Genomic DNA, 60948 nt, shown 5'->3' with positions numbered 1-60948 from the left:
TTCCCTTGCGTTTGTCTTTGATTCCCCCCCCTCCTGCTTTTGTTTTTGTTGAGCTTTTTGTTGTTAAAGAATATTTGAAAAGTACACATTTCAGGCTAATGGAATTTTAAAATGAGTGCTAGCCATATTGTTTTTTATACTGTAAACATGTAGATATTTATTTGGTTAGGTGTTTTTTGGTGCAATAATAATAATAATAATAATAATAATAATAATAATAACAATAATAATAATAATAATAATAATAATAACATTTACCACGAGGACTCTGACGTCAGTGACGTAATGACGTAGGACATAAAGTCCCACGCGTCATCTTACGCGCTTGATGTTGTCAAGTCTATTGAGCTGCAGAACAGCCGATGGTTCCAAGCTGCTGCCCCCACCTGCGGGTCACAGAGATGTGTTCCAATAACGTCGTGTTTTTCCATCTTAGAGGTTTTTACGAATCGGAAATGACGTCATTTCGGCCAGCCAGGATGAGCCCATGAGCGGAGTTTTACACGAAGAAGTCGACCTGATGCTAACGTAGCTCAGCTACTAGCTCGGCAGCTAGCTGGCTCCACCATTTGACGTTTAGGTTGGCAACCCCCGGTGTTTGGTTTAATAACAGTGCAACAAACTATTTTGAGTCTGAACACAGAACCGAAACATGACAGCGTGCTTTATTTCACGGCTAAACTCCAAATGTTGTGGCTGCAGCTGTGGCAGGACCCAAATTTAGAATGTGTGCTTTTAAAACTATGTACAGCTTTAAGGTTAAAATATTACGCAGTAAAGTAGAAGTACTTCCTGGTAATGTTTTTGTGGGCCACTAAGGTTCATTCGGCTTATGTTATTAGTCCCATGTAATGCACACTTCGTTTATATTGTTTGCACTTTGAGCTAGAGCTAAAGCTAAGTGCTAACGTTTCATATCATAGCTGGATTATTGACGAAATCTCCAAATATCTTTTCGAACGTTTAAAAAAAAAAAAGACTTGTTAATTTAAAGGGAAACGAAAATTCCGAGTTTATGGTGTAAACATTAAAATGTACTATGTTATATGTATGTATGTATATATATATATATATATATATATATATATATATATATATATATATAAAAAATAAGGAATATGTTTTTGTTGGATTTGCTTACATTATAACGTTTGTCTCCCTTAAATGAGTCTGACCATCACAGTTTAAAATCACATAAATATGAATCTGATTTCATTTATTTTAAATGATTTTTCTGTTTGCAAAGCCATTAAAGACCATTTTAGTATAATTTCAGGTTGATATGTAATTTGATCATCATCTCCAAAAAATCTGCCAGAAAAAAATGAAAGGACAATAGTTTAATCTCTAGAAAAACATATGTTTTTGTTGATCTGATATCAGTCTGTCTCCTCTGTTTCTTCAGCATGGCATCTCTCTTCAAAATCCCGAAGAAGAAACGTCCGGATGAGTCTGACTCGTCCCAGACACACATGCTCTCGCCACTGTCCCGCCTACAGAGTCTCAACCAAGAACCTGAGGCGGTGCGTTGTACCTGTTTTTACCACAGTGCATCTCATGAGGTTGTTTTTTTGTTGCTTAAAATGGTGTTATTCCTTTATTTATTTTTCCAAATGTTCCTACCTGCTTGTGTCACATTTTAGTCTGGTTATGGGAATCAGTCTGGTCGAGGCCGCACTGGCAGGATGCATGTGGGGAACACCCTCAGCTCCACAGCAAACACTCAGAGGTACGTAGTGCTCGTCTTTAGGCTGTGACAGCCCTGGAAACCACACTGAGACAACATTATCGCTGCCAAACCTTTCATTTGGTTTAGTTTTTAAATTTATGTTTAGTTCTCCCTCCAAACCTCTGTTCAGAGACATGGTCAAAACTTTGTTGGGTATTGACAGTCCCAGCAGAAGAAGACCAATGGCCGGTCACAAAGCTGTAGGAGGCTCAAGCAACCAATCACAGCCTGGAAAGAGAAGTGATTCAACTTCGACTGTCACGAATGGGTGAGTCTGTAAAAGTGTCACACATACACACAGACATTTCTTCTTCTTCTTCTTCTTCTTCTTCTTCTTCTTCTTCTTCTTTCTCTTTTACTGGCCCCTGACAGTTAGTTAACAATGATTACGTTTGCTCAAGATAAGACGTACTGGATGTGCGATGGTATCTTGTGAAGCTAAATGAGTAAGAATAATAATCCCAAGCTGAAGAAATTTGCCTGATTTACAACAGCACTTACAGTGCAGGAGAGAAATAGGATAACAATGGAAAAATTATTTTAGACATAAAAAACAAAATGAACATCTATGTCAACATGTTGATAGTAAATCGTATTGACTCAGGAAGAACTAAATAGGTTACTTCTATTTATTTGTACGTCCACTGTGAGCAGAATGCGGAACGTTGACGTTTCCCTCTTTTGTCCACCAGATGGCGTCCGAAGAGAGCGTCTGACCGGCTGCTGCAGCCTGCCATGAGCTCGGAGACAGCGCCTCCTTCGCACAAGAAGAAAAGTGACCTCAGTGGTAATTTTTTTCCCCAATCAACACGCAGCTTCTCACTAATTTATTAATTTATTTTCTGCTTTGCAAAAAGCAAAAGACGAGTCGGTTCTTATTGTCACTGTGTGAATGTTTTTCACTCACAGGTCTGCGTCCGTCTACTGAACACATCTCCCTGAAGGCTCTGGACTCGATAGCGCTGCTGCGAAGCGAAAAGCGAGCTGCGACCTTGAGCCCCTCCACGAGGTGGGCCATGGCTGAGGGGAAGGTGAGGGTCAAAGGTCACCCCCGACCTCCCGAAAGGAAGTTGCCAGTCCCCGGTTACTCATGCAGATGATGGAAGGATGTCCTGTCGTCTGTAGGGCGACAGAGGAGACCCATCGCAGAAGAAGAGCTCGTCTGCCTCAGGCTCTGACGAAGACTTTGTCCCACCATCCGGACACTCGGCGCACAATTCCCGTTCTGGCAAAGCCTGCCCTACCCCGTCGGCGCTGGGCAGCCCGCCGCAGTCGTCCAGGACGGCCGACTCGACGCCGACAGCGGACGACACGAGGGAGGCGGACAGACGCAGGTGGAGGGAGTTCCGGGAGAGGAGGACGCCCTACAGGTCGGCCGTCCTGCAGCTCCGGCAGAAGAAGCCCAAGTCGACGTCGGTGGAGCCTAGTAAGTGCGGCCAAACCTTGTGATCCATGTAATCGTAGTGCAGTCGTCTAATAGAATTATTTGCCATCCATGCTTGCAGTCGTGCTGTCCAGTGAGGAGGAAGAGGAGGCCGAGGACGACAGCGACGGGGGAAGGGTCGGAGTCTCAAGGCCGGTTGAGGTAGGAGAGAAAACTTCCTGTTTTAAACCGTTGCACATGACCAAGAGTGAACGTGTCAGTCTGAATACAGCTGGTAGGAGGTTTTTTCCACAGCAAAAGACTTTAAACTTGGATTTTAGAGTTTATTTATTGTCATTGAGAAAAAGAAACACAGCAGTGATTCCATTTCCACAACGAAATGTCGTTCCCGGGTTCCGGAGTACAGCAATCTATCTTACAATCTATGGACAAGCTGAGATAAATATAAAAATATGGGATATAAATAGAGTAAAATATAACTAGTATAAACAGTATAAACAGTATAAACAGAATAGACAGAATAAACAGTGACCAGGTGGTGGGGTATGTATGCTGTGTAGTATGGACAAAATATAGACAGTATAAACAGTAGAATGGTAGAATGGCGACTGTGGACTTGTATGGTCAGAGGGAAATGTGTAAATGTGCAGAATAGTGCTCTGATGCTGGTGACAGTGTAATCAGTGGCAGCAGGGAAGTGGGGGGGGTTAACTGGCGTTCAACAGTCTGATGGCCAGGGGGAAGTAACTGTTTGTGAATCTGGTTCTGCCAGATGCCAGACGGGAGAACAGACCATGGTTGGGGTGGGTGGGGTCGGACAGGATCCCACTGGCTTTGGATAGGCATCGGCTATCTGCAGTGTCTTTGATGGCGGAGAGCGGGGACCTGATGATCTGGTCAGCAGGCTCTCGATGGTCCCACTGTAGATGTTTGTCAGGATGGGAGGGAGGAGGGAGGCTCTGCTCAACCTCCGCAAGAAGTGCAGGCGCCGCTGTGCCTTCTTCGCCAGGGAGGAGGGGTGGACTGACCAGCTGAGACTGTCGGTGATGTCCACCCCCAAGAACTTGGTGCTACTCACGACTTCCACAGCTGTGTCATTGATGAGGAGGGGTGTGTGGCTGGGTCTGGATCTCCTGAAGTCCACGATCATCTCTTTCCTCTTGTTGACATTCAGGATCAGATTGTTGGTCTTGCACCGGCGCTGGAGATGTCTTCCACTTCCTCTCTGTAAGCCAGTTCGTTGTTGTCCCGGATGAGGAACAAAGAGCTGCACTAAAGCCTTTGAACCCGGTTTAGTTAAACTCCGCCCACCGTCCTGCTCCAGCACCAGCTGCCTTAAAAATATGCGGGTGCAAAATATATATTTATAAACCAAATTACTTTCATTGTACTGCGACTATGCACTTTTATCAATGTATTTATGTTACATTGTTATGTTATGTTAAGCTTTTACCAATATAAAAATCATAACTCTCTAACTAAAGCCTGGGACCTGCTGGGTGTCATCAGGGAGGATGAGGCCGCGTGGAGGGACCAGAGGCTCCCTCACATCATTAAGAAAACCCAGCTTGACTCTGGCGTGGGAGTTTAAAAGCAGGTTGTGTCGTGGAAAACAAGCGGCCGGTGGCTTTGAGTCGTGCTCAGTGTGACGTCACCAGCGACAGCCGTGCGTGCCTGAAACGTACCTGCAGACATGACAGTCAATACGGCATCCAGTGGGCTCACATAATGACTGCATGCGCGGCAACAACTCGGTCACACACACACAAGCACGTGTGCGCAAGATGGCATTTCTGGGCCGAAGGCGGCGTGCGGCGATGGTGTGCAAACGGTTTTATTCATTTATTTATTTATTTATTTATTTTAATGTACGTCGTCATGCGGTAATTATCTCGTAAACATGTTAACTGCCGGTGCTCAGCGCAGCAGTAAATTATGTGCACGGGGTTCCTTTTGGGGCTGACGAACCCATTTCTCTGTTGTGTTCTGACGGCCGTGCGGAAGGGGAGACCTTTATTAGCAAGCGCCGCATCACGGTGACTCTGGGGGGGCGACGTGGAGCTGGACGCTTTGGGATTGACGACTTTTGAACTTCTGTTTGTTTTTCTCTCGTCATCGCGGTTTAACGCAACGGCCCCCCCCCATGTCGGGGTCGGTCGGGGGTGCTGATTGCGACCTTTTACTTCAAGAGAGACGACGTCTTTTTCTGATGCCGCTTTTAATTTATTGATATTTTCTCATTTTCAGACTGACGCGTCTCTCTTCCTTCCCCTCTCCACAGACGCAGCCTCCCCAGGACGAGAGCGGCGGGGACGAGCGCTCGGCGTCTTTCCTGCTGCTGCCGTTTGCCTCGCTGCACGCCGGCCTCACGCACGTCAGCGCCAACGGGGAGATCATGGTGAGCCGAGTCTCCGTCCTCGGCCTTCTTCCACCTTCTTGGGTCTTCTTTCAGCCTCCTCGCTACTCGCCGTTAGCATTTCAGTCTGACGTCGGCAACGAGTTCCTCCGTTTGACTTTCCATCTGCTAGTCCTGCTCTCTGACACACACACACACACACACACACACACACACACACACACACACACACACACACACACATTTCATTGGTCCATAATCCGTTTCAGTAACTGGCGCTATAGCGTTAATCATTTGCATGTGTTTTCCAAAGTGAAATTGTGTCCCTATCTTTCTTTTTCTCTCACGCACGCACGCACGCACGCAGGCCCGCACATTCACACAAACCTCTTGCAACATACAAACAGGATCAGGGTTCGACACAGAAAACACATTTTTTCTGACACGAAACGCTGACACCATTTGCTTGTTTGCTTGGCAGCGGCTGAGCGAGCAGAGGTGACGAGGCGTAACATGAGTCAAGTTGTGGTGAGACGCGGAAAAAAAACTAAACTAGAGCCAACAAGTCATCTGGGCCCGACTGACTCACAGCCACGACACGGACCATGTTGTCAAGATTTTGGACTTGATGGGAAAAAAAACAATGTGGGGTCCAAAGGTTTGGTTTGGTTTGACAGCAGAGGAGATGCCCAGTCTGTTAGCACGACAGCAGAGGAGGTGCCCAGTCTGTTAGCATGACAGCAGAGGAGGTGTCCAGTCTGTTAGCACGACAGCAAAACATGTGGAGACAGATTTATGTTGTTTTTTGTTAGTTTGTTTGTCTTTTAATAATGTGTGCGATAGTTGGTCACGCCTAAAACCTACTGTTTGCTCTTTTGTTTTCCAAACCAGGTGACTGAAAATGAAATCACTATTCCTGTGACGGGTAAGAAAATAGGAAATAACTTTTTTTCAATGTTAATTTTGCCTAAAGAAATGTGTATACACACACATACACACACACACACACCACCAGTCAAAAGTTTGGACACACCCTATGAATCTAGTGTCTTTTCTTTCATTCTCACGACTACTGACGTTGCAGTTTCTCACTGAAGGCGTCCAAACTACGTATGAGCACACATGAAATTTTGGAGGCCTGCAATAAAAGTGTCAAATAACTCAAACACGTTTTATATTTAAATTCTTCAAAATAGCCACCTTTCATAAAAAACATATTTAGTTTTTGAGTTACTTAATGTGTTCTTCTTTGGTGCATAATTACATATATCTTGCTCACATATTTAATGTCTTCAGTGTCTATCTGCAGTGTAGAAAGTTAAAACAAAATTAAATACTTTTCTCTCTCCATACTGAGGTGATTTTTAAATGTCTTGTCCCTCAGGGGCAGAGGACGGCGAGCTTTCCGTGGTGGCCTCTCAGGTTCGGGGCTACGGCATCTGGGACGGCGCCCTGGCGCAGGGCGGGACCCTGCTGGCAGCGGGTGAAGGCCGCGCCCCCTCGCTGCTTTTCCTGTGGGTGAGCGAGGCGCAGGCCAGCCTGCTGCGGGCGGAGCTGTGTGCCGTGCGGGCGTCGGCCGGGACCTCTGGTACGGTTAGCCTTTAGCATTTAGCCTCGGCCTTTGTCGCCTGGGTGTCTTACCCGATCCTCTTCCCCCTCCGCGCCCCCCCACTCGCAGGCCCGCCGTGCTGCTTCCTGCTGCTGGTGCTGGAGGAGCAGCTGCAGGAGCTCCAGGCCGCCCTGCTGGCCTCCATCCTGGACATGGATGAGTACCGGCGGGGCTACCGCTCCTCTGGCTCGGGCCCCGCCTCACCGCTGGAGTGGAGCGACGGCCTGCTGCTCCTCCACACCTGCCCACCCCCCCTGGACCGCCACCTCCTCGGTCTGCTGGGACGCCCTAAGGTCAGCCCCCCCCCCCCCCCCCCCCCCGCTCGGCTCTCGCCTGCGTCGCTCTCCGCTCGGTGTTGTCAACGCCTCGTCCCCTTCCTGGCTCTGGAATCCACTTAATCCTGCTTTCCGCGCTCTCCTGCACTCGTCTAATCTTCTCTCCCTCTGGAGGGGAGGGAGGGCTGGAAAATAAACCCAGTGCAATATTCTGCAAAGGTTTTGCATCAACCTCAAAACCCCTCCAATATCAAATTTTCACGAATTCTGAATAAAAAGATTCACTTTCACTTTACACTTTACACAGTCACTTTCAGTGGTTCAGCAGAGTAAGACAACCAGCCCACTAGATGGCGCTGGGTGCTCCCTTTCAGAATCATTTGGCCCTGCGTTCTTCATTTTGAATAAAATGATTCTTGTGTTTGTGTTCAGGAGGCGAGGACTCCGGGCAGAAACCAGCAGATTTGCAAGAAGCCCGTCGTCAACGTCTCCGGTCTGCAGCAGCTTTCCACCAGGTACGTCCGCGCCTCGTACAAATTGTACAGCAGGTGGGGGGGGGGGGGGGGGGGGGGGGGGCGTACCGGTCCTGACGGGCAAACTTCTGTCCTCGGACTTCCAGGTTGATACAGTACCCGGCGCCGCCCTGCAGGGGGCGCATCACAGTGACCAAGGAGGACCTGGCCCGCCTGGACAGCGGCGTCTTCCTCAACGACGTCATCATCGACTTCTACCTCAAGTCAGTCAGTCAGTCGGGTGTGGTTCCCGTCAGTTGCAGGTAGGGGGCGCCCTCGTAGATGAGTAACGTCGTGCTCCTCCCCCAGGTACGTCTTCCTGGAGGGGGTGGGCGGCGCCGTGGCCGAGCGCAGTCACGTCTTCAGCAGCTTCTTCTACAAGCAGCTGAGCCGGCGGAGGGTGGCGGGCGAGAGCGACGTCGCCTCGGTGCCGTAGGTCTTCCCCCCCACCCCCCACACCCCCCGCATCCCTGCATCCCTGCTCACCTTCATCAGACATCCGTGTTGATGTAGCTTTAGGTTTTCAGTGTTTTCCCGTAGACGACGTCGAGGTGTTGCTCTTTATGCAGATGATACCATTATTTTTCACAGTAAGATAAAAAGTTTCTTTTTTATTGATTTTCTTTAGTGATCGTCACACGCGGCACCAGCGGGTGAGGACGTGGACGCGCCATGTGGACGTTTTCACCAAAGACTTCCTTTTCGTGCCTGTCAATCAAGAGTAAGAAACCGTCCCCAAGTCTCACACACGCAAACACACACGCGAGTGTGCACGATCTCACACGCAGCTCCCACACGCAGCTCCCACACGCAGCTCCCACACGTTTCCAGATGTCCTGATTGAACTGAGTCACGTCACAGAAATGTACAGAGGCTGTTTTCTTTTTTTTTTTTCTTTGCCGACTTTTCTGAAGGTGGTCAGCGACTTTGTTGGTGGTGGAAGTCTCGGCCCGCGCTGGCCAAACAAGAAATTAGAAGGAAAAAAAAAGTCTGATCTCAGCACGCTGCTGCCGCCGCCGTCCCAGATTTAAAGACGCCACTTTAGGGGTTTGACCTCAATTAGGCCGTTTTTTTTTTTTTTTTTTTTTTTAATGTGCAGGAAACTCTGCAGTTCTACTTTAAATGGAGCACCTCATCACTGTCAGTACCGGCCAACTGGGAAACAGACGGACTGGCTCAAGGCACCTCGGCCTGTTTCTTCTTCTTCTTTTCTTTTTTTCCCTCTCCCACCCCAACGACTCAAACAGATCGGATTCATTCTGAAAAAGAATAAAAAAAGGAAAACTGTGCTTCTCACCCAGATTTCGCAGATCCTTTGCACTAAATAACCCTTGGCTGGAGTTGGAGTTTTGACTGGAATCGCCTGAACGTCTCAGTAACGAGTCGATCAAATGTTGTTTTTCCTGCTGTCGTGTCCCTGTGTTCCCGCAGAGCTCACTGGTTCCTGGTGGTGGTCTGTTTCCCGGGTCTGACGGACGTCAAGTACGAGAAGTTCCAGAGGCCCTCAGGTGAAATACCACAGGAATTTTACGTTTCCTTTTTGCTCATTTGTTCACAGTTTCAAATCCGCCGTCATCTCCATTTGTCAGCCCTGCATGGGGAAATATTTACGGCAATCGCAATCATCACAAATTCACTGTGATGTTGAGCGGAGGTCATTTTCTACCCTCCCTCCTCTGTAAATCTTGACCTCGGCACTCTGATAAACGCGCCTCCCCCTTGTCTCAGGTGGAGCCGTCAACCCCAGATCACCGCCGCAGCAGCCTGTAAGTACGCACACCACACACGCCGCACATTCAGATGACAGACATAAAAGATCAAGAGTGGATTGATGCCTCTTTGTGCCTTTAGCGTTGACGTGTGTTTGTCTCGGCAGGAGTGCCTTCAGCAGGCCTGGCAGAAGGACACCGTTTTGAAGAGGTCAGCAGCAGCAGCAGCAGCAGCAGCAGATTTTGAACCCATTTTGTGTGATTGTTTGTGTGTGAACGTTCATCATCATCACCCTCTTCTTCTTCTTCTTCTTCTTCTTCTTCCTCTCCTGTGGTGGTCTTCGTCAGGCCCTGCGTCCTGGTTATGGACTCGCTCAAGCTGTCGTACCGCGAGGACGTGTGCAGGCTCCTGAGAGAGTGAGTCCGCCTTCAGTCCGGCCTCCATATTTAGTGTGTTGACATTGGCACAAACAAACGGAAGAGAGATAATAAATAAATAAATGTACTAATAAAAATGAAATATGAACGAAGTGCAAAGCTGTGCCGTCTCGAGTCAGGTGTCGCGAATCGTTGCCTAATTCTATTGTCAGAATAATGGCTGCTGTGAGCGACTCACTCACCCCACTCTTAACGGCTGTGGCGTCCGCAGCTACCTGCAGGTGGAGTGGGAGGTGCGGAGGGGGACGCCCCGCCTCTTCACGGCTGACACCATGAGGAGCTCCAGCTGCCGGGTCCCCCAGCAGGACAACTGCAGCGACTGCGGCCTCTACCTGCTGCAGTACGCCGAGAGCTTCCTGCAGGTAGGTGGAGCCAGAGAGTCGCCCACTTGTCACTCCTCCATGATTATGCCGTTGCCCGAGGTGACTCCTGTGAACCACCACAAACGTGCACTTTTACACTGACCGTTACAGAACCAGTCACACTGGTCAAAGTGATAGCATGCGGCGCTCGTCTCCTCTTTTCTTTCACCTTGTTTTGCTTTCACCTTCTTCTTCTTCTTCTTCTTCTTTTTCTTTTTCTTCTTCTTTTTCTTCTTCTTCTTCTTCTTCTTCTGCACTTCTCTCCTGCCGGACTTCTGCGGAGCCTCCTCAGAACACTTGCAACGAGCAGCTTGGTAGCAAATCAGAAGAATATTGTTATCATGTCACAGATAAATTGAAGCAAGCTCTCTGATTGGCTCCCCAGAACCCCGTGGTGAACTTTGACCTCCCGATACGCCTGGAGGGCTGGTTTCCACGGCAGCGGGTGCGGCAGAAGCGCGAGGACATCCGCAGGCTGATCCTGGGACTGCACCAGAGTCAGACTGAGGGGCAGTGACGCCTGCTCAGACCAAAAGCTGCCACAGGGGGCGCTGTCCAGCTCACCCGTGCAATAAGAGTTCAATATTTTTGCCGCGTTGTTTGATAATTACCGAAGTGTGTACATTCTTTGTGGATTTGTTTTGTTATGGTGTAAATAATGTTGAGCCAGTGTAAGATAAAAAAAAAAACAACAACTAATTTATTTTCATGTTGAGCAATTTGCAGGCTCTTTTTTCATCCCAGACTGATGGAAAATCGCATTTATACGTGTTTGTTTTTATGTGTTTTGAATGTTGACTGCTGATGCAAATAAATTTTCATAGAGGTTCGTTGCACTGATTTTTGTGTTCTATTGTGCAAAACAGACGGCCAGTGTTAGAAATTAGAACGCGTCCAAAGTGTTTCGCCATTCACGTAACCGCTGTCTGCATTGTCGTCAGTGGCCATTAGTTGCTGCTGAGTCTTACGCACTATGACTTTAATTAGTGTCGATTGATCCCTGATGTTGGTATGTAGACAGGATAGTGTGTGTGTGTGTGTGTGTGTGTAAGCTAAGGTCAGATGTTGCCGGGTTACCATCTGCGTGCGTGCCTGAGTTTGTGTGTTTTATTATTCTTTAATTTGTACCTTTGTATCATGTAATGTCTGCATTCCTAATGTATTGTGATTTTATGACATTGTTTTCCTGCCGTTGTGTGTGTGTGTGTGTGTGTGTGTGTATGGGAGAGACGGGGGTGCACTGCCTCTGGTAATCTGGGGGTTTTAGCAGAGCGCCCCCCCACGGAGGAACAATCAGCTTACATCTGATTAGCTGGATAAAACCGGAGGGAGTACGAGTCTGACGGCACAACAACCACAACACACACACAGCATCTTTAATTCATTTAAAAGCACACACACACACACACACACACACACACACACACACACACACACACACAGGAGGATGGACATCTTCAGCCCCTCTTCAGTTCTCAACATGTTTTTCGGCCCGAGTTGCTTTTGAATAAAACCAGTATTTTTCTCATCCAACCTGACCATAAATGGAGAAGACATACACGAGGACAGATTATTAAGGGCTGAAAGTGTCCAGGCAAGGGCTCACTGTATCTGGGACTGCCCCTGGTCCTTGTCATGGTCAGTCTGGGCTTATTTAGGCCCAGGTCTAGCTCTGGTTCCACCCTGGTCTGAGTCTAGTCTGGTCTGTTCTGTGTCTGGTCCTGATTCTTTAGTCTTGCTTCTGGTTTTCACCATGCTGTGTTCCAGTACTGGTCTGGGCCCAGTTCAGGTTTGGTCTGGCTCTGGCTTTACCCCCAGACCGAGAACTAGTCCAGTTCTGAGGTGTTGACTCCAGCGATTTAGACTTGGTTCTGATCTCCGTCTGGGCCTGGTTCTGATTCTTGTCTCTTCCGACCCTTCTGTGCCTGTGGCCCTGCTCGGGTTTTTGGTGACAAGGTTGTGTTCTGCTTCCTAATCCGGTAGGTGGAACATTTTGAATGAAGCAATTTTACAGCAAAACACAACATTTCTGTTTAAAATTGATTTAGATGAGCAGGAAGGCAAATTCAATCAAGTATTTTTAAATTCGGGATGACTAACGGCCTCACTGACCAGAAGAGGAGTTGTATTTTTACCCCGACACAACTCCTCCTCCATGTCCTGCTCCTCTGCTCCCTTTGTTTCCCGTTAATCCCGTCTATCCAATAAAAGATGTCTGCTATTGTTGTCTGTGGTGCCGCGGGGGGGCAGCAGTCTGGACAAGGACAAGTCTAATTATAGGAATCTGACGGTCGCTACTTAAAAGATCTGCGCGCTGACGGCCGGCCAGGAAAAGAAAAACAAAAAAGAAAAACAATCACCATTATATAATATACCAAATATACAGGCTCAATGAATGATGTGCAACAGGAGGAAACATAGCAGCGTTAAATAACATTATTTTACCTGCAATGAGTGAAAGGGCAGAATTTAATAGTTAAACTTTAATAGTTGCATGGTTAAAATTACAGGTCATATGAATTCATTCATTTGGCTTGGTGATATTTGGAAGTTTTTTGTAATAAACATAGTGACCGTATACACAGCAAGTTGATAGTACACCACACAACCTCTGGTAAATAATCACATTATTCCGATTTTTAACCACTGCAACATTAAAAGTGTAAAATTCTATTTTCCCAAAGATGAGATTTTGTTCCCCACTATTTTCATAAAAAAAAAAAACACTGCACGCAATGATTAATTACACCGCCTTGTTTCTCTTGGCTGTAACTAAACTCCAGAGGAGACAGAAGAGGTTTCGACCCTTTCACACACAGACACACACACTCTCACATACTTTGCGGCAGATCGCTCTGACCTTTGACCCTCTAATGCTCGACGTGACCTCGCGGGGGCCTGCTCAGGTAATCGGCTGTGGTCGGTCTGCCGGAACGACCACCTGCCCCGCCGGGATCCAGCGCGGTTCCCGCTGGACCTCGCTGGAGTGGGGACTCGTGTTCTGTTTGGCACTGTCAACACGTCAGCTGTTCGTCATTGATCACAATAAAGTGTCATGTCATATTTTGGTGTTATAATGATCTTAAATTTTAATTAGTGAATAATTAATTGAAACACAACCAGGATAACATGTTTAAGAGTAGATAAATGATTTAAATAGAATTCAGTCTTTTATTCGTCCCTATTTTGGTTAAATCACTATAATATTGTGTTTGTTTTTTCTTCAGTAGGATTTATTGCAGGATTCTGCCGGACAGTATTTGTTACTAAGGCCCACTGCAGATCAGGAAAAGTGTTTGTTTTTTAATTTAGAACTAGCATTTACATTTTTCTGGACGCTCAACCGTCACCCGCCTCGTTTGACTTCCACAAAAGCGACGCCGGTGACCTGTAGCGGCGCAACACTGCCGCTCCGACCGTCATCCACTCCAGCGGCTTTAACAAATAGGATTAGAGCAAAGAAGAAAGAAAGAAAAAAAAAGCCCTTCCGCAGCGGCTCAGTTCCCATATGCTCACCTGCAGGAGAGCAGTGAGCACACACCTGCCTCCTGCTGCCTAGTTGGCTTGTTTTTCTCTTTTCTTTCTCTTCTTCTTCTCCTGCAAGAGTCGCCGTTGGAGACGGCAGATGGATGAGTGTGAGATGGGAGCCGCCTGATGAGTTCAGGACAGTTGGGAGAGTGACAGAGCAGCAGCAGCAGCAGCAGCAGCAGCAGCAGGAGGAGGAGGAGGAGGAGGAGGAGGAGAAGGAAGGAGGTGCCCCAGGGGGGCCAGGACGCTGAGGAGGTTCGCCGGCAGCGGCGGTGTGAGGATGTCGGGGGTCGGGTGGCGGAGGGCGGCGCTCTGGGCGCTGGCCGCCGTCCTGCTGTCGGGCCTGGTGTGCGTGGAGACAGGTGGGTGCGACGTCCCGGCAAAACTTCAGCCTTGAACGACTTGTGAAGCCTCTTGTATCTGGCTTTTTGTCCCGCCGGTCACCTGCCCGCTCTCGCCCCCTCAGACGTGACCCGCGAGTGGAGCGCCGACCCGGAGGAGGGCAGCGGCGGACCCTCGGACGAGCTCCCGTACAGACAGCACGCTGCCCTGTCCCGCCGCAGGAGGAACGTCCTGTTCCCCAGCGGCGTGCGGCTCTGCACCCAGGAGACGGTGGACCAGGTGGCGGCCAACCACCTTCGATACTTTCACCTCAGAGGTAGCCACCGCCAGCGCGCACCTGATGCTCCAACACCAAAGGGACTTAGCTGGGAGGGGGGCTTAAACAGCCAGTCCGCTGTCACTAAAAGCAGCCGATCCCCTAAGGGGTGAAAGGTCAACCGCCAGCCAGCTGAGCGCGTAAACAGGTCCGTTCACGTGGAGTGTTTTTTTTTTCTTTTCGCTTTTTTCTTTGGGTTCTTTCTCGCCACGTCCACGTTGAGAAAGAGTCCGTAGAAAACACCTGGAAAAGGGGGAGGGGCGTTTGGATTGGATCAAAGCTTTCTGCAAAGTGGACCAATCAGATTTCTTCACTCCCAAGGGAACCAGGCCCCCCGTATTTTTCTTTCTCTTCGGAATTCAAGAATATTGTAAAAGGGGAAACCGTGTCAACGTGACCTCACTTTAGTCACTAGTGCAAAAAGCCAGATAGCCACGCCCACTCTGAGCATCGTTAGCATTGATGTTTTACATGTGCAAAAGTCAAGTCAAGTCAAGTCGAATTGTCATTGTATGGCCGTGCACACAACAAAATTGGGAGCGCAGCTCCCTCCAGTGCATTGTACAACAAAAATTAAGATAAAATATAGCAATGCTACGAATAGACGCAATATACAAAGAGTCAACAAATAGAATAATGAAATAAGTGTAATAATGGTTGATATTGCACTCAGTTATTGCACAAGTATGGTTGATATTGCACAAGTTTGTTTGTTTGTTTATTCCTCAGTGAGTTTGTGTGTTTAAAGAGCTGACGGCTCTGGGGACAAAGCTGTTTCTGAGTCTGCTGGTTCTGCTTTTTTTTTGCAGCATATTTGTGTTTTGCGTTGTGTTTAGTAAATAAATGGAAAAGGGGGAGGGGCGTTCAGGAACACCAGAGAGCTTTTTAATTGGACAAATTGGCTTTCGGTCAGATGCAAAGTGGACCAATCAGATTCCTTCACTCTTAGGGGAGCCAGGGAGTCAGTTTAACCAGACCGTGTCCAAAGAGGAAGTCTTAGCCACTTCTGGTCAACCCAGGTCATTGGCCCCGCCTCCTTTCTGATTGGGCTGGACAAAAAACAAACTTTACATCCCAATACTTTTTTTTTTTTCCAGAATTGTAAAAATGGAAATCATGTCAACGCCTTAGTTACGAGTACACAAAGCCAGATCAACCCACTCTTCATCGTCAGTGTTGAAATTATATATGCCTCAGAAAATTGAAGTTCTAATCCCTGAAGCACTAGTTTGTGTGTGTGTGTGGCCTAAAGGTTTGTCGGGTTGTGTTTCCGTGCGTTGCGCCAGTGTGCCAGGAGACGGTGTGGGAGGCCTTCAAGATCTTCTGGGATGAGCTGCCGGAGCGCGCCGTGTACCAGGGCTGGGTGGACCGCTGCATGGACGGCTCGGTCAGCGTCGCTGACATCGGCAGGTTCTTCAGCCAATCAGAGGAGCACGCCGCCCTCATCAGGAATGTAGGTTCTCCCCTGGTGGAACTAGATGATGGAGTGATTGATTGCCTCGAGGAATGTTACCGGGATGTGAAATCTTACGATATTGATGCACGTTGGAGATGAAATGTGCTGTGTTTAGTCAGTGTCATTGGCTAATTAGCACCTGAACTTGATTTTCATTTTTTTTTGCCAACTTGGCCCATCGTCATTTTACTTCTTGTGCAGTGTTTTATCATTGATTCTCTTTTCTTTGCCGACACCAGAGGGTCTCGATGGCTGCAGCCATGAACAGGTCAGTCTCACCTCCTCACCTTGTGTCCTTGTCGTGTTTGTGAGTCTTTTGTTGTAGCAGGACAGGCAAAAACAACAAGAACAAAACGTCAGTCTACTTTTTGCGTTTGTCGTTTTAAAAGCAAAACCCACCAAACTTCATTAGTGGGTTTTTTTTTCCAAGGACTTTGTCCTTTGTACGATTTTCAAGACCAATGTCTTTGCTGAAGTCCCCCTACTTCAACTCCATTCTTCAACAAAACTTTGCAGAAGCAAATTAAACACATCTGCCATGATAGAGTTTTATGTAGCCTTCTGGCTGTAGAGAGATTGTGTGTTGACACCTGCACTGTGTTTTTACCACCTGCATGCTGCAGTGTGCCCATCATCACAGGCCCGCCTCCGTGCAGGTAGGACCTGAACACACACACACACACACACACACACACACACACACACACACACACACACACACACACACACATACAGAAACACAGAGCTTCTGGGCTGTACTGAACTTGAGAACCATCCAGGGTGTCATCTCTGTTATCTGGGTTTATTAAAATACACTTTAAATTTCATATCTGCCTTTCTAGGCTCAGGGCACTAACACACTTTCCCCACGTCACAATCTGCACAAGTCCAATAAAAAGCAGGAGGCAGAAAAGCCTCGCCAGTGTTTCTCGCCCAGATGTCCGTCAGAGACAAAAGCGGCGGACGTCGAACCGCCCGCTTTGTTTGTTGTGCCGCCTTTTGTTTGGCTCGTTGTTGCTGTTTTTACAGTCATGTGGCCGTCGTTAATTGTCACCGTAAAAATGCCTGCACCCAGCTGCGGCTCAACAGCGGTACATTAATTAATCTGTAACGGGAACGCCAAGTATTTTAAAGAGTCACAGATGTGGCCGAGGGGTCCCCGCGCCCACATCCTAAAAATAAAATATAAACTTTTGATTGTTTGTTTTCGTTAGCATGATGCCCATGTGTTTGTTGTCGTTTGTGCCAGATGTATAGAGTTTTGTGTTGCTGTTGTTTTAGTTTCCAGTTAAGAAATATTATCTGCGGATGTAATTTTTCATATTATCTATAAAAATTAGGTATGTATATAAAAATAGGTCAAATGTCATTGGACATTACTTTTATTAGTTAAGTTTAAAGCTTGATTTACCATCCTGAGAGAAAAACTAATAAATCTGAGCTACAGATAAATGCCCTGTTTCCACTTTGCTGGTGCCAGTGTGTAGTCTGGGTTAAGTATTGATTATAAAGTCTGGAATTTTAAGGTCTTTTAGGAGTTAAAGGGAAGTTGACGTGCTAAATCACAAGCAACAAATCTATTGTGACTCGATTAACTTTAATGGGTTTTTGTTTTTGTTTTACTAACAGCAGCAAGAATGGAGGGATTTACTGCCTCGTCAGCCAGTCTGTTACGCAGCCTTCATAAAATATTGTTTATTGAACATAAACAGCAGCAGGCTGCTGCTTCATTTACCTTAAATCACACAATAACAGGAAGCAGATTTTTCAGCATCTTTCGATTGTTCTTGGGTTTTTTTTGTATTTTTTTTTTAATTGTTTTCTAACCTGTTGCTGTCTCTGTTGTTGCTCTTGCAGTTCTGAGAAAACAGCCGTCAACGTTGGAGAGTCTTCCCCACCAGCCGGTAAACCCTCTCTCTGTACTGTGGCAGCTAAAGACATCTACTTGTTGCTTCATTCACAGATATTTCCAAATCTTTATTTCAGAATAAAGAATAGGAATTAGGAAATAATCAATGGTGTACAATATCAACCATTAAATAGGTAAATAATTTAATATGATTTCTATAATAAAAAAGTAAAATGGTACACCATTTATCACCCTTTAACATGTTTACAATATGCAGATTTTAACAAAATTATATATGAATAAAAAAAATAGCAATTCTTTTACAATAATCAATTTGAGCATTCATATTTTTTTTTGAATTATTGGGATCAGATAAGTAATGAAGGTATCAACAAACTATTCTCCATTAAATCGCTAAAGCTTGGTTGAAAGTGTTTACCGATGACCCGTCTGCCACCCGCATGTACCGCGGTGCTCTGATTGGTCACTTGGCCGTAATCATCCGGCTCAGATTCTCACCTTATACCCCAATCTGTGGTTACTTGGCGGCGGAGTAGTGGTCGCCGCCGTTGGCTGATTCCCGTCACACTCTGCACTCTCAGAATAGCACGTAAGCCGATTTGCCGGCAGCAGTCTGGTCAATGGACAGAGATGTGACTGAGTTAATGCGGGACAACTATCAGGGTTAGTGAGATCACAACTACAGGTGACTAATGCCTGGGCCGGTCCAGGCCTGGTTTGATGGATTTGGAGAGGTTGTCAATGTGGCCGTGGCTTTTTGGATCTGCACGTGGTTGAAAAGTGCACATATTTATGCTTTCAGCAAAGACCCATTAGCCAACACTTGACTTAAAGCTGAGATGCAGTTGTTTTACGTTTTCCATCCATCCTCATTATGTTTTTTTTTCTGTGATACCATTTGACAGGAGGCGGTATCATTATTGAAACAGACACAAGTTCCGTGGACCCAGGAGGATTACCGCCTGGCTTCCAAGGCACTGCCTTGACCCCTCCAGACCTGGCCAAAGAGTCATTCGGTCAATCTCCAACAACCTGGACTACCATTTTTGCGGATTTCACCTCTGAACCTCCTGCTCCTACCAGACCAGAGATACTTGAAGAAGTTGGAGGAACCGAAGGAGGCACAATTTCAGAAAGTCCGCTTTTGGTTCCTTCAGAGTCTGAGGAGGTGCATGGTGAGGACATTGTGGTGGACACTATGGAGGCTGCTGAATTTGTTACCCACAAGTCCATTGGTGGGATTGTAAAAGAAGTTAATGTTGGTGACGTTGAAATTGTCTTGGAGAGAAATGAAGAAGAGCATGCTCTTCCAGAAGATGACAAGATCCTTGGGATCACTGCTGAAGTGGCGGTTCCACCTGAACCCGAGGTGATTGAGGAAGTTACCCCACACGGTGAGGAGCCCCCCTTGGAGACTGTGGCTGAAGAGGTGTTTACAGAAGCTGCTGTGCTGGTCCTTGTAAAGCCGACCGTGGTCTATCCTACAGAAGCTGGAATGCTAGAAGATGTAAGCCTGGAACCCACCATTGGTCAAGAAGTTGGAGAAACTGCAGACGAGTCTTTTGACATTAGCACGAATGTTGAAGTAACAGATGTGGTAGAGGAGGAACACACTGCGATCGCTGAAAAGCCACCAGACCCCACAGAATCAGCTGAGATAGCTGTTCCTGTAGATGCTGACAAAGACATACAAATGCCACCTGTAGAAATGCCTTCAGAAACTCCTTCAGGTGACAAAACCGAAGTGCGCACAGAGGCATCACCAACTGTGTTTTTGATGACGAGCAACAACTTCGAAGAAGTTGAATTGGAACCAGTGATTGAAGTGGAGTCTCTATCCCAGGAGGAGTCTGTTGTGACACTCCAAGATGACATGGGTGAAGAACTTGCAAAGCCAGAAGTAGAAGATGTTTCAGTTCCACAAGTGGAAATGACAAGAGAGGGCCCTATAAATGAGCCAACTATGACAGTTGTTTCTGAAAGTGCCAACGAGGAGTTGAAAGAGGAAAATACCACTGTGGCAGAGGGAGAGCTTGTTGATACAGAAGAGGAAAGTTTGAGTGAAGAAACAGAGGAGACAGTTTCTACAGCAGAAAATGCCACAGAACCTTCACTGCAGTTCACAACGGGAGCAGTGACAGATGATGAGGCTGTAAGAACTGTACAAGGAACAACAGAAGGAACTGTAGGAGTAGAGGAGTCTCTGGTGGCGACAGTAAGACCCTTGGAAATACCAGCAGAATCTCTGCCAGAGCCAACCAAAAAGACAGAACTTGTAAAGGAACCTGAAAATGAAGCAGAACAAGTGGAAGCTACTGAGCAGCATGAAGAAGCTACAATTCAACCTGTAGAAGAAGAGGCAGACAGTGTGAAAGAAGTGGATGTAGAGGAGGCCCCTATCAGCGGTTCTCTACCGGAAACTGTAGAAGCACCCAAAGAAGATGAATCTGATGTTGAAATGACGCCCTTGAAGAATACAGAAGTGGTCACCGGAGAACCGTTGGAGGATCAAGAAGAGACGGCTACTGTGGAGCTAATTACAGAAGACACTGGTGATTCAGACTTTGAGAAAGAGGGAACTCAGCCGGAGGTTTTGGATGAAGTTATCACAGAGACATTTGACATCACCACGCCAGAGCCAGATGACGTGATCACCCCTGTCATTGCAGTTGTTCCTGAAGATGCAGAGGGTTTACTGCCTGAAACTGAAGTTGATGAACCCCCTGACCACAAAGTAAACATGCAACTTCCAGAAGACTCACAGTCAGATCTGCAACCAGGCGCCACTGCCAGCCCGTCACAGGTCCTTGACTCGATAAAGGGTTCAGATTCTGAAGATATCAGCAAAGTGGAGGAAGAGCAACTTCAAGAACTACCAGATATGGTTCCTCAAGAGGCCGTGACTCATCCTTGGACTTCGACAAAGATTGGAGCCATTGAGCCCGACAAAGTCACCCAAGACGGCCCTCCAAAAGATCATGTCATATCCATTGAGGAAAGTGTTCTGCAGGAGGTGGAGATTATTAATAACCCCCCTGATGCCAAGGCAAAAGATGAAGCGGAAACTATCACAGTGGCTCCAGTGGTGGCAACATCTGAGTCATTTGTCAAAAGCACTTCAGGAACTGAGCGAGTCACTACCGAGAAAGCTCCTGAGGAACCCACTACCGTGGCCCCAGCCAAGCCCATGACAAAGTACGTTGTGGAGTACAACAACGGCAACTTCCCAGTTATAACCGAGAGTCCCTACTTTGTCGATGACAACCTCCTTGGAAACAACGGCTTCGGGTTAGAGGAAGACGAGAATTCGGTGCGCATTCACACACTGACTAGTCCTGGAACATCCTTTCATCTGTTGGTACCACTGAGACTTAAACAGATTTATGTGTGTGTGTGTGTGTGTGTGTGTGTGTGTGTGTTCTCTTCTAGATTGGTAATGAAATAGACAACAACCTGGGTTGGCCACCGAGGTCCCTCAAGGACCAGGTGGTGGAGCTGAGCCTCAAGCTGAGGGGCGAAACCTTCACCAATGCTTTGAGAGACCGCAGCAGCATCCAGTACCAGCAACTGGCCAGACACTTCACACACAGGGTGAGGTGACACCGAGCAGGTCTCAGTCAATGGTCTAGAACGGCGTCATGTATGAAGGTAGCACCATCTCAGGCTTTCTGATATTTGAGCACCTTTTTTTTTAATAAAAGATGTGAACCAGTTTGGATCATGTCCTAAATCAGTACCACTCCCTGCCAATGACTCGTGGTTGACTAGTGTGAGTTTAATGGTAGAGCCGGTCTCCCATCAAAATGTTCCCCCATCAGGATGTTTGAATAAGCAAATAAAACCTTTGGGGTTTGAAGCCAAACATTTCCCACCACGCCACGGTGTTTGTTCGCCATCTGCAGAGGAGTGACGGCCGATTCCCGTCGGCTCTCAGGGGGGAAATTAATCATTCGGACGCCTCATTCCTGTCAGCGTGTGTGTTTTCGGGGGAAGAAAAAGATGATGCATTCACTTCTTTTTTGATCTTTGCCAACTTTTCTGATCTCTTCGATTCTCGGCTAAGTCCTCCGCCTTCTTCTCTGCAGGCTTTCTTGTCATTTCCCTCTCCCTTTATTTTATTGAAAACTGCACGACTTTAACGTCTTGGATGCAAATTCATTACCAACTGACTGGGCCTGTGGTTTCATGCAAACTGCAGACTCAGGCGCTGGGCTCTGATTTGAAAGGCCTCGCCTGTTTTTTTGGGGTTTTTTTGCGCGCTAAGCTGTCCTCTCGCTGTGGCACTCTTTGCCCCCCCCGCCCCCCAATTCCCCCACCCCCCAGCCCTGCCAGCTATCAGTTCTGTGAGCTGGAAAACATCAGAGAAAACATACTGAATACGAGCGGGTGACTCACTGTGGGGTTTGTGGAAAAAACACTGTGTGCCAGGAAAGCGGAGAGTACCGGTGTATTCCCGCACCACTGGGAGCATTTCGGGCGGCGCTCCACCTTTAGTGACGCGGGAAAGCCGGTTTATGGTTTAAGAATCAGGGTCAGGGTCATTAAGTGAGGGAATATGAAGTGGATAACAGGACTAATAGGAACAGCAGGAGTTTGGAACGAAAGTGGCGCAGCGCGGCAAAAGAGAGGCCAGCTTTTAACCAGCAATGTGGAGAGATAAAACTTTACCGTCATTAGCACCGATTCTTGACCCTGTTTCCTTCACATTTTAGATCGAGGAGGCCTTCGAGAGGCTGCCCGGCCTTAAAAATGTCCACGTGGTGGAGTTCAGGTACATTTCGTCCTCAGCAAAATCTCATTAATCTCATTAAGGTTGTCTCCAGTGTATCTCCAGTTGGTTAAAAAAAACAAAAAAAACAAAACAATCGAAGTTGTGTTTTGGGCCATTTATGAGTTGTTTTTCCTTCTTTTTCTTTAGGCCTCAGAAGGACTTGGAGCGGTAAGTTTACGTTTTTTATCAGAACATTTCAATACAAACACTGTCTCTAAAGCCTGCATCCTCCAGCTCGTTGGGCCGCTTTTTTTTTTTTTTTAAATTGAGAGCTGGAAGCTTCCGCGGTTTTCAATTGAGCCCAACGTGTGTCTGCTGAAGCTGTTAAGAAGGCCTGTGAAGTTCACGTTCACCCGGAGAGTTTTCAAACAGTCTGATAAATCCATCGGAGCTGTGACTTCACGGCAGTGCTCTGATGGAAAAGCCAGCTGACTTGTTTTGAATGAGTAGGGACTATAAAAGCATTATTTGGAGTTGGATGCTAGCACGTGGCATTGCTCGCAATAGCCACTTGTGGTATTGCAGCAAAGAAAATATAAAAAGGGTTATGAACAGTTCTTACTACTTTTTGAAATGTAACAAATGGTTTTATGTTTCTAAAGACTTTTTTGATGGCAGAAAACAATATAGTGTAATAAAGGAGTACATATTAAACTTTTGCAAAACTCTAAAGGCTGATTGGATTAATGCCCTGTCCTATAAATGTATAGCAGACCAATCAGATTTCTTATCTGGCAGTGGAGCCAGTTGGTGACAGAGCAGAGGCTTCCTGTCGCAGCTCTGCAAATGTAGACGTTGCTCACAAGCTTGCAGCAACTTCCCGTTTGTAGGCTGTAGCTCCGCCTCCTCCTTCCCAGAGGATGCTGTTTGGTCCAATCTTACTCAGACCAACTGAAAGCATTTATTTTATTTGTGCAACTCAATTACAGCGCTAAAAATGAATGAAATGCGTAGAACCGAGTGCTGATTTCAGGCATGTGTGATTAGGTGGGAGGGGCATTTGTCACTTTGTCCTCAGTCTCCCCGCTCAAAGCCCCTTTCACCTGCCTGCTGCGGTAAATAAGAGCCACTGCGGGCTACTCTGCTCTAATTTCTACTTAATGACCTTAACAATAGTCAATCAGCTCTTAAGTGGGATAAGACACTCTGCGCTCGCGGGCCACCTGCAGCTGCCGCCGGATTAGCGTTAAAGATTTAAGACTGGCCCTCTGACCTCTCTAACCCCCCTGCCCCAACCCAGCCACCCACCAACCCAGCCAGCCACGCTCCCGGCCCATGAGCCCTCTTCCCCACGGCATGTTAGCCCATCACGCTGTTAGATTCATTTTGCGGCGCTCTTAAAAGTCACCTGTGGCACTGTGGCGGCGGGAAGCCCCGTGACTCCCCGCCGAAAGCCAACACCGTCGTAAAAAAGTCTCAGGTTTCCTGGGTCGCCCGAGCGCTCTTGCCTCAGAAAATTAATCCGCCGTGGCTGAAATTGTGAAGTAGCAGACAAGATGAACAGACGCCAGATGATTTGGCCGACTTAATGACTTGTGCAGTCATGCATCTCCAGGAAGGTCCCTGCTGTTTTTGAAAGAGGATCAACAGGGACCTTTTTTTTTTTTGCGAGCTCCTAACCAAATGCACTCATCAGGACCAGGGGACCAAGTTCAGGACCCTCTCCTCCCTCTTTTGCTGCCAGGGGCCTGGTGGTCCTGGTGCACTACGCCATCACCCTGGAGGTGGACGAGGGCGGCATTGCCAACGACACGCTGGACTTCATCGCCTTGCAGAACAACCTGGTGGAGAAGAATTACCCCGGTGCCGCCGAGCAGCCCACCGTCGTCTACACCATCACTGACTTCCGCAATTACATCACCGAAGCGCTGCACAAGGACCACTTCATGGCCAACGACAGCAGCCTGGAGACGCCGGCGGACGCTTCGCAGCAGCAGCTGGATGATGGTTTGGCAACAGATGATTTTAATAATAATGATTAAAACGAGGAGTAACTGGTGTTTGACTGTTTTTTTTTCAACATCTTCAGCAGACAAGAACTTTTTGCCCACCAGCCAACCTGATGACAACTTTGACAACATGGTGAGTTCAGTTGAGACAGCACAGATGAAAAAAAACAAAAACATTGTTGATTTAATGGCATCGGCTGTCCTCCTTCAGGACAACGTCCTGGCCGCCGAGAAGCCTCCGGATGCTCCGAGCCATGAGGAGAGCGGCGACGTCTTCCTGAAGAAAGACGACTTCCTGTTCGACTCCTTTGAGCAGTGGAAGGAACCCCAGGACTCGGGGGGCAGCGAGAACGACGTCTTTGTATTTGAAGAGAGCACAGTTGCTCCGGTGGCCTCCCACTTCCCGGACAGGACGGTGGACCTAGAGCCGGCGGCGTCATTAGAGAGTGAGTGCACGTTCAGTAGCGCGCACAAAATCAAAAATTCATCGTCATAGTTCAACAGTAAATCAGCAGGGCTCCTCCATACAAGATATGATGTATATTCCTGCTTATTTTAGTTCCTCTCATAAAAGTTGTGGCTCGGTTTGTACATATTTCCAGCAGCTCCATCATGTCAGGCTGCTTTTCGTCTCCTCACATTAGTCAATATTGGACAGACACGAGAACTGGGAAAAGGTTTCGAGACATAAATAAAAGTAAAACAATGCACAACTGACAATCTAGACCTCTATGTCACTGCGTCAAATTCCATATTCCCTGAATACCGCTGCTAAAGTGAAAAACCAAATAGAGTGGATGTGTTAGAAAAAACATCTGGACCTTAGTAATGCAGCTAAATTTCCTCCGAGATCTGACCAGCACTTCAGCTCTTCCATGTGCTTCCTCTGGGTTTACAGATAATGGAAACATTGAAGACGAGGGCTTCCTACTCAGCACTGATCCTCCGAGCAAAGGCCACCCCCCCAGAGGGGATCACACAGCGGCCCCTGGAGGCTCTTCTGTGGGGGTCCTGGCTCCGACCGTGAAACCTCAAGCGGGCGCAGAGGTCACCCAAGCCCAGGATGAGGGATCGGGGTCTGGTTTCTCTGGAGATGGGCAGGCGTTTGATATCTGGTCCTGGCAGCCGACAGCAGCGGCAGCCCCGGATGTCTTCAGTGACCAGAGTGGTATCGGCCTGGATGTGATGCCTCCGCCTGATTTGGAGCTAAGCGAGGACGAAGATGCAGACGGAGAAGAGGTGGTGGCTGGTCCCACCGACGGAAATCGTTTGACCACAGTCACGGTTGACGCAGCCGAGCTGCTGCCTCTTTGGACAACAGTGGCTCCTTCTTTAGCGGAACCGACACCCGAGCAAAGCCCAGACGTCATCACTGATCCAGTCTTGGTAATGCCTCATGTCCGCCAAGACCCCGAGTATTTCACCACCGAAGTGCTGCCCGTGTTTTCGCCCAAAGACACCGTCAATGTCGAACTTTCGGTGCAGACAGTGGAGGCGTCTGGCATCTACACTGAAGAGTCGCACAACCAGGTTGAAGTCGGTGCTTGGACCCCTGAGACCGGGACCCTCGAGGCCCCTGTGTTCGCAGGGCTGACTGACTCTGCGGTCATGCTCCAGGATGCCACCCAGAAGGTGGGCGCAACTGCTCAACCGGCAACGGTCATTTCACCCGTGACAGCCGGGCTTGAACCAGAGGGTGAAACGGAAAGGGAGGAGGTTGAAGTTCCAGTTGAGCACGAAGTACTTGGACTACCTACTCTACCAACAGAGGAAGCCCCAGCACTTCCAGAGGTCCAGACAGTACAAGATTTAAGTGTTGGAACAGTTGGTAGCGTGGGAACGGTCGGTATGGTCGGTACAGTCACTATGGAAGAACTGCAAGAGTTTGAGCAGTTCACAGACAAGCCCGCAGTCCTACTGCCAGAAGCTGAAGATCAAGAGATAGTTGAGATTTTAGAGGAGCATCACATGGGCACAACAGTTCCCGCCCCGGCCATAAAGGTTCCCGCCGTAGCAGAGGAAGGTGAGGATCTGGTGGTGGATGAGGTCATGATTGTCACCACCACAACAGCAACCACGACCGCCATCCCAGTTGCCACTTCATCTGCAAGTCTGGACTACAGCAGCAGCAGCAGCAGCAGTGACAGCAGTGACAGCAGTGACAGCAGCGACAGCGCATTTTCACCGGAGAAGGATTCGCCCTTCACCCGCGTAGCGGACTCTGCGCCCGAAGACGATGAGCCAGTTTTCCATGAGCACCAAAACCACGAGGAACCCGACGAATCTCCGACCACTTCACTCCTCCCCTATTTGACGCCGTCTCTGGTTGATGTGAACGAGCCTCACAGTGATGCCGCAGAGGCCGCCGAAACCGCGTCGAGGAATTCCTCAGAGGGAGAAATGCCTGGCAGCGTTGTTGAAAAAGCGGAATCAGGGCTTCAGGACGTCAACGTTGACAACCTCTCCAGCAAAGAGATCCGACCATTTGACCACAACTTTTCTGACGTACCACGGATTGACGTCAGCTTCGACCTGTTCCAGTACGGCAGCGTGGCAGCCGAGGGCGACAGCAGCGGTTTCTCAAGCGGGGCCCTGGGCTCCGACTTGGAGGCCGTCGCTCTGCCCACCCGGCCTGCCAGGGCCTTGACGGTGTTCTTCAGCCTCAGGGTGACCAACATGATGTTCTCCCACGACCTTTTCAACAAGAGCTCTGCTGAGTACAAGGCTCTGGAGCAGCGGTTTATGCAACTGGTAGGAACCTAACTTACAAGGTCACAGCAGATAGAACTCCATTGCCTCCCCATCCCCAACCCATTCTTTTCTTTATCTTTCAGCTGGTTCCGTACCTCGAGTCCAACCTCAACAATTTCAAGAACCTGGAGATCCTCAACTTCAGAAACGGCAGCATCGTGGTGAACAGCCGCATGAGGTTTGGCAAGCCGGTCCCTCAGGGCGTCACCAATGTGGTCCACCTCATCCTGGAGGACTTTGCCAACACGGCCTACCACACCATGAACCTGGCCATCGACAAGTACTCCCTGGATGTGGAGTCAGGTAGAAGAACCATTTTATTCTGTCAAAGCACCACAACAGTGTTCACAATAGAGTTTCGAGGAGCTTTAAAGTACCAGTGCAAGGCGCACAGAGACTGGTGACAGGTGACTCATTTAAACTCTTAGCAAACACTTTGCGAGTGGATTACTCTTAAAGGTGCAGTGCAGACTTTTCCTGCATGGTTTAGGGAATGCTTAGTTGCAAAGGTAAATAAAATACAGCCAAAGAACCAACGTCAATGCTCAACTAGTCAACCACCTGTGTTGTAGTTACGGGAAAAAAGGCTTATTTTTGGACACTGAAGCCTTTTCAATGCTCAATCTGCAGCCGAGTAACTACGCAGGGGTTTGTGTATCCGCGTGTGCATGTGTGTGTAAAACCTGGGATAATCTGTCTGGAAGGAACGTGAGCGCTAAGAGAAGCTCACAGTGACTCACGCTGACAGAGCCAGCACAGTCCAGTGAGAGTCCCTGTGTCCCTGCTGCTTCTTTCCACAAACGCATTTGCCCTCCTGAGTCCTGATGGGATTTCTGTAACACACCTGAATTATATTTACTCTATCTATCTATCTATCTATCTATCTATCTATTCATATATATGTGTATATATATATATGTATATATATATATATATATATGAATATATGGAAGAGATAGTAAAACATGTGTGAAGGTGTCAGTATTAAGAAACAAGGGAAAAATTTTAATCATTTTGTTGACTATGTTTTATTTTGAAAAGCTCTGCTGGTGCCTCCAGATGTCCACCTGAGCAGGAGAGGGTTGTATTTATCACCCCCCACCCCCTTGCAGCCGCCCAGCGGGTTGATTTTGGCGAGCTGAGGCCGAGTGGAGCAGTGACGTGAGATTTACTGTCATTTCCTCCAGCGCGGACATCTCTGCTGAGCTGCAGGTCTTTAATCCGTCTGAGCCAATCAGAGCGGGTCCTGACAGCCCTGGAAACCCTAATCTACAGCAGCGGTCAGGGCTCCCTGCGGAGGCGATAATCAGTTTACTCCTCTCAACTTCACTCCGCTCACAGGCAACCGTTTTCCATTTCCCGGTCAAGGAAGAGTGTGAGGACTTTCCAGAGAGAGGTGCTGAGAGCAGAACACTGATCACCAGGACATATGGATTGAAGCACAGTTTAAACTAAACCCCAAAATATTAATTTCCCCTTTAATTGTAGCACTGGTTACCTTGAAGGTGTTCCACTCTTCTAGGTCAGATACAGTCTTTTGAAATATGGTCTCAACCTCACCCTCTCGCCCAGTGTCTTCTACTGGTGTTGTGGTTGGATCAGGATTAGCCTTCGCTTACGCGGTCACCCGGGCTTCAAGGTTGTCTGGTCTGCTGACCGGATCCCGGGTCAGACAGACAGACAGAAATGTGAGAGCAGGACAGTGGCTCCTTTGCCGAGTCCGTCCGTGATCGCAAGATCTGTGGCTTCCAACGTTCTGGACGTTTTCCAGTGTGTGGGGTGGAGCCTAAAACGACACAGAAATAAAATGTACTTTTACGAATAAACCTCAAGCACAAACAACTCAATGACTCATTTTGACAAAGCTGGATCATGTGGACTTGATTTTCAAAACAAACCCACACGATGTCTTTGCTGCCTTTCCTCAGGTGACCAGGCGGATCCCTGCAAGTTCCAGGCGTGCAACGAGTTCTCCAAGTGTATGGTGAACCGCTGGTCGGGCGAGGCCGAGTGTGTGTGCGATGCTGGCTACCTGAGCGTGGATGGACTGCCATGCAGGAGTGTCTGCGAGCTGCAGGAGGACTTCTGCCTCAACGATGGCAAATGTGACATCATTCCCGGCAAGGGCGCCATCTGCAGGTCAGCTGCGGGGTTATTGAACCTGCTCACCACTGTTTCCGAACTACAGCCGTCGCATAACGCTGTTTTGTGTGTGTGTGTGTGTGTGTGTGTGTGTGTGTGCGCGCGCGTGTGTGCGTGCAACCTTGGATGCAGGTGCCGGGTTGGAGAGAACTGGTGGTATCGCGGGGAGCACTGTGAGGAGTATGTCTCAGAGCCTCTGGTGGTCGGAATCGCCATTGCATCTGTGTTGGGCTTCCTCGGGGTGGCCGCTGGGATCATTTTCTTCTTGGCCCGGACGTTACGGGAGCAGTATGACGGCGAGGACAGTGAAGATCCCCTGAGGTAAATGCCCCTCACGATCATCGTCCTTCTTCGCTATCTGCAAAGTGCATACCTGACTGTTCGCATTTTCCTTCCTCTTGTTTTCAGACGGGGTGAAAGTGTGCCAACGCTGGAGCGCGCCACTAAGTTCAACCCCATGTTCGAGAGCGAACCGGTCACGGCTCAGTATTACCGCCGCTATGAGGACAAGACCCCCCAGCCATACAGCACCTCCGACAGCGCTAAAACATTGGGCAGCGACGAGATGCAGCACCTCTACCAGAACACTACGCTAACCAAAGAGGTACGGAAACAATAGAGAATCATAACATATCATCTCTAGCATATCATATCCTCGTTATGGTTTGATTCGAATCAACTCTGGTGATAGGCGTCAGATACTTCCAGCAGAGTGTCATCGGTATAAACCTTTATTCTCAGATTTGTTTCCAAGTGTATTTTTCTCCTGCTATTTCAAATATGTCGATGCATATGTTTTGGAAAATATTTCGTCAAAAAGGACCAACAAGACAGAATGAGAAAGTGCAAAGCCTGCTGATGGAAAGAGCCTTGGCCTTTCCAGTGACAGAGACGATTTGGTGTTGTGACATTTGTTTGGCTTAGGCCTGTTTTCATCCCAGCCGGGATGAGGTTTACGCCTGACTTGAAAGTATTTTTACCGTTTGGAACCTCCCCCTCCTTCAGTCCAGCACCCAGCCACTTGTGACCCATGTGTTGCATAAACGCGTCTGCCTCTGTCTGACCTCTTGCCACAGGAGATCCAGGAGCGCTTGAGGATAATTGAGTTGTGCGCCAGGGATCAACACTTCGCCGACTTCGTGCGACAGACCCAAGTGTGAGTGTTTATATCACCGATGGTTCGAGATGTTTTGTCGTTATCTACATTGGAAGGGAGGGGGAGGTGGAGGCGGAGTCAGAGGGGTGGGGGACGGTTGATGTCTGCAGATAAAAACAATAAATAATTTGTGATTATACAAACATACTTTAATACAATAATGCACCTTTTGAGCTACCTTACCATGTAAATTAAAAGTTTTATTGTGTAGAAAAATACCACTACCTGTAAATCCACTGCCGTTGGCATCTTTCTGAGCATTTGGGATTAGCAACTTTCTCTGGAGGCGTAAAGGTGAAACGGTGAGCCAGGATTGAGAAGAACCTCCTCCATGCAGGAAATGTCCCAGTCTGACTGCCATCTGTCCCCTCTCTTGCGGGGGCAACGCGCTTGAGACCGAGAGACATTTTAAACCTGTGCCTTCATCCAGAGAGGAGAGACAGACAACTGATTTAACCGCCTGTTTATCCAGATGTGAACAAAATGCGCTCCTTTTTTTGTGCCTTCAAAAAAAATCCACCCGTGATTCTTTCACAGCTTCTTCTCTGATCCAGTTTTTCTCTTTGTATCCACCGCAAAGTCAATTTGTCTTTCTTTCCCTCTGTCGGTACAGAATTCTGGAGAGGAGAGGAAGCTCCACCACATAGTGAGTCCTGAGTCCATGGCCTCGAAGGTATGAGCATCACTTGACCAGTCAACTTTAAGACAATATTTGTGATCAAATTTGTCTCCTAGTCTTTGGAAAACGTGGCTGTGGCTGCTTGTTTATGTTGCACATGGAGTCGAGGCAGAACTATAAACTGAGTCTTGAACTTGTTTGTGCTTCTGTTGTCAGCTGCAGGTCTCCAAGGGAACCTGGCTTAGTCTTCTGTGATCAGAGGTAAACAGGACACAGTGCTGGAACTTCTGGGACATTCCTCTTTTTCTGGGGACTCTTCCTGCTGGGTGGGCTCGCCTGTATCAGGGACCCTGAACTGAACTCTGACCCCTACAGGCTGCCTCTCCCTCTGTAAATACTCTTTCTTGTGTTTCTGTTGATCCTTTTGTCTTTTGGAGTCCCTTCCCTCTGGATCTTCTGGTCATTTTCACTGCTGCTTGCATACCTCTGTCTTATACACGGACTTCACTGCTCACGTCTTTTGCTGAACCTGAAGGCTCCTTTGTCGTCTGCTTTGCCGCTGTTGCATCACACAAGGAGGAACTTGCTGTTGTTCATGACAGCAACCGCACGTTTGTCTTTGTTTTTGTGACAGTGCCGTTTTCTTACCATCTGCCCCATCAGTGCCTTCACTACTCCTTGTTGGCTCTTTTTCTGGATTAGGCTGGAATAAATATTTTGTTTCTGTGTTTAAATGAAAAAAAAGAAGCAAAGAATAGAGAGTCGCCAACCAGCTTTTCACACCAGTGTTTACACAAATCAATGCAAACTGATTATAACATGCGTAGCCAGACAGTGTCGTAGTGGAGGATGTAAAGACGATTCCCGTTCCCGCTACATGGTGTCAGTAATCACCAATCGCTTTTTGTGTTTTGTTTTGTTTTGTTGATTTTTTTTAGGTTAACTGTAATGGTGTTTATGCCATAACACACTGATGACTCATCCAACAAAAGCGAAATAAACAATAAACAAACAAGCGGCCGAATGTATATTAGCTAAGAAGCAAAACTAGTGCTAGCACTAGAGCAAAATGCAAATCAATTTCCGTTTCACACTAAAATCCAACCACAATCTGTAAACCAGTTTAGATATCTGAGTTTAGTTACTTTTTTATACTTGTGTTTTCTGTTTGTCCAAAACTTTCCCCTAATTTATCTTATATTTAAAAAAAAAAAGAAAGTTCAGACTTTTTAAGATGCAAAATAAACAAAATTGTGTATAACCCACAAAAAAGTTAAACCATTTTAACCCATCCACAGACAGTCTTTTAAATACATTATTCTTAAATTGAGCTTCACTGTCTGCTTAGATGTAATGTAGCTGGACAGATTTTCTGCTGAAATGCTGTTTGTCTGTTGTCGAGATGATGTGGAGGTGATACAACTGTTTAAAAACTCTCCTCAGACTCTCTTCAGGTCTCTCACTCAATGTTCACACATTCACCACAAAACATTTGTTTCTGTTCATATTGTGTGTGTCTGTATGTGTGTGTTTGTGTGCGTTCTCTCCTGTCTGTCATGTTTTTGTATTTGTGCGTTTTCTTTGCTGTGTTTTGCGACGGTAGAACAGACGATAACTTTGATGTGTACGTGAGAGCTGCACCGTCACATTTTTCTAAATTAAATTTTTTTTAATCACCTTTTCCTTTAAAAACCTGATTTATTTACTATTACAAACCCTGTGGTTAAACTCAAAAACTCTGTCTTTAGTTTCTCTCTGACACGTTTACGCTGATTTTGGCCAATAAGCAAAACACACCAGCAAGTCACACCACTGCCCCCCTCAGGCTGTTTGCGTGTTATGCTAGCCTGCAGCACTGTGGTCTCTGTAGTCCTACCGTTTCTAATTGATGCAGCTTATATTGGATCTTTAGCAACACCAGAGGTGCCTGAAAGTTGACATTTCCTCAGAAAAGGCCCCAAAAGTCCCAGTTCTGAACTGCATGCTGGGTATCAAAGTCCAGCCAGTGGCCTGCAGAAACATGCACAGAGTTGACTCCTTCCTAGAATTTATACTGTTTCCACTTCTTGTTTGACATTCTGGGAAAACGTTCGGCTGTCCGACAGACATGACCGCGTTCGACAAACACAAAGTGCGGCTCCCCTGTGGCATTAGGACTCGGTGGCGGTGACGACCTGATGACAACAGATGTGTTTGCAAACAAGGGCTGAATAGACGGCAGGAGTTCAAACAAGAGTTAGTTCATCTTTGGGTGGTGCTGAAAATGCAAAGGTCCTGAGGTCAATGTTGTGTACAGACTGAAATGGAAAATCATTTTTTAATTATATTTTAAAATTCAGAACAGCAAATTATTATTATTGTTATTATTATTTACAAATTATTTGATTTCTTCACAAAACATATTGATTCATGGATATTAAAGTTGACAAGTTGTATTTATCCTCCTCTGTAATCAGTTTGTTGTTATGTAATCGCCTCGTAAAAACTCTGTTTGTGTGTGTTTGTGTGCGTGTATGTGCGTGTGTGTGACCCCCGCGGCGCGTGTTGACAGTTTTTGCTTTACATCAATCGTCAAACTGATTTCATAAAAAGTAATGGAGTGATGAGACGGCGCTGCTGTCATCGCCTGCCGGAGGAGGAATGTTGGAATGTTGGAAGACGTGACGCGTCGACTCGGATGGGAGCCGTGCAGTTGTGTAATGTCGAGGGCGGGCAAGGCTTTTTCCGGGGGAAGACCGGGCGCTCCAACGTGTTGGATCGATGGTTGTGTGTGGCGTTTGAGGCCGTCAGGCAGCAGACCACTCATCGTCTGCTTCAGATCAGCTCCAGACTCGAGAGATGGTTTCAGTTTAGGTCCATCCGCTGGTGGCGGTCTTCCCCCTGGGTTTGTGCCCGAGCATAAAAAGATTTTAACCGTCCAGCCAGTGTTTGTTTCCACAGCGACCGAGATGGTGTTTCCACCCAGTGGTGCTGCTTGGAAAGTTTGTTTCAGTTTTGAAACTTTCAGCTGCTGCTTCGTGTTAGAACGTGTGAAAACCTCCAACCTCCTCCTATTCCTCCGTTTGTCTATTTTGTTTTTTTTTCCCCATGACTTTGGATTTTGTTTTGGAAGGAAAACAAACTTGCTGCATGTTTTGGACGCTGCACTGCTGCACTTTGTGTTCCTCCTTTGTTTCCTCCAGTCTGAGGCTCTTCGTTCTTATCGAGTGAAGCACAAGAAATGGTGCAAAGAACAATGTTGTCAGCCCATTTTTCGATTTGAACTCAAAAATCTATCATCTTCTGGCTTTCTATGGGAATTCCACATCCTAAACCAGAGGTCCTGGTAATAACAGTCACCTAGTGTTTCTTTTTATCTTTGTTAACATTGAGGGAAACACTGCCGACATGACGGAAGTGATGCCACTTGGTCTCTGCACTGTGAGAGGATTACGAATCAAAATTTAAGAAAACTCATGTGCACCTTTTTTTGAAGGCAGAGGTGTTTTCCATGGGGTAGTTGCAATTACCCATTCACGCCACAGAGGGTGCCCCTTCCCTTGCTCATTGAATTATTTTGCAACAACATGAAAAGTGAAAAAAATTCCCACTTGCCAGTGTTACGTATTCGCAGTGATTTAATGTTTGCTTGTGGTGTTTTCTCAGTTCCTCCATCTCACAAATCAAGCACTTTATGTTCCTGTTCATGGAAGAAAACAGTCATGGTTCTTTGGTTCAGCGGTTCTTATTCCTTTTTTTTTTCCTGAGTCAAACTGGGAATCCCCACCAATCGAGTGGCCAAACACACTAACTCACTCACGCGCACACACACACACACACACACACACACACACACACACACACACACACACACACATACTCAGATTCCAGTTCAGGTCATGCAGGAAGTGACATCTCCTGCACGCTTGGCCCCGGTGGAGACGGTGGGACTGTAAAAGCCGCAAAGTGAATCACACAAATACGGCACGGACACTCATTTTCTCCTCTGCTGCACACGTTCTGGCGAGGGAAAGAGCCCGGAGGAAACATTTGGAGAGGTTTTGTGTAAGTTTTTTTGGTGAGAGAATTATGGAGGCAGGGCCGCAAAGTCAACATCTGCGAGGCTTAACGAGAAAATGTTGCGTCCACGCTGCCTCGGCCCCTTTGTTTCCAAGCAATTCTCTCTCGTTGAAACCAAGCATTTCTCTCCTTAAAGGCCACCGATTGGTCCGGCATTATCTCCACTATGAGGCTACAGGAGTTAGGACTATAACGGTTAAGTAGGTAACGTGTGTAATATTTGGAGATTTTGAGAAGAAACAGCGACATCGAGTGGTTACATTTTAGATTGCAGCGCTCACCCTCTCACCCCCTCACCCGAGGTTGCCAGTGAACTACGGTAGCCTGCGCACACAAACGTGTTCACCCTAAATACGAAACATGCTGTCGTGATGGATGTAAAAATAAGAGGCATCCTATGCCAAATTACTTTTATTATTCTGCGAGTAAACACTTTTATTATCACATTTCTGGGCAGTATATTAAGCTTTTACCAGTGTAAAAATCATAAATCGGACTAAGACCTGGACCTTTAAATCTCAGCAGTCCAGTTAAGCCATTAAAAATAATCATTCTTAACGCTGAATCTTCCTGGTGGATCTGCGAAGGCAACACAAGGTCGTTCGGCCTGCTTCCACCTTTTTCACTTTCCTTGTTTGACATCTTATTGAGTCAACGGGTCTAAGAAACCTCTAGCGAGGAAGTTATAAAAACAGGATCCTGTCCTCTCCACGCTTTTAATTTGGAGACAGAGTGGAGCCGGACGACAAAACAGAAGCAGCCCCCGGGGTTGGGAGTGAAGTAGATTTCGGGGGGGTGACTTTGGTCACATCCAGACTCTGCCTCCTTTGAACTGCAACGCTTTGCTTTCATTGATCGAGCCAGATCGTGGCTCGATCAATCATCCTTATCGACCCCGATGGGCGCAATGCCTCCAGGAAGTGATGGGAGGCAGAAGCGCTGTTACATAATCGCTGATTGTGTGTGTGTGTGTGTGTGTGTGTGTGTGTGTGTGTGTGTGTGTGTGTGTGTGTGGGTTTTGCTGCTGCCGCGCTGAATGACTGTGTACAGGTCTATGATCAAGAACAGCGGCATCATGTGGAAGCCATCAGTGGAAGAATGCAGCGTGACGTCCAGCTGAGTCTAAAGATATCAACAAGTCTCTTAATTATTTTTCCTTTTCTATTGTTTTTCGTAGCTCTAATTTACTGTTTTTGAATTTTGTTTCGCGATTTTCCCCTTACGTTTTTCAAGACACAAGTCTTGGCTGAGGGTTTGCTCTGGTGTGAGCGGTGCATTGTGGGTAGTGGTTATGTAACTCATCAGGATTAGAAGGCGCTTCAAAGAATAAACCTAGAAAAAACAGGTAGCTTCCTGTGTTGGCCCCACCTCTTTATCCTTTGAGGACGCGGATCAATTTCACATTGTCCATCTTGACTTGACAACAACTCCTCTTTGCCTCTCTCTCGCGCTGTCCCTGTTTGTTTGTGTGTTTGTGTTTAGACATCCAAAACCCCACCCTTACCCCAGCCTGGACCACCCTGTTGCTATCTTTCGTGTGCATGTGTGTGTTTGTTTGTCTGTTTTTATCTCTCTCGCACTCTCGCACGTTTGGATACTGACAAATATAAAGTACACAAATAGGATTGCATTTGTCAATCGCAGTATTTTATCTTGAGAATTGCTTTTATTTTGAAGACTTACTGGATTCTTTTGTGTTTCTTTGAGTGACTTCCTGTCCAGCCTGATGCGGATCGTCAAAATACGGCAAAAGCCGGGGCGCTAGCCGGCCTTGGAGGTGCGCGCCACTTCACGCCTGGTCTGATCGACACCATCGGTTAATAAGGTCGCCAAAAGGAAGCGGTGCTTCCACTTTCCAGTATGAACCCGGCCTTACCTTTGAAATGCAGTTTAAAAAAATGTACGCATTATGGATTGTATTTAACTAACCGCGATTAACGCTGACAACCCTGGTTAGTTGTTATCTAGCACCATCATATTTCTAAGGAAGCATGGTGTGGACAATCCAGCCCGTTTCATATTTAGGTTGGTTTATTCAGTTGAACTCTCCTCGAATAAACCAACGATGAAAAAGGTGGACAAAGTATCCAGGTTCGTGTGCGCAGGACACTGTGCTTCACTGGCAAACTCGGATGGAGAGGGGGAGGGGGAGTGAAAGTGAAAGACACTGTGTGTTTCTAAAATGTAACCACATGATGTCACTGTTTCCTCTCGAAATCTCCAACTATTACACACTTAACTTTTAGGCAAACGACCCTTGGTTGGTCTTCAGTTATGCAGGTGCCTCCTGGAGAAAGTCTGAAAGGTTCCCGGTACTTGGCTGTGCAGCGCTCTAATGGGAAACCCAGTCGTCGGCAAGAACAAGCGCCCCTCTCTGATTGTCCCAAGCCTCAGACTCGCGGTCCTTCCTGTACGGGGGATAAAGAGGGGCGGCCAGTTGCTGTTGCGTAACAATTCACAATGAAAGGAGTAAGAAAACAAAAGTTCCACGACGAGGCAGCAAAGCGTTTCGTGGGTGGGTTCTTTTTTTTCATTTTCTCCCCTCTAATGGAGGCAGGTTGAGTTTCACCTGCTGGAAAACGGCAGGCTGCCAGAGGATCGGGTGGCCCGGCGCCTGGTGTCAGCAGCAGCTGCCGGCAACGCCTGGAAGGCCGACGGCTGTCAGGAGCGTTCATTACCGAGTTCACAGTCAGTCGTAATTAAGGTGTTATATCCCCTCTGGCTGGGGGGTTCGGCCCTTCCGTTCACAAGTCATGGTGATCATGATCTGGCGCCGGGGGAATTATGGTTTCTCGTTCTGGAGAATCACGTGAGACAATTTTTTTTTTTCTCTCTCTCAGCTTTAGGCGCCATCGGATTCCTACCAGCAATGTGCCGGGACCTGCTTGGAAATTTCAATATGATTCTGAATCAAATACCTATTTTTTTTATCCTGCATATTCCTTTTCCTTCCATTGTGATGTTTCCAGCAATGTGTAACCCGCTCTTGGTTGCCTGAAACTTTTTTCGGATCTGGTATGTGACAATGTGCGTCTTTCGGATCTTCGAAATTGGAGCCAGAAAATCACACAACCTCAATATGTGATGTTATCGCATAATTTGTGAAGCTTTTTCCCCAAAACAACATACCATATTTCAGACCATCAGAACCCTGTGTTTACAGTTAGCTGAGTCTCTGACTCTCTCCCCAACCCCCCACCTCCACGGAGTCAAATAATTTATCCCCACCCGTCAAACTCCATCCAGCAGGAACGTCTGCGGCTCACTTTTCATGTCAAAACATCTGAATCAGCTCAGCAGATTTTATTTACAGAAAATCCTCTCACCCCACAAACTGTCAGAGCTCTGAAGACTTTTTTGGGGGATTGGGAGTGGTGAGTGGGGGGTTTATAACTTCATTTGTCCAGATTTTGCAGAGAATTAAAGTGGAGTTCAAAAATTGGCCTAATCTTGGCTGCTAAAGATTCCCGAGCCATCTGAATATCAGGATCAGTTGGTGTCAACTTGTTTCCCCATGTAAATTGGCATGGAAAATAATTCCCCCTCTTCTTCTTCTTCTTCTTCTTCTTCGTGCCGTCCAAAGCCGAGACGTTCCAAGTGGGGGAGCTGACACGGTGGCGCTGGGCCGCACGGGCAACATCTGCAAACACTTTCCAAAATCACAGGCGCAGAAAAAGGGCTTTTCAAAAAAAAAAAAAGTTGCTAATGTGAGCTTTGGATGAGTCCGTCCGCCGAGCGTGTCGTCAGGTTTCAGGAGCCTTTGATGTTGGTCCACCGGCTCCTCGAGCCAACGGCGGGACGAGCAGCAAACGGCGAGTTTAATCAGGCGAAATGTGCTGAAATCCAGAGGGGTTTTTTCTTCTTCTTCTTTTTTTGTGGTTCTACTGTTGATGTTGCCAAGGATTTGGGATCACAAGAGAGGATTTTATGGAAGGTGAAGGGGCTTCAGTCTCGCTCGGATTCATCTTCTGACGCTGCTCACCTCAGCCTTGACGGAGGCTCTGGTGATGTTTCCTGATGTAGGGCTGCTGGGCTGTGGCTCTGCTTCTTCCTGACCATTGGCCCAGACACTTTCTGACCAGTTGAAAGTTGTTTGAGATTGGAGTTTTTCAACATGCACCGTGGAGAATTCAAAGTCGGAATTTCAGCCAGGGAGTCTCTCGACTTATTTGATTTGCGTTTTTGATTAAATGCGATCAAATCGCTGTTGGATTTAACTGATAAAAGTTGCCCGACGCTTTGCTTTGCTCCCTGATAACCGATTGTTGTCAAGTGGTGATGGTTTAAAACCTCAAAGTGTCGGAGGAGGAGTGTCTCGTGCTGGCGGAATGGAGGCTAGCTTGGACAAGCGTTCCGAGACTGTCCCCTTGCGTCAAAGCTGTGGCGATGTGCTCGAACAGCAAGTCGCGTACGTGATTCCGTCTCTGGCGAGCAGAATCCAACATCTGCTAACAATGAAGTTGTAGAAACGAACTCCGGCGGCCCCAGAGTGCCATAAACATTGGCCGCGGCACAACGAATAAAGGGGCCATTTTTAACCTATTTACCGGCGTCTTAAATGGTTCACTTTTATACGATTTAATTAGGAAAAAGAAAAAGAAAAATCTTGCACAATGCGTTTTTTTCTCAATATTTGTTTGAATATTGCCAGACCTGAAAATTGAATAAAGTTGCTGCTACGTCCTGTCAGATTTTACCCAAGAAATAGCCAGGCGATCCAAATTTCCTCGGCCTTTTTAAATCTGTCATTTTTTTTGTGCCTAATTCCTGGGTTAGCAGGCAATAGGCATCAAGGAGGCAGTGTTTGCGGATTAGACTTGCACTTCCCTGTCATTGAAACCATGATAAAACATTGTTGGCTGCGGTCGAAGGCGATAAAAGGGGAGGAGGAACCGTTGGATGTGCCGGACTCCCACTGTGATGGATGGAGCTCTGCCTGATAAGTGGGTCCAGGTCCGTCGCTTCTCCACTGGAAAAAACTCTCCTGGGTTTTGTTTACTTTTATTTATACACGTCCCGATTTATCTGCAGAGCCTTTTTTGTTAAAATGATGTTACACAGTAAATCTTCCCAACTGTACGAAGATATAAACCATCTTTTCCTCCTGTGTTTTGCTGGATTTAGGGCACATTCCTTCCTGCTCAGACCCGCTGTGCACCGTTGCCGTGTTCCTATCACGCGTGAGAGGAAGTAGGCGGATATCTGGGTTAATGGCGTGCCAGACTTGGCACCGTCGAGGGTTGTGGAAGTTGACCATGTGGAAGCACTGACACTAGTCAACAAAACACCAATGCAGCGGGCGCTATTGTGCAGTGAAGGACAAGTTTAGTTGTACCATGTTAGTCCAAATCCAGACTGGTTAGAATAATAAACAGGGTGGTATATTTTAGGTAACAGGGTGTAAGACACTAAGCAAAATTTGAGGTTTAGATAAAAGCCAGTGGAAATGTCAGTCAGAGATATCAGAAATAGGTCAGACTGTGGCAAAATAAACCCACAGTTGTGCTGATTTTCAAGCTGCTTTTTCTTTTTAGGTCAAATTTAAATTGGAGACGCCTGAAAGTTTGGCGGTGAGGCCTCATGGAAGATCCTACGACAATGTTTACATCGGCGCCTATATGTAAACTTTGCCACAGTACGCAGTCTAAATCGGTCGGGTTAACCTCAGAAACTGAGCTCGCCTACAGCCCGAAGAGTTGTCGTCATGGTTTCCCTTCTTCCAGCTGCCTGCACCGAGAACTGAAGCGCTCTTTGTGCTCCCCGAGCTTCTCTTCTCTCTGTCTCATCCCGCGTTCCATTCCGAGTCCCCCCATACCTCACCCTACCCTCCTCCATCCTTCCCGCATCAGAACTTGAGGTCCTGGCTCGGGTTCCGACTCCACACGTGTCTTTGGGAACGCGTTCAAGGCGTCTTTGGAAAGAAACGGCCAACGATCGCTGCGGTAATTTCCTCGTTAGCCGACGACTCACCAAAGAGCCGCTCGCTGCAGACGCCTGGCGCGAGGGTCCTTGAGCGGTGAGGACGGCTGGAAGGCGATACTTCCCGACAGTTATGTCACGGAATGGAACGGCGCTGAGGTTAGCATGGCTGCACCTGAAGAACTGACAAGTGGAGAGGAACGTGCGGCGTAGAGCTACAAAATTCCTCGACACAAAGTGACTTGCCCCGTGGTTCTCAGACTTTCTTGCTTTGATTAGAGAATTGAGTAGCTACACTGGTGTAGGCGTCCCTCTATCTTGGTTAATTTGGCCAATTTTTTTTTAGAGAACTTAGAAGAGCCTCAGTGACACAAACAAATGGACAAACTCCTCTACTGTTTGAATAGCAATAATTTCCTCACCCAGGTTTAATCAACGTCTGAGAGCTGAAAAACCTTGACTGACAGAGTTCTGGAGCGGAATCCTGGACAGTGCTGCAAACAAGTCGCACTATTAACGCCTTGGAACTGGCGCTTCGGCTGTCACCCGGCTAACTTATATTTTTTGCCAATGCCCAAAATTTAGAATCAAGCTTGCAGGTGCAAGAGGATCATGCTAAGCAAACTCAGCTGAGCTAGTGTGCTTTGTACCAGAGAACAAGGAATGTGGGACTTTATTATGATTTTTGCTTGCAATACGCTTTCTTCTCACCAGGTGCAGGTCTTTACATTTTTAAAATCTTTTAAATTGAGGCATCACAGAAAAATGATACTCATCAGAATCTGAGGTTGAATAACTTCTGAGCCTATATATTTTTCCCCCTATGGCACTGTCCAGTCGACTCTTATTTTGAAAGCCAGTGTGTTTTATTGTCTCGGGGGCTTAGTGACAGTAAAGGTTGTGAGTCTGAGCTGGGAGCTGGCAGCCATCAGGCTGGAAACAAACTGCTGCTGGCAACCAAAGAACAGCAGCATTGTTTCACAGGGAAAGAGGAAAAACGCTGCTGGAGGTGTGAATGTTTGTGTTTTTAACTCTGTAAAGAAGGGATTAAAAACACTCTCAAGCCCCACTTAGTTTTTGAAGGTAGGAGGTTCTCGGGTTTCCGTCATCTTTAATGTGATTTCAGTATCTCCATGGTTTCCAATCTGAATCCTTGATGGCTCATCAACAAACATGCAAACCGGCAAACGGTGCACAAAGGGTTTGAAATGATCGGTAGGTTCCATGCCAACATTTGCTTTATTTATTGAACATTACAAGCCATTCATTGTTGTTAGTGTCATAAGGACGAAACTATTGAAAGTTCTCAAAACTTTAAATTTCAAAGTAACAGCCCTCAAATGATTTAATGATGACGCCTAGAAGAAACAATCAGTCAGTCAATCTATATATAAACGGAAGGGCACAAATATTAGCTTTAGCGTTCTGTATCCAAGCGTAGAGCAGCTCTTAATCATATTTAAATAGGAGTCTTAGGTAATTATTGGTAAACCTGTGCTAGAAGGTCGACTGGGTTTAATAGCTTTTGTTTTTTTGTTTTTTTGAAGTTTTGTATTTGTTTATTTTTCTGACCTTAAAGTGGCATAAAGTTTTTATTATTTTAATTTGCAGTCGTTACATAATGGTTTTATTGATAATAGTAGTGAATGGAAAGTCCCTTATTGTTTTGCAGCGTAGTAGCTAACAGTCTGACAGTTGGCTCGCAGATAACAGCGGTACCTTAGCCTATTTGGCCAAGGTTAGCCTCATTTGCTTAATTAGCCGAGTGCGGTGGGAGAGCTGGGCCTCGGGGGCCGGCTAGCGTGTTCGCTGCAGCACTTAATTAGCTCGGCCCCAGCCGTGGCACCCTTTGAAGTGCTGGCATTTAGCTTTTTATGGGACAAGGCGTGACGCCGCTCCGTAGCTCGTCTGCAACAAACCCGGCTTTATGAATGCGGGGAAAGAAACAGAGACGAGAGAAGAGAAGGGGAGGAGAGGAGAGGAGTGAACTTTGACAAGCTGTGTGTGTGTGTGTGTGTGTGTGTGTGTGTGTGTGTGTGTGTGTGTGTGTGGCTCCGGTGTTGACATTAGCGAGCGGTCGTGTCTCGGCCTGTTGTTTGCAGCTGCTTCAGTCTTTACAGCTCGTTGCAAACATGCAATTTTTTTTTTTAACACTTCAAAGATGCAACAAGATGTGAATCTGATTGAGGCTCCATCTTCACTTGCTTCACTAGCTTGAAGAGAAGAACAGTCAAGAATCGTGTTTAGTGCATTTAGCTTTCACATATTATTTTGATGTCTTTCTGAGACTAAGGGGCTGTTTGCACGAATACAGATTTTTTTTTGAAACCGTACATTTTCGAAACCGCACTCGAAAAAAGAAAAAAAAGAGTTTACACAAAGCAGTATTCCAAGAAATTCCCGTTTACACGAATACGCTGGAAACGACTGAAAACGATGTAGTACCTATGTCCGGTCTGGTGTGGCACCGCAAGTTTACTCCCTGAAGGCGGCAGAAGAAGAAGATCACCTCAACAACATGAGACAACAGACGGAAAGATCGCTCTTGAAAAGACGGTGTGGATAAACTACAGAGTTGAACTTCTGCTTCGAGTTACTGTCGAACACAAAGCCTTAAACGGCCCATGTTAAGGTTGACTGGGAGTAGAGCCAGTTTAAGTTTGCTAACATTTTTGTCATTTAGGTTTCCTGCCTCAATATCCCAGTGCGCCGACCCAAAAGGAAATCAATAAAAAGTGAAACAGGATGTTTGCAAATCGCTGTGTTTATTTTCACTCATCCTCACTTCACAGCTGTTCAGGTTGCAGGGTGGGGGGAGGGTTTTAGAGCTGTGACATCAGCGTTTCCAAAAAAGATCGGTTTCGGCGTTTACACTAATCCGGGCAAACAGCATTTTCAAAAAAATACACCCTGCGGAACGTTTTCGAAAAAATACGGTTTTGGTCGGTGCGGTTTCAGTGAAAACACCGGCTTTGTGTAAACACTGCATAAATATTTGTGCAGTTTCAGTGAATCCTGTATTCGTGTAAACAGTCCCTAAGACTTCATGTCTAATTTCTCTCAAATTCCTTCCCTGAGGAAGCCATTACTAGCTAGTGAACAATAGCTAACGGCCTCTGTGACACATCGTCGTAGCTTTAAGCAGTTCCTCAGTGTTGTTGGCGCCTCACTGATTTTAAAAATATCCTTTCTCAGTATTCCATGTTTTTGCACGAGTTGCGCAAAATGGCAACTTTTTCCCCTTGCTTTCTTTTTTGTTTAATGGCTGTAATTTCAGTGCATTAAGTAGAAGAAAAACACTGTTAATGTTCTTGCCGAGCCAAACGCTGTGGTCAGACGGGCGGACAAGCAATTTTTTCATTACCAATCAAACATGTGACATCAGTGAGTCCACCCGGTGAACCATCCCGACCGGCCGAAGCGTCACATGGCACCTCGGGGCTAAAAGCTAAAAGTAGCACAGCGGTCGCAAGGTTGTTTTTTTTTTAAGTTTGACCCGCCAATTTTCTATGTTAAACTCACCCTGCTACTTCACAAAGAAGAATCAGTCAAACCAAAATTCACCCTAAAAATGTTTTTAATTTCACCATAAAAAGTGGAAACCTCAGCACTGCAGCCAAAAAAGGACGAGCTCAGAACCGCGCCCTGAGAGACACCTTTGCTAACGAACGACTCAGTTTGAATCTTTGCCCAGTTTCTCTGGACGACCCTGTGGCGCCAATCTTTTGGCAGCTGTCCCAGTTTCCTGGTTTTGTCCCATTGCCGTAAGACTGAATGACCCGCGAGGTTTTTCTTCCTCTGGTGGCCGTATTAGCAGCACATTGTATGAGCTCCGCGCTCCAGCCCCCGGAATAATCTGGAACGTCACCTTCCTTTTCTCGTCCTCGGCAGCTGCTGCTTGGCAGCTTTCCCTCCGTCCCTCTGTCCGTCCTGTCGCATGTGCCGACACGTGCCGGACGGGGGGCGTCGACATGACTCCCGGCCAGCGTTTTTGGGGTGTTCCTTTGCCCCTCCTTCCTCCTTCCTCTCCCTCCCTCCTCGTCATCGTCGGCCAGCTACTCCATCCAGGAGAAAACATGTCAGTGACTTTGGCTCGCAGCAGCCTGCACGTGTGAAGTGGGCGGACGTGTTGTGATGTCAGCGTGTGTTGTGTGGTGTGCGTGTATGTGTATGTGCGTGTGTGTGTTTGGTGGCCTTTCCCTATTCCCCCCCACGATGCTTTGCTGCAGTTGCCCTGGACGCTTCTATTTCACAAACTTTCCTGCTGGAGCACATGGAACAAGACCTCAGTGACCCAAACACAACACAACAGCTGTGTGCGCGCGTGTGTGTGTGTGTGCGTGCGTGCGTGCGTGCGTGTGTGCGCGCACGCGTTTGTGTGAGGTGTTTTGCTCTCCTTTCATTCCTCCTCCAGCAGTCAAATTTCCCAACTTACTACACTGACTCTCTTGTGTTTCTTGCAGCAAAAACGTGGACAAAGAGCAGATGCAGAAAAACATGACAGGAGGCAAACACTGAGCAGGGAGACGCAGCACAGCTACACGAGCGTGACAAAAAAGGAGGCAAGAGCGACGAGAGGGACGAGTAAAGAAAGACACACAAAGACAAACCAGCCAGCGACCGGGACAACAAATTAGGTGTAGACAGGCACATGAGTCCAGCAGAAGTGTTTTCAGTGCGTCGTAGCTGCCATGATTAGTCTCCAGGAGGCTCTAAGTGGGTTTGTGACTTTGTTCAACATCAATAGCAACACCTGTAAAAAAACAATAATAAAAAAATAAAAAAGGAAAATACAAAAAACAAAGACAGAACGTTGGTCCAGATTAAAAGCTGCCTGTGTTTGCTCCTGCTCTTCTCTTCCTGCTGCTGTTGCTGCTGCTGCTGCTGCTTTGCTTACATTTCATTCACATTATGTCTCCATTGCGAGGGCTGCTGGCAAAACACGCACAGCTGAATTATGATGTGTGGGGGACTGCCAAGAAAAAGGCTCTGAAGATGAAGAACTGGAAGGAGGAAAAAACACAAAAGAAACACAAAACAGCTCTGAGGTGGAGGGGCGATGAAGAAAACAGGAGGAGGAAGAAAAAAAGAGCTGGAGGAGTCCGTGTTTGAGGGAAGGAGGGTGGGGGAAAGAGGTGGGAGGGGCCGGCGTTGCCCCTGCCCCGCCCACCTGCAGACGGTATAGATGCCGGTGGTGCGGCGGTGCAGCTCTCCACAGCGAGGAAAACGTCCGTCAGGCTGAACAAGTCGCTAAGGCTGCAGAGCAGAGACGCCTAGTGAAGTTGTCCAGCTCCTGGTCGCTTCTCCACCACCTCCACCTCCAACTCCACCACCTGCTCCACCTCCTCATGGCGTGCCTGGCTCTCCTCCTCCAGGTGCTGGTGCTGCTGCACAGCGGGACGCTGCTACTGGAAGCCATCAGAGGCAAGTGCACCAGACGAGTGATGATGTGAAATGTTGCATGCGGAGTTCAGAGGTTTGCGGGGAGGAGGCAAGTGAGGGCCTCATTCAAAATGACCAGGGTCAGTGGGGTTGGAGGGGTCAGGTATCCGAGTCTGCACACAGAGACGTTGCGTGCAAAAGGTGAGTTTGCAGGCAAATAAACTTTTTAAACGTGTCGATGTGAGCGAGGAAGCGGGGAAACTGCGGGTGAAGCTGCTTAACAAAAAAACAAGCACAAAAAAGATAGGTTGGTTGTGCAGAGTGCAGGGTGTGTGCACGTCCACGTGCACATCCAGCTTCTCCTGCAGGGGTTCCTGCTGCATGAAAATCGTTGTACGCAGGAAACACGTTTTCATCCTGCAGGATTTTCCTGACAGTCCTTTCCCAAACTCAGCGAGCCCCTTCCTGTGAGCTTGAAGTTTTTTGTTTTTTGTTTTTTGTTTTGCATTTTCTCTTCTGCCTTTTCGTGCGCGCTGGACCTTGTCAGCACCAACTCAGCGTTTCAGTCTCCTCCTCTTCCTTTTGTTTTCTGCATTATCCGAGACGCCCTACTGCACGGGTTCTGCTGCTGTTGCTGCAGGTGTTGCTGCTCATCTCTGCAAGTTTCACGGGGGTGAGACCTTGGATTTCTTTGGGGGGAGGGGGTGGGGGAGTTGGGCGGGGCTTGTTTTTGATTCCAACCTCTGGCATCTGTCTGTTATAGAGCTTTTTTAAAACCTGCACAATCCCCTACAATGTGGAGGTGTTGCAGCGACACGGTGGTCCACTGTGGCAGCCTTGGGGGGTGGGGGGTGAGAAAGGGGGTGACATCAGCGGGTGAGAGAGCCAAGAACATCAGAGGGAGGGAGGGAGGTGGCAGGGGGAGAGACTGCTCTGCTTTCTGCCTCCTGCAGAGTCGTTGCTGCTTTCCCATCAATTTTGTTCCGCGTGTGAGAAGTTCCAGAGCAGCAACATTCAGAGTGTAAATCCTGGAGAAGCAGCGTAGGGCTAACAAACAGCAAACCTCCAGGCAAAACTTCACAATTGAATTCGAGGAAAATCCCTAACCCCACCATATTCCGTAAAACGTGCATCAGGGTTTTTTTTTCAGCCCAGATGGATGATGGAGTGAGTGCACATCAACTCTTTGCCATGAAAGGTGCCACTTTTGAAGGAGCAGTTCCGGAGTTGGCCTGTCGGGGGAGGTGAGCGCTGCAACGCGACAGCTGGTTTCCCTCCAAAATGGCTTTAAAAGCCCAGTGAAACCAGTAAAAGCAACAGCAGCTCGTTATCAGGCACATGAAAGGGAGGTTGGTTAGTTTCCACTGGAGGGATGATGAAGTGGCAGGCGGCTCACCACTCACTGGTGGCGGTGACGGCGATGGCTGCTCTCTAGTTGACTTCCACGGGGAGACAGCTGCTGATTGATCTCATTGACGTTGCACTTTCAACCGACAACGTATACGTCTCATCATTAGCCAGACAGCATCACATCATCTGCGTATACTTTTGTTCCAAGAACTGAGACTTGCTCTTGTGGTTCTCAGATTTCTCAGATATACTTTGATTCTGAATCTTTAGCCTCCCTGTGGTACAAGGAACTGGGTTCTCTGTCCTTCTTGAACACTCCAAAATCTCATTCTAGCGTTGCTGTGGCGTTTCTCCAGCATTTCACATTTTGTTTGTTGTTGGACTTTTTTGCACGTGCGAAATGGTGCAGAGGAGCCAGAGGAGTTTGAATCACTGCAATAGCTGAGCTGAAAACCCCGAAATTGTGCCTTGACAACAACGTGAGTCATGCGATCCGCGTGCGGCCGCTGCGCTCAGCTGTCCACCTTGTAAACGTCAGCGCGAGACGTTGGCCAGGCCGCTGAAGGAGCACGTGCAGCTCCTGAAAAGGGGTCTGCCGTCACTAATGTGGAGCTGATCCACTCTGCCGCAGGACGGCCAAGAGTTAGCCATGCAATGACACAAGTCCAGCGACCTCTTGGCAGGCTTTCCCACACAACATACGAAACCACTCAAAAAAAAAAAGCCCAAAAAACTGCTGGACAAGACGGATTAACGCTGAATTAGCCGTGATTGTTTGGCCGCAAGGTGCCCCCTGGGGGAGCGGGAGGGAGGGAGGTGGGGCAGAAACTTAATCAGCAAAACAAACACAGCGTAGCAGGAGACAAATGTTCCTGTGATGGAGTTTATCCACGATGCTCACGGAGCGCTGCACCCTGTCAAAGTGACGGATCGCCTAATTCGAGATCTTCAAGGGGGTTTCGCTTCCAACATATTTTTTTGCGGGGGGGGGCGCGTGTTGGCTCTCGAGCTGAATGGCCCCCACTCGGCTGCACTTCGCCGTTTATCATCCACAATCAGCATCGGAAAAGTTTGTCGGTTGCGACATTGCTGCTCCTCCCGTCCGACAATAGACAGTCAAGATAAACAGACGGGGCTGAGCCAGCGTTAATAAAAACACTTTTACGTGTCAGGAAAAGTCTTTCATCGGAGGAGCTGTTCGCTCTTGTCCGATTAAAAGCCATTATACCTGCTCATCAAGTGGAAAGACTGGTGAGTGCTTCCCCCAGGACGTTTTTCTTTTTTAATCTGGTCTTTTCAAACATTTGCAAAAATTCTATATCTTGAAACCTTAAAAAAAATCTCTATTGACGTCGGCTGTTTTACAATTCTTGGCCCAAGTCCATCATAAGGTCGCAGAGCTGTGAGTGAACAGCAACATTTGGAGCTCATTTTGGGCAAACACACGTATTACTCCAAACTGGTGATGGATATATTTCCATGATTAAGAGATCATTCAGCCGTGGCTCGTAATCCATTTTTTGCTGAAGCAAGCTTTTTTTCACATCCCTGTCGCTCCCTCTGACTTGGGTGAATGTTCGCGGCTTAGCAGAGCCACATGAAGGATCTGCAGATACATGTGGGATCTTCTGCGAGTGGTTTCGGGAGGATTTAGCGCAGGACAAATTCCAGCGCCATGTTTGTGGCCCGTTGGCACTCGTTAACAATGGGAACGTGTCGAGTAAAGCGAGCCCGACACTGCTGAATCAGGCCTTCTCGTGCTCACGTGTCATTTTGGATGCTAATCAAGCGGCAGATTTTCTGAGCGTAGTTTACATGATGCTTTACGGCATGTTGTGGAACAAAAGAAAAAAAAACATGTTGTTGCTTTTACAGATCTGAGCGACTTAAAAAATGCAAATCTTTGGCAACATCAACAAGGCAGCGAGTCCACTAGAGGGTGCAAAACAACCAGCTGTTCCAATTGGACGTCGAATTTCAAGATGGATCTTGCAGAATTTAGACGTCAAACCTCAAACCTCATTGGTTCAGCTCCTTTGCAAGTGTAGGATCTACAAATGTAATTTTCCTGAATTACTTTATGTTTTGTAGTTAAATCTCACTAAGCCTGGGTATGGGTTATTTGTTTTTTCTCCCAACCATCCCAGCCATCCCTCGTGGTACACCCTCGGTGCCTCAAAGTGCTGGAACAATAAAAGTCTTTATAGATCCCGAGGAAAAAAAAACATGTGGGACTGAAACATTCTGAACTTGTTAAAGGTTTTAAAAGTCAACCCTGACGCTGGAACGCAACCCTGGACAGGCAGAGGTCCCGTTCTTTCACTGACAGGACATCTGCCAGTCCACGTGCTCCCTGGACCTGATTGAAAACAGGATAGCAACTCAGAAGGGTAGAGACGAAATGTGTTTTTTAATATGATATTCATTGTAGAAATGATGAAACTGCATGATTGAATCCACAGTTAGCCTCCAGCTTCCAGAGAGTGACTTCAAGTATTTGTCTTGGAGAGAATAGAATTAAGGTCTATTGTCTCTATTTTCAGTTACTGAAATTTTTTTACACAAAGTGTTTATTGGCGAAAAAAACAACAAACCAAAACGACATGCTCGCAGTTTTCGGAGACACGTGCGTAACATCAGTGGGCTACCGACGTTGACACCAAGCACATAACTTCAGCTGGGATAACGTCATTGTCCCTGGCTTGCTAGCAGTGTTAGCTTAATGGCAGAGGCTAATGATGAATGCCCAAAGTAGAGGTCACAGAAGTGTCCTGCGGGAAACAATCCATCCAAAAGTTTATGAAATATTTCACCCTGAAGAAAAAAAAATTGCCTTGATTGGGTTTTGGAAAGAATGTCTGAAATTACCCAGAGACCCGCAAAAAAGGCGCTAACTGTCTGAGCACCAATGTTAACAGCACTTGTGTCATTATTCTGTGAATTCCACTCACTAAAGCAAACTTGACTCCAGCAGGAAGAGAAATGTTACAACAAGCTGCGGATCCGGTGACTCTAAACCGAACACAAAGCGTGCAACACCAAACCAGTGCGGAAAACACTTAGCATCTGTTTTCCCTCTGGCTGATTGCTCTCATTTGTTAAAGTGTTTTCCTTGAAACTACCTTCAGATATTTCGTAGTGTGACAGCCGTGGCTTGATTACCTGGAAATATTTTGCCAGCAAAACAATTTACACGAGCATGATGCAACAATTAAACGAACATGTGGAGGGTGAAAGGAAACATTGATTAAGAATGATCCTCGGCGGGAACACGACCAAGTTTGTTGGGTTTTTTTTTTTTAGAAAAAAGGGGTCAAAATTTAGTTTGGATTCTGGTGCTGCAAAGGGGAGTGTTGCAAAAGTGCCAGATGCCAGAGCAAAACTTTCAAAATAAACCAAAAAAGTTTACAACCTTAATAGTTTAATGAGTAAAATGTGCAGTATTTTACTAAATTACTAAAAATATTTTTCAAGGCGGGAGTCCAGAATTCAATTGTATTTTCGTTGGTCAGTATGTCGAAGCCAGCAGAGGCCAAAAAGAAAACTGAAGCAATCATGCATAATGATGTTGACCATTAATTTAAAATCACAGTTGTAATTGGATTGATTTCCCCGTCGTCCCTTTGCCCCTGCTCTGACCATGATCTCTCTTCCTCTTCTTCTCCCCCCAGTGCGCCGCCAGAACATGAAGGTTCGCATCAACGCCACCGGCGACACCATCGTCATGAAGTTCCTGCGGCCAAGTCCTGACGTGAAGCTGGAGGGTTACATCCTGGGCTATGGCAGCAACATGTTCTCCAAGCAGTTCATCCAGCTGCCGGAGAATGGCCAGCCGTACGAGACAGAAGTGGGTAAGTGCCAATACGGAAGCCTGCAGAGGACACAAACAATGATAGCAGCCCAATCCCTTATCAACAAAAAAAAGCCAATTTCATCCAGGTTTTTCTTCAAGGTTCAAACCTTGCCCATCTGTGGATCGTTTGACGCAGCCCAAGATCAAAATGTCCGAATTTTCTGGCTTTTATCTTTCAAAAATTCCACCAACCTGCATGGAGACCGTTAAGAACAATGTTTGACAGGTCTTTTTGAGAAGTCTTATGCAATGCATTGTGCTGAATCAGAGACACCCCGAGATCATGGCAGCAGTGATCGATAACCATCCAAACCGCTTGGACTCGTGGGAAAGACAGCAACGTCCGAGCCTCAACACTGTGCAGTGGGGGGACCGTGAACATGAGAACGGTTTTGGAAGCCCAGCACTCTGGCAGCGGTAGCAGCAGGTGGCTCTGATCCGCGGCCTGACACTCAGCCAAGGTCTAAAAAAAAATGATAGAAGTTGGGCTGGTATGAAGAGAAGAGCTGCTGAAAACCATCCATCAATATCTTCCTGGACTGGCTCTGTTTGCACCCCCGTTGGATGTTCATTTATCCACTCTGGGAAACTAACATCTGTCCTAATGGACACAGGAGAGTCCCGTTTTCCCTGGCCAACTTCCCAAAGGTCCAAATTTGGCTTAAATTTTTGCTGTGAATGCCAACGAAGGCTCAGGTCTGTTTCCCTGAAAGTTTTGCTTTTTCGTCGGGGGGGTTTTGCTTTTCTTTTCCTTTTATGGTCACAGCAGCTACACTGTCACCAGCCCATAACATCCCATCGGTGTCCAGGACTTCATAAAAGTGTTTTGACAACACGAGAGAAAGCAGCGACTTGCATATTCCTGATAGTAAAACTTGTTGGACCTCATACGCATCTCGATATTTTCACCAACTGATCAATCGTCAATGCGTACATTGGGGTTCAGCTTCAAAAGAGCTTTTAGCAACTTAAGTGCTGCGTTCAAGTGCAGTCGTGAGAATCATTCGTCCCACTTGCCAAACTGTGTGTGTGTGCTGAGTCTCCAACTCTGAGGTCGAGCTGAACCCTCAACATAAATCGCAAAACACACATAAACACTTGAGTCAGAAGAGGAGTACTTCAAATCAGCCCTTGCCTCATTTTTTTTGCCGTTCTTCCTCCCTCCTGTCATGCAGACCGCAGAGAGGGTGGGGCTGTGGCGGCGGCCTTACCTCCTTCATGTGGTGTTTACCTTACTGGTTTAAGGCTCCCAGTGGAGAGGCATCCATTAGCGGCCTGGGGAGGGATCGCCAACCGCAGTTTGGTCTGGGCTGATCCAAGCTTCGCGACTTCGGTTTCCCCTTAAGCCACAAAGATGCCGCTTTGGGAGACGCAGGAATTCTCTGCTTCCTCTACCGGGGAAACTGCTGCTTACTGCATGCACAGAATTCCTGGAGCTCATTCTTGAAATACTTCCTGTGTGTGTGTTATTTTTTGTCTTTCTAAATGCGCAAATCTGATACAGCAAAAAAATCCCCAACAGAAATTATTATATCGTCTGCGTATAATGAGATTTCAGTCCTTTTCAGTACACATCTGCGGCCAACACCCTGCAACCAGGGATCATTTTCATTTAAAAAAAACAAACAAAAAAAACAACAACACTTAAGTTCAGTCTGGAGGATGACTAGCAAACCTCCCTGGAAAAAATTCCTGCAAAGCTGTTTCAACGTGTTCACAATTAAAAAGAGCGACGGTTGAAAGTAAATATGGCACAATTAACCCACAGCGGTGCCGCCAAGGTGAGATTGTCTACGGACAAGAGAGAGCACGTTGGCCTCATTCAAAAGAGACGACTTCGCATTTTCCTGGCTCGTCCGCAAAGGGTGGACGGAGGTGAGCCTCTTTTATTCTGTGGGATTTCAAAAGTCTTACTGGGACAAAAGAACTAAATCCGAGGCTTCATCCACTTCTGTGGGCTGTTTGAGACAGAGCAGCTTCTCAAAGACGACCGAAAGGGAAAGATTCCACTTTGTAACTCTTGCGTGCGATGGATGGATTTCAGACCAGCAAGAAAACAATTCACACCCGAGCTTTCAAAGATGGTTCCACCAGAATTCTGCAAGTGCAGCTGTTACTCTTCATAAATAATAATGAGAGCATTGACTCCAGCAGTAAAATACTCCTGAACTCTTCACTTTCGAGCACACACCGCTTACTTCCTATCCCCGCCTCCCACGCACTTCCTGTTGTCTCATTGTTCTCCTGTCAGACGTTTCTCAACGCTTTTTTTGTGTAGGTTTTCTTAGTCGGCTGAACTGACGTTTCAGGCGCCAAGCATCAATTTCTTTTTTTAATCGCTGCAGCTGCTGTTTGGTGTCCGCCACTAAGTCGTTTTAAAGCTCTTCAGCCGCTAAATGTGGAAAGAAATTCTGGGATATTCAGCTTATTCTGGGAGTTGTTGCAGCTGTCAGGCCCCTCCTCCCCCCATGACTTTCTCTCTCGCCCTCTAATGGCTGTCATGTGTGCAACGCTTTTAACATCGATCATCATGATCCTCATCCTCATAATCATCGTTATCACCCTGCTGGTTGCACGTTGTAAGAGATTCCTCACATGTTGGTGCCCTGGACGCTGCACACTACTCGCATCACGTGGAGAAAATTGTCAGCAAATGATGTGCTTTTTTTTCTTCTTCTTCTTCTTCTTTTTTAAATTAACAAACGATAATCTAATATCGTTTGCCTGAGATTCAAACAAATGGTTTACGTGCAAATAAACAGAACCCTTTTTTTTCCGGGACTTGAGACTCTGCAGAGCGAGAGAGCAAAACGCAGTCCCAACATCTGGTCAGTTTTAAACAGTTATTAGGGATCCGGTGAGTAAACAGATGAGGACCTGCTCTGCCGGCTGGCCTGGTCCGGCCCAGCATCACATCCAGCTGTGAGGCTGCCACCGGGATTCAGCTCGCTGTGCCTCTGAGCCACTGCAAACATGAGGAAACGCATGTGCGGTGGAGTTCTTTTCCTCTGCAAGACAAGTCAAAGTTGAAGCGGCCTTAAAAAGTCAAGTTTTTTGAGTTAGATCAATTGTGTTCATTATTTATTTGGTTTGTATCTCTATTTTATTCAGACATAAGCATTTTTTTCATGTCTGAATAAACGAAAACATACAAATCTAAGTTTTTGAGTTCTTACAGCTACGCTGTGATCAAAGATCATCTTAAATTCCTTTAACGGCCCCGATTAAACGGGACTAAATCCAGACTCTATGCTTCCCTTCAGACGCTGAGCCCAAGTACCTGGTGGCCGTCCAGCCAATCCCAGTCAACGATGTGAAGAAGCACTGCACGGGTAGCTGGCCAACCCTTTTTTCTTTTTTTTTTTTTACTTTTATTTCCTCTTTATTGCTCTGCACCGACGGGACACCTCACTGTGTCTGCTCTCGTCTGTTGCCATAGGGAAGGTGAACCTGGAGAAGCCGCTGCACCTGGTCATCGGCTCCGTCAGCCCCACGGCCGTGCTGCTGTCCTGGGGGAACTCGCTGAAGACACCCTATGACGGCAACATCCTGGACGAGTGTCTTGAGGACGGGTGAGCATTGCTAAATAGACTCACTAATTGTAGAAAAGCAAAACAAATCAAGCTATTACATAACCAAACACACGTGTGTTTAAATTACGAAAGTGATTGTGTAGCTTATTAGCATGTCACATTTTTAGATTTATAGATAGCTTGAGAAAACTGACATAATTTGGATCTTAAAGAATTTTGAGCAAAAGCATTTATCACTTTTTTGTTCTCAGTTCTTTACGTCTCTTGCCACTTAAATTTCAACTTGAACGACTTGATGTCCTCCCTTTTTTAAAGATCTTCAAACAAGAAAGCAAACATAGATAGGCTAACTTTTGCAGAAAAGTTTGTCTTTCAACACTGATGTGTGTTTATTCACCTTACCAACAATGACTCATCCAGTATCATAACATTCAAGATAGTGTTTCACCTCATCAAATTGCATTTTTGACAAGTGCTTAGTCATTTTCCCTTGTTTCGAAAACCTTTGTTTACTAGTGGCACTGACTGGTCTTGTCTTCATGTACCAAGATAATACCATAGTTTCACGGGAAACCATGGTAGAATTCTGTTTGTCTTTGCGTGTCGAGAGACAACACACTGTTGGGACAATGGGACCGTTGTTTTCCATTGTCGCTGTCAAACATCTTGGAGGAACCCACGGAAAGCTTAAGCGGAATGTCTTCTGCCACCCTGGCGGCCTAATCCAAAACCTAGTGCCAGGTCTCTCTGAGGAGGGTTTGGCTGCAGCCGCCAATCTCTCCGGCTCTGAAAAACATGACTAAGGAAGGAGCGAGACTGGTAGTGGCACTGGCACTGGCCAGAATTAACAACACCTAGCACAGGAAATTTTACATGCTGAGGTCACAGCCGCAGAGGGAGGCCAGAGAGAAACCGCATGGTCTAAAGACGGCGTGCAGGTGTGGAATGCCTTCTGTCTGTGGTCCTCCACCCCCTTTGACTCTTTGAAAGCCAGAGGAGTTAGCTTCTGGCATTGGTGGGGCAGTCAGCACCAACACCAGGGCAGAGTCAGCAAATCAAGTTTTTGGTGAGTTTGTTCCATCACACTTGAACACACTGAGGCTACAGTTTGAGTTTGATCCGAAGCCTTGATGATCTTTATGCCAAACAAATTTCCAGGATGTACCCAAATATAACAACAAGCCAGTTTTGGTTCAGGTGCAAATCTCACAAATAAAGAGGCCAAGAATGGAGCCCTGTGGAACCCCAGACTGACCTTGAACAACCCTGATGTGCTCCCAACGAAGCACATTGCCATTGTGATGATGGTTCCATGTTTTCCCATCACCTTCAGGTACTACACCATCCGCTACAGGGAGAGGAACAGGAAGTGGATCTACCAGACCTGCCCCACCAGCGACACAGTCATCGACAACCTGAAGCTCAACACGCCCTATGAGTTTGGCGTCCGCTCCAACAAGGACGACCGCCGGGGCACGTGGAGCAAACCAGTCATTCACAACACCAACATGGGTGGTGAGGGCATTATTTGGTTTTGATCCAAAGAATTTTCTTATTTCTCACAGAAATGAAATCTGATTGCTTGATTTTTTTTTTTTTTTTTTTTCTGCAATTTCACAGATAAGAAGCTGCGTCCTCCTCATCCCAAGCCAATTGTAAGTGAGCCTTTTTTTTGGGTGATTTCAAGGGGTCAAACCTGCGGAGTATTTAGCCTCATAACCTTGAAATATGACCATGCCAAAACATTTTCTCCCACTTCTCAAGTATTGTTATAACAGCTCCTCAAAAATATTGGACTCCCTACCTAGAAACAAATACCCAGCTTTAACTCTGTTGTACTCCAGGCGTACGTCTCCGTTGCTGGTCTGCATGTTAGACCGCGTGTACGCAACATGAAACATGACGTCCGTTTCCCAGCAGACACATATTTGATGTGCTGGCTCTTTAAAAGGGGTCGGAGGTCAGAGTTGTTCCTCTCGCAGGGCCTAATTTATCACCTTTCACGGCCACTCGCACGGTTTTCGTCACACTGAATGAAGACGATGCTAAATGCCGCAGGTTGTGACTGAACCTTGTCTGCTCTGTTTTTCAGAAACCTCTGGGTCAGAACGCACTCTTCCTTCCCCGAACCGGTAAGCACCGTCACTTTGTTTTGCTATCGGTTCCACTGTTACAGTGAGGAACTTGTTCAGGCAGCAGGGTTTTGTCACTGCTCCCTTATTATTTCTGCCCGATTTATTGGAGGAATCCGTTAATGGCCCCTCAGGTATGTACAGTGTGCACAGTGTGTCCTCCGCCTCCATCTGTTTCACGGCGGCGATGATAATAAAGTGAGATAATAGAAGCTGTGGCGAATGAATAAAGCGTGTTCAGGCTGGTAGTAAACGCGCTGTCTGGAGTTTGAAGTGTTTTACCTTAAAGCCAAAGTCAACGCACTTAATTACAGGCTGTTTGATTGAAACAATTGAACCAACAAGATGTAAATGTGTAAAAGAAGCGTTAAACAGAATCGTGTTTTGCGTATTGGGTTATGATTTGATTGGCCATTTGGCTTTCCTACTGAAAGAAATTCTTTATTTTAGTTTCGCCAGTCCACCTGGATTTATTTCACACGTCTGTCAAAAAAAATATTTTTTTTGTCATTCAATCAGATTTGACCACTTTCAAGATTGTTTCTCCAGCTTTCACCCTTTGTTCCCAGATCCCATCCAAGAAATAAAAAAATTCTTTCCCCAGCAGGAATAACAGATGCTTTTCATTGATTTCATCTATTTGTTACTGATTTTATTTCAGCTCTTCCCTTTTATCTGTTTCAGCTGTTCAATTTCATTTTCCTCTGATGTGTTGACTTGTTCACAGTTCTGCACAACAGGACTCGAATCTCTCCTCTCCTCAAAATGCCGAATTTCCCCGGAGCTCCTCGTTTCGGTGATTATCTTTTTTCTTCTCTGTAAACACATACACGCACACACGCACACACACACACCACTCCTTCCACACCTTTTATCCCTCCACTGCAGACCTGGAAACACATTTTGTCCCCCAAATCTTCTTCATTGAGGCCCAAATGATTTGGATCTTGCCTCCACTTCGCCCCACAAACTGCGGCGAAACGATTTATGGCGGCTGTCTTATTTTATTTCTGTGGTTTCTCTGAGTTCTCCCCACTCACCGATGCCCATTTGCAGAAGTTGTCCCATACTTTGTGAGTTAGAATAACACCCTTTGCAAATTAGAGCAGCTGCAGCTCGTTAATGTGAACACGGCCGTTCGCTCTCGAGACGGAGCAGAACAAGACTCGCGGGCGTGTCGCTCAATATACGTTTGGCAGACACACATTGAAATGTTGAAACACTTCAAATCCGACATAAATAAACTAAATCAGTAGTGATTTGTCATCCAGAGTTTCAAGCTCAGGCCTGTGGCTGCAGGCAAAGGTGGACGTCCGCGTGAATCAGCACAACAACTGTTTATTTGTCAAAAAGAGAACTTCTTCTGCATTTTTGTGGACTTTCCTTTTTTTTACCACTTTCTATTAAACTAACATGGATTCTATGTTTATTTTCTCATAACTAGCCATATTATTTCCCACAGCACCACCTGAAAGCCGCCAGGAAGCATTACCTCTGCCAGGCTCCACTGAGCCCAAATGGCCTCGTGTGTCATTCGGTAATGGAGCCTTGTTCCTTCCCCTTTTTTCTTTCTTTTTTTTTTACCATCAAGCTTTATTCGAGGCCTGTTACCTGCTTCGGCTGAGTCTTGGGGGAGTGGGTGGGGCCTGGGACTGCTACAGCAGCTATTGCGATCGGCTTCACGCTAGCATGCCTCAAATTCACTGTAGAAAGTCGTGGTTTCAAAGGCGAAGACGTTGCGGGAGGTTAGGTGACACCAGTAAGTTTGGTTTTCCCACGCCCAGCGGCACCGCAGTGGCAGCTAGATCATGGCTGCTATTGGTCATGTGACTACAGCTGCTGTCCGTTATGCTGGCTTACTCTTAGCCTTGTCTACCTTTGAACAAAGACTTCTCTCTGAATGCCATCGTCACCGTGTAGCCTCATCAGCAAATTTATCCCAATTTGACGAACCTAAAATAGTTATTTTAGGCTAGTCTGTCCATCGAGCTAACTTTTAATTAATGTGAAGAGATAAGCAGGTGTTGGATCTAGTCAACTGACAAAACATAATTAAAAGCATTTTATTAAAAGGGCTATATCGGAAGAGCAAATATTTAATAATTGTGGGGTTACAATTTATGTTTAGCTGTTATTTTTAGCATTATTTTCAGATCTCCTATTCTGCAAAAGTGGGAGATGAGATATTTCTGAGACTGCTTTGGACCCTGTACCATTTTTGTGTAGCGTAGCTAGAGCGTTGTGGCACAGAAGTAAAAAACAAAACAAGCAAGGTTTTAGCAGTAAACCGACCCATAGCAGTAAACAGACCCACCACCAGTAAACAGAACCTTGGAATTGACTCTTTAAGCTAAAAGGCATCATTGGATTCCACCAAATTGGTATCTTTGTCAAAGGTTGACGATGAACTTCATGAATGTGACTTTCTCCCTGTTTCTGTCTCCTTTCTTGCCTGTCCTCTGTAAAGTCACTGCTGGATCGTCAGTTTGCATGAGAAGACTGCATGTTGCCCAGTTCAGACGCAGACGTTGTTGGATTCCCCCCAACCAGGGTGGAAACAACACAAGCCGATCTGCAAAAATGTCCCCTCCCACTTTTTGTCAACCTATCATGTATTTCTATGAGGTACCAGATTATGGGACTAAAAGTGTTTTTTATATTGCTTTGCCAGTTTGAGATTTGTAAGAAAACACCATGAAGTATAACATACTTTAATACTAAAACGTAGACTCAAAACTAAAAATTAGGAGTTGGTATTCTGCCAAAAAAGGTACACTTAGATTCCCATAGTCACTGTACCTCTCTCCTCTTCAACATCAGATCAGGAAAACACTCTTAAAAACAACTCTGAGCGCCCGGCAGCCCATCAGCCCAACGTTCCCAAACTCCTGACCACCAAAGCCCCTCCTACAACCACCGCAGCCTCCCTCCTTCTTAAATTCCCTTCCAAGGGTGACTTACATCGCGGCCAGACTACTAAGGCTCCCACTAACGCACCCGAGAAGCAATATAACTCCGCTGGTAATTTCCCATTTTCCAACTTTCTTTCTTGTGTTCTACTGTTTTAGAAAGAAGTATATGATCCTGAACTTTTTTGTAAGAAATAGTTCTATGCGAGATCTGTTTTGTGGCTGGACTGCACTTTTTTTAGAGAGTACGATGAAAGTGAAACCCATAGTAATCTTCTGTTGACAGGTCCACTATTAGTCAGATATAAACATCATTGTCATCTGCACACAATCACACAGAAGGCCTATACAAAAATTCACTCTATTAAGGGTAATCTCTATATGTTATTTGCAAACTATTTCCTCTTGGAATTGACTCTTCTGTATGTACTTTTTAGTTTTCTAGTAACCCTCCAGGTTTTCCAGAAGTGCTTGTCATTTTGCGTCTGCAGGTTTTGGATCCTCTCCAGAACGAGACAAACATCCAGCATTTTCATT

At 46.8% G+C, this 60948-nt stretch overlaps 3 protein-coding genes across 22 annotated transcripts in view; all 3 read left to right on the top strand.

Moving 5' to 3' along the window:
• The first annotated feature begins 317 nt into the window (after window positions 1–317).
• Window positions 318–11203, top strand: LOC142881336 (uncharacterized). 4 transcript variants are annotated; one of them, XM_076015614.1, is made up of 22 exons: window positions 318–580; window positions 1406–1523; window positions 1644–1729; window positions 1893–1997; window positions 2422–2516; window positions 2639–2760; window positions 2855–3155; window positions 3235–3314; window positions 5395–5511; window positions 6361–6394; window positions 6854–7057; window positions 7148–7371; window positions 7786–7868; window positions 7973–8089; window positions 8175–8297; window positions 8494–8586; window positions 9297–9373; window positions 9594–9631; window positions 9742–9785; window positions 9923–9991; window positions 10224–10374; window positions 10760–11203. In XM_076015614.1, the coding sequence occupies exons 2-22, from the start codon at window positions 1407–1409 to the stop codon at window positions 10889–10891; spliced, it is 2412 nt and encodes an 803-aa protein (XP_075871729.1). In that variant the 5' UTR covers window positions 318–580; window position 1406; the 3' UTR covers window positions 10892–11203. The 4 variants fall into 4 exon arrangements, with proteins under 4 accessions (XP_075871729.1, XP_075871722.1, XP_075871703.1 ...); XM_076015607.1 differs by having other exon boundaries at window positions 1860–1997; XM_076015588.1 differs by having other exon boundaries at window positions 1836–1997.
• Window positions 11204–14182: 2979 nt separating this feature from the next.
• Window positions 14183–32029, top strand: LOC142879327 (uncharacterized). The gene is made up of 20 exons (XM_076012534.1): window positions 14183–14264; window positions 14369–14560; window positions 15847–16013; window positions 16256–16284; window positions 17874–17920; window positions 18792–21196; window positions 21316–21477; window positions 22599–22657; window positions 22805–22825; window positions 24342–24604; window positions 24687–24739; window positions 24818–25052; window positions 25505–27357; window positions 27441–27660; window positions 29286–29496; window positions 29632–29820; window positions 29908–30103; window positions 30576–30655; window positions 31269–31328; window positions 31491–32029. Exons 1-19 carry the CDS (start codon window positions 14183–14185, stop codon window positions 31300–31302), a joined length of 6498 nt encoding a protein of 2165 aa, XP_075868649.1. The 3' UTR covers window positions 31303–31328; window positions 31491–32029.
• A 12766-nt stretch (window positions 32030–44795) lies between these two features.
• Window positions 44796–60948, top strand: part of abi3bpb (ABI family, member 3 (NESH) binding protein b) — a 25007-nt gene continuing 8854 nt past the window's right edge. Inside the window, exons 1-10 of one of the 17 annotated variants that reach the window (XM_076015431.1) lie at window positions 44796–46676; window positions 51656–51835; window positions 55101–55169; window positions 55277–55409; window positions 56704–56885; window positions 56991–57025; window positions 57463–57502; window positions 58230–58298; window positions 58965–59039; window positions 60323–60523. In XM_076015431.1, the coding sequence (XP_075871546.1) occupies window positions 46601–46676; window positions 51656–51835; window positions 55101–55169; window positions 55277–55409; window positions 56704–56885; window positions 56991–57025; window positions 57463–57502; window positions 58230–58298; window positions 58965–59039; window positions 60323–60523 (1060 nt within the window). In that variant the 5' untranslated portion in view covers window positions 44796–46600. The remainder of the gene's footprint in view (window positions 46677–51655; window positions 51836–55100; window positions 55170–55276; window positions 55410–56703; window positions 56886–56990; window positions 57026–57462; window positions 57503–58229; window positions 58299–58964; window positions 59040–60322; window positions 60524–60948) is intronic. The other 16 variants (XM_076015439.1, XM_076015447.1, XM_076015466.1 and 13 more) reach the window with 16 other exon arrangements.

The sequence above is a fragment of the Nelusetta ayraudi genome, unplaced genomic scaffold (genome assembly GCF_046127955.1).
Source record: "Nelusetta ayraudi isolate G7.1 ecotype Tasmania unplaced genomic scaffold, CSIRO-AGI_Nayr_v1 ptg000006l, whole genome shotgun sequence".
Classification (NCBI taxonomy): domain Eukaryota; kingdom Metazoa; phylum Chordata; class Actinopteri; order Tetraodontiformes; family Monacanthidae; genus Nelusetta; species Nelusetta ayraudi.
The sequence above is the reverse complement of the archived record's forward strand: the minus strand, read 5'-3'. Positions and strand labels throughout refer to the sequence as shown.

Bases quoted from the DNA above. Each gene is read 5' to 3' on its own strand.
- LOC142881336 (XM_076015588.1), top strand. From the start codon at position 1,407: ATGGCATCTCTCTTCAAAATCCCGAAGAAGAAACGTCCGGATGAGTCT. The intron at 2,517-2,638 runs GTAATTTTTTTC...TTTCACTCACAG, and splicing joins GAAGAAAAGTGACCTCAGTG to GTCTGCGTCCGTCTACTGAA. The intron at 7,869-7,972 runs GTACGTCCGCGC...TCGGACTTCCAG, and splicing joins CTGCAGCAGCTTTCCACCAG to GTTGATACAGTACCCGGCGC.
- LOC142879327 (XM_076012534.1), top strand. From the start codon at position 14,183: ATGTCGGGGGTCGGGTGGCGGAGGGCGGCGCTCTGGGCGCTGGCCGCC. The intron at 22,658-22,804 runs GTACATTTCGTC...CTTTTTCTTTAG, and splicing joins GTCCACGTGGTGGAGTTCAG to GCCTCAGAAGGACTTGGAGC. The intron at 24,740-24,817 runs GTGAGTTCAGTT...GTCCTCCTTCAG, and splicing joins ATGACAACTTTGACAACATG to GACAACGTCCTGGCCGCCGA.